The 72,089-nt window shown below is 40.8% G+C and overlaps 1 protein-coding gene across 1 annotated transcript; it reads left to right on the top strand.

Annotated features, from left to right (window-relative positions):
* The first annotated feature begins 44,726 nt into the window (after positions 1-44,726).
* On the top strand, positions 44,727-48,231 carry KLF14 (Kruppel like factor 14). Its single transcript, XM_036427121.2, has one exon. It carries the CDS (start codon positions 44,823-44,825, stop codon positions 45,825-45,827), a length of 1,005 nt encoding a protein of 334 aa, XP_036283014.1. The 5' UTR covers positions 44,727-44,822; the 3' UTR covers positions 45,828-48,231.
* The last annotated feature ends 23,858 nt before the right edge of the window (positions 48,232-72,089 follow it).

Genomic DNA, 72,089 nt, shown 5'->3' with positions numbered 1-72,089 from the left:
AGGCAAATGGAAATGAAAAGAAAGCTGGGGTAGCAATACTTATATCTGACAAATTAGATCTCAGAGTGAAGGACATAACAAGAGATAATGAAGGCCTCTTCATAATACTAAAGAGAGCAATCCAACAAGAAGAAATAACCCTGGTAAATATATATGCACCCAATACAGGAGCACCCAAATACATATAAAAAACTGCTGGATGACATTAAAGGAGAGATTAATAGCAATACAATCATAGTAGGAGATTTTAATACCCCATTGTCACCCTTCGACAAATCATCTAAACAAAAAATCAGCAAAGAAATATCAATCCTAAATGACTCATTAGACCAGATGGAATTAATCGACATCTTCAGAACATTCCACCCCAAAGCCACAGAATATACATTCTTCTCAAGTGCACATGGGACTTTCTCAAAGATAGACCACATTTTGGGACACAGGCAAAGTCTCTTCAAATTCAAGAAGATAGAAATCATATCAAGCATCTTCTCAAATCATAACGGCATAAAACTGGAAATTAACTACAATAAAAAGAATCCAAAGAAATCAAACACATGGAGACTAAACAGCATGCTGTTAAACAAGGACTGGGTTACCAGAGAAATCAAAGAAGAAATTAAAAACATCCTGGAAACAAATGACAATGAAAACACAACAATCCAAAATCTATGGGACACAGCAAAAGCAGTTTTGAGAGGGAAGTTCATATCCCTACAAGCCTATTGCAAAAAACTAGAAAAAATGGTAACAAATTATCTAACTCTACAACTCAAAGAGTTAGAAAAAGAGCAACAAGAAAAGCCCAGTGTAAGCAGAAGGAAGGAAATAACAAAAATCAGAGCAGAGATAAATGACATAGAGACCAAAGAAACAATACATAAGATAAACAAAACCAAGAGCTGATTCTTTGAAAGGATAAACAAGATAGATGAACATCTAGCCAGGCTAGTCAAAAAACAAAGAGAGAGGACCCAAATAAACAAAATCAGAAACGAAAGAGGTGAAATAACAACAGACCCCGCTGAAATACAAAGGATTGTTACAAAATACTACGAACAACTCTATTCCTACAAACTAAACAACTTGGAGGAAATGGACATATTCCTAGAGAAATACAACCTTCTAAAACTCAATCAGGAAGAATCTATAAATCTCAATAGACATTTGTTTATTTGGGTCCTCTCTCTTTGTTTTTTGATTAGCCTGGCTAGATGTTCATCTATCTTGTTTATCCTTTCAAAGAATCAGCTCTTGGTTTTGTTTATCTTATGTATTGTTTATCTTATGTAACTTGGGAAGAAATTGAAACAGTCATCAAAAAGCTTCCAGCAAACAAAAGCCCTGGGCCAGATGGCTTCACAGGAGAGTTTTACCAAACATTTAAGGAAGAACTAAAACCTATTCTCCTCAGACTATTCCAAAAAATCCAAGAGGAAGGAACACTTCCAAACTCCTTCTATGAAGCCAGCATCATCCTAATACCAAAACCAGATAAAGACAACTCAATGAAAGAAAATTATAGGCCAATATCCCTTTATGAACATAGATGCCAAAATCCTCAACAAAATTCTAGCAAATCAGCTCCAGCAGAGCATCACAAAGATCATACACTACGACCAAGTATGATTTATTCCAGGAATGCAAGGATGGTACAATATCTGTAAATCAATAAACATGATACATCACATAAACAAATTGAAAGATGAAAATCATATAGTCATATCAATTGATGAAGAAAAAGCATTTGATAAAATCCAACACCCTTTCCTGATAAAAACTCTCAACAAAGTGGGAGTACAAGGATCATACCTCAACATAATAAAAGCTATATATGATAAACCCACAGCCAACATCATACTCAATGGGCAAAAACTAAAACCATTCCCTCTAAGAACAGGAACAAGACAGGGTTGCCCACTCTCACCACTCCTGTTTGACATAGTACTGGAAGTACTAGCCATTGCAATTAGACAAGAAGAGGATATAAAAGGCATCCAAATTGGAAAAGAAGAAGTAAAGTTATCCTTATTTGCAGATGACATGATATTGTACATAAAAAACCCAAAAGACTCCGTTAAAAAACTAATTGACTTAATAAATGAATTTGGCAATGTAGCAGGATACAAAATTAATGCCAAGAAATCTATGGCATTTCTATACACCAATAGTGAACTTGAAGAAACAGAGACTAAAAAGGCCCATTTACCATTTGGTCCATTTACCATTGCACCAAAAAATTAAGATACCTTGGAATAAACTTAACTAAGGAGGTAAAAAACCTATACATGGAAAACTACAATACACAACACTGAAAAAAGAGATAGAGGAAGATGTAAACAGATGGAAGAACATACCATGTTCATGGATTGGTAGAATCAACATCATCAAAATGTTCATACTTCCCAAAGCAATCTATAGGTTCAACAATGCACTTCCAATTAAAATACCAACGGCATATTTCACTGACCTAGAAAAAACTCTTCAAAAGTTCATTTGGAACAACAAAAAACCCCGAATAGCCACAGCAATCCTGAGAAAGAAAAGTAAAGTAGGAGGGATCTCAATACCAGATTTCAAACTGTATTACAAAGCCACTGTTCTCAAAACAGCCTGCTACTGGCACAAGAACAGACATATAGATCAATGGAATAGAATTGAGAACCCAGATATCAACCCAAATCACTATGCTCAGTTAATATTTGACAAAGGAGGCACGAACATACAATGGAGTCAAGACAGTCTCTTCAATAAATGGTGTTGGGAAAATTGGACAGATACATGCAAAAGAATGAAACTGGATCACCAACTTACACCATACACAAAAATAAACTCAAAATGGATACAGGATTTAAACATAAGACTGGAAACCATAAAGATACTAGAGGCATCCACAGGCAGCAAAATCTCAGATATATGCCAAAAGAACTTCTTCACTGATACTTCCCCTAGGGCAATGGAAGCTAACGAGAAAATAAACAAATGGGACTACATCAAAATAAAAAGCTTTTTTACAGCAAAGAAAACCATCAACAAAACAACAAGAAAGCCCTTTGTATGGGAGAACATATTTGCAAATGTTATCACTGATAAAGGTTTAATCTCCAACATCTACAGACAGCTTACACAACTTAATAAAAGGAAGATAAATGACCCAATTAAAAAATGGGCAATGGATCTAAATAGAATCTTCTCAAAAGAAGACAGAAGGAAGGCCAAGAGGCACATGAAAACATGCTCAAAGTCACTAATTATATGAGAAACGCAAATCAAAACAACAATTCGGTACCATCTCACACCTGTCAGAATGGCCAACATCAACAAATCAACAAACGACAAGTGTTGGTGAGGTTGCGGAGAAAAAGGAACCCTCGTGCACTGCTGGTGGGAATGTAGACTGGTGCAACCACTGTGGAGAACAGTATGGAACTTCCTCAAAAAACTGAAAATGGAACTCCCATTTGACACAGTAATCCCACTCCTAGGAATATATCCCAAGAAGCTAGAAACATCAATCAGAAAGAATATATGCACCCCTATGTTCATAGTAGCACAATTTACAATAGCTAGGATTTGGAAACAGCCTAGGTGCCCATCAGCAGATGATTGGATCCAAAAACTATGTTACATTTACACAATGGAATATTATGCAGCCATAAAAAAGAAAAAATTCTCATCGTTTGCAGCAACCTGGATGGAATTGGAGAACATCATGCTGAGTGAAACAAGCCAGTCAATGAAAGAGAAACACCACATGACCTCACTTATTTATGGATGATAAAGAACATTATAAACTGAAGAACCAAAAGATAGATATAGAGACAGTAAAGCAACAAGCAGACTGTCAAATTACAGCGGGGAGGTTGGGGAGATCTAGGGGAGATAAAAGATCAACTGAAGGACTTGTATACATGCATATAAGTACAACCAATGGACACAAAACTCTGGGGAGGGAGGGTTGGTACGGGGGGGGAGGGGGCATTGGTATATGTATAAAAATAATAATTTAATAATAATAAAAAAAGAAACAGACAATTTTATCAAAGAAAAATAAATAAAGAGGGCTTCTTTCAAACGAAGTTGTTCCTGTTGTTGGCAACTGCATTGGCACAGGCGTAAACGTAAATGTGGGCGGCCCGGCCAGAGTGGCTCAGCTGGTTGAGCACCATCCTGTGCATTGAAAGGTCGCCAATTCCCAGTTAGGGGCAGTCCCTGGGTTGCAGGTTCGACCCCCCCATTGGCCAATGTTTCTTTCTCTCTCACTCTCCCTTCCTCTAAGCATGTCCTTGGGTGAAGATTAAAAAAAAGAAAAGAAAAAGTGGGAAGATTGTTTGCTATGATAAAACAGAAATGTCCTTCAGTGGAGAATGGAGAAATGTGGGGATTTGAGGGGACGAAAAAATGACACTGTTCTCTTTCCCTCTTGAGAGGGAATTTTTTTTTTTTCTTTTTAAGGAAAAGTCACCATTTAAAGTCCAGGTTGAGCTTCACTAGAGCAGTGTTTCCCAACCTTCTCTCATGATGAGAATCACCTGGTGGAGTTGTTAAAACACAGATTCCTGAATCCCAACTAAGAAGTGCTAAACTAGAATTTTTGGGAACATATAGGTAAAATTGTATACTTAACTAGTGCTCTAAGACAGATTTTATATACAGAGCACTAAGTTAGGTATGCAATTTTACCTATATGTTCTCAAAAATTCTAGTTTAGCACTTCTTAGTTGGGATTCAGGAATCTGTATTTTAACAACTCCACCAGGTGATTCTCATCATGAGAGAAGGTTGGGAAACACTGCACTAGAGTATGCGACTGAAATGTGAGGCCACAGGTGGGCTCAAGTGGCCCCTGGGGATTAGTGCTGGAAGCCAGGGGGTTAGTGCGGGCACCCCCGGGCCAGCCACACTGACCAGTGCCCTGAGGAGTGTGACCACTTGTGTCCAGCTTCTCCTCCTCCCATCAGTCAGTTAAATCGCTCCTGCCCAGGGGATGAGACCATTTAGACTAGGGGTGTCGAACTCAATCAGAGAAGGGGCCAAAATCTAAAATCCAGCCTAAATCGCGGGCCGAATGGTTTACTGAACAGTCATAAACTGTCATTGTGATGGAAACGCAGCGGAGTGCAGTGATGACAGCGCGGTGCGGGCCACATTGCAAGGCCTGGCGGGACGGATTTGGCCCGCGGGCCTTGTGTTTGACACATGTGATTTAGACTGTCACAGCCTGGGAGTGGAGATTCCCTCCTGAAACACGAGGGAGGGGAGTTAGATTTCTCACCTGATAAATCCTTTGCGAAACACCGGATGTTATAGCATGCATCCGCTTACAAGAACAGCATCCAACCTACTCACACTGACACAAGTGCTCCAAGGATATTAAAAGTAGAGGGGAAATTGCAGTGCTACCTTATTTTTGTAAAAATATATGATGAATTCTAGTACATGTTAGCACAAGAGTAAGCAGGACAAAAAAAAAAAAAGAGGACTATGCATCAAACTCATGGTTTGATGGTTATCGTTTGGGGAGAATTACAGAGGATGTTTATCTGTATATTATGGTTGTGATAATATCTGAAGTTTATATAATGGGAAGGCATTTCTTCGATAATCAAAATAGCAATAATGATGAGCAGCAAAAGTGAATTAAATTTAAACGATTTTTCTTTCTTTTCTCCCTAAAATTGCCTTAGAGACAAAGAGTATGAGTCAAACCAATAGGCACCAGCACAGGGTGGGGGGGGGGGGGGGGGGGTCCTGGCCCTTCTTTGGTCAGCCTCCTGCTCCCCACTCCCCACCCCTGTGCTTCAGAGCCCAGGACGGGGACACGATGGCCAATAGGGTGCAGAGGAGCAACCTGGTTGGGGAAGGGGCTGCAGGAAATTAGCTGGCTGGCCCTGCCACCTATTGGGACAAGGGGATCAGAGGTGGGGCCGGCTGGGGGTCGGGGCTGGGGGTTGATCAGGGTGGTGGGAGCCATGGGGAGGGGCTTCGGGAAGTTGACTGGCCAGGGCCTCCATTGGGTGGGGGGTGTGATCAGGGCCAGGCTGGCGAAGGGTGGGGGGTGGGAGGGGGGGAGGAGGGGAGACTTTGGGCCTATCATGGTGGGGCTGGGGGGGGGAGGGTTAAGAGAGGGGGGCGTGTGGCCCGATGCCTTCCTCTTGATCAGGGTGGGAGAGTCCGATCAGTGGCAGGCTGGCAGGGGGGAGGGGCTTCGAGGTTGGCCGGCTGGCCCCACCCCCTCATCTGGCTGGTTCACTGGCCATAGTGGGCATCATAGTGACCAGTCATTATGGTTGTTGTGGCCTTTACAGTTGCTGGCTTTAGATAGATAGATAGATAGATAGATAGATAGATAGATAGATAGATAAATTCCATCTCTATAAAACTGATTTTATTTAAAAAACAAAACAAAGGAAGTCAAATCACTCCACTCTTCCACTCAACACCTTGCCACAATCTCCATTTCACTCAATGTAAAAGCCTGCAAGGCCCTTCACAGCCTGCACCTTCCTTGTTACCGTCTGACCTCATCTCCCACCAAAGCCATCAGCACTCCCACCGCTTGGCCTCCTCAGGGGGCTCCAAACAAGCCAGCAGGCCACCTCAGAGGCTTTGCACTGGCTGTTCCTTCTCCCTGGAATGCTGTACCTCAGTGGCCACATACACTCTCTTCTCCTTAGTTCTGTGAGCAAATTCCACCTTCTCAGTGAGATCCATCCTGACAATCCTATTTAAAATTGCACACTTTCTCCATTCTGGACACCTTTTGTTCATTCTCATCAATGTGCTGATCATTTCCCAACTGCTGGTGGGGTTATAAATTGATTTAGTCTCTTGAAGGGACAATTTGGCATTGTGTTTTGAAATATAAGATGGGCTTGCCCTACAGCTCAGTAACTACACTCCTCTGTTTTGTCCTGGAGAAACTCCTGCACATGTGAACGAGGAGGTATGTATTAGGATGTTCATTGCAATGGAGTCTAAAATAGTGAAAAGTGGAAATAATTTAAAAGTCCACCAGTGATAAGCTGGATAAATACATCAAGATGAATTTGTACTATGACTCTGGCCAGTTTTTCTCATTGGTTAAAGCATCAGCCCTCGGACTAAGGCTCTCGGGTTCAATTCCCATCAAGGGCACATGCCTCCGTTGCAGGCTCTGATAGGGGTGCATGCGGGAGGCAACCATTCGATCTGTCTCTCTCACATTGATGTTTCTCTCTCTCCTTCTCTTTCCACCACCACCCCCTTCTATTCTCTCTACAAATCACTGGGAAAAGTATCCTTGGGTGAGGATTAACAAAGATGTATTTGTACCATGAAGTACCATACTGATAAGCATTTAAATAGAATTAAGTATATATACTAACAGGGCTGGATCTCAAAGACATACTGTTAAGTGATGGAAATTTACAATTTTATCTAAAAATCAAAGAAGAATGGGTATGACTATAAAGAGTAGCAAAAGGGAGCTTTGTGGTGATGGAACAGTTCTGTATCTGGATTGTAATGATTAGAAGATTACACATGTGATACAATTACCTGAACTACACACACATATGCACCTGAGTGCATGTAAAACTGGTGAAGTCTGAGTCGTTCAGTGTGTTATAGCAATGTCAGGATGCTGGAGGATTTTTTAAAAATATATCTTTATTGATTTCAGAGGGGAAGGAAAAGGGAGAGAGAGAGATAAAAAAAAAAAAAGTGTCAGTGATGAGAAAGAATCATCAATTGGCTGCCTCCCACACGCTTCTTACTAGGGATCAAGCCCACAACCTGGGAATAGAATTGTGACCCTCTGGTTCATAGGTCGACGCTCAACCCCTGAGCCACATTGGCCAGACAGAGTCCTGGTTTTGACAGTGTCCCAAGTTATATGAGACACTACCTCTGAAGGGTGCTGGGCAAAGGGTATTCAAGGTCTCTTGTATTATTTGTGCAACTTCCTGTGAATCTGTAATTATTTCAAAACAAAAAAGTTATAATATAAAACATAAATATTAATATATTGGAAGACTAGATTTGATTATATCAACTGTTCCTAAATTGGCTAGTCAATGCAATCTCAAAACTTTTTTTAAAAAAGGAACTTGACAGCCTTAGCCGGTTTGGCTCAGTGGAGCATCGGCCTGCGGACTAAAGGGTCCCAGGTTGGATTTTGGCGAAGGGCACATGCCTGGATTGTGGGCTCGATCCCCCCAGTAGGGGGCGTGCAGGAGACAGCCAATCAATGATTCTCATCCTTGATATGTTTATCTCTCTATCTCTCCCTTCCTCTCTGAAATAAATAAAAAATATATATTTAAAAAACAAAAGCAACTTAACAAACTAGTTTCAAAATTTACATGGAAATGCATAAAAACAAGAATCACAAAAACATTCTTGAGTAAGAACAAAGAAGGAGAACTTGCTCTACCAAACAATTAGATTTATTATGACTTTGGTAAAAAGAAAGTGTGGAGTAGCCACAAGAGTAAGAAAAGTAACCAATGGAACAGAAAAGAGCTTCCAGAAGTGGGAGCAGGGACCCACAAAGGGAAGAACACTTGACTAATGATTATGCTCTGTAAAATAGAGGGAAAAGGTGGACTTTTCAATGAAAGGTGCTGGAAAACCTGGGTATTTGGACATAATAATACTGGATCTTTACCACACACTTAACAAAAATCAACGGAACCATCATAAAATGCTTCAGTGATCAATTAGGAAAGCAAAATGAAAAAAAAACGTATCAAGAAGAGTTAAATGCCAATTTTATAACAGAAAAAGTATAATAACCTAAAATTTAAAACTCAGTGGATGGGCTTAATAGCAGAAAGGAAAAAAAAAATGGAGGGGAAAAATCAGTGAAGTTGAAACAGAGAATTCTACCAAATGTTTAAAAAAGAATTAGCACTAATTCTACTGGTTTCCTCGAGGAAATAGAAGAGGAGAATATTTTTCTCAACTCAAATTATGAGACCACTATTACCTGATATCAAACCCTCACAGACAGCATGCACACAGAAATATACACAGAAAGCTACAAACTAATATCACCCATAAAAATAAATGCAAAATTTTAAATAAAATATTAGCAAATAGAATTCAGTACTATGTAAAGAGAAATATATGCCATGACTAACTAGGGTTTATTCCAGGGGGTTGGTTTAATAATTGAAAATCAATCAATGTATCCCACCATATTAATAGGCTAAAGGAGAAAATTCACATAATCATATCAATTGATACAGAGAACAATATTTGACAAAATTCAATACCCACCCATGGTAAAAAGTCTCAGAAAGCTAGAAAAAAAGGAAAGTGTCCTTGACTTGATAAAGGTTATATACAAAAAAATACCTATAGATGACATTATACTTAATGGTAAATATAGATAGGAACTATAGGTTGGGAACAAGCAAGGAAGCCCACTCTCACTACTATCCCTCAGCATAGCACTGGAAGTCCTGGTCAGAGCAATGAAGCCAGACAAAGAAATAAAAGGGATATGTAGCTGTTTTGGCTCAGTGGACAAAGCATCAGCCTGTGGACTGAAGGATCCCGGGTTTGATTCCAGTCAAGGGCATATGCCTGGGTTTCAGGCTCAATCCCCAATTGGGGGCATGCAGGAGGCAGCCAATTAATGATTCTCATCATTGATGTTTCATCTCTCTCTCTCTCCCTCTCCCTTCCTCTCTAAAATCAATAAATTATATTTTTAAAAATAAAAGGGATATGGATTGGAAAGGAGAAAATGAAAGAGTTCCTATTGCAGATGACATAATTATCTACATAGACAATTCCAAGGACCTACAGAAAAACCCTCCAAGAACTAATACATGAGTTCAGCAAGGTTGCAGGACACAAAACTGACATACAACGATCAATTGTATTTCTACATTCCAGCAATGACCACAAAGAAACCAAAATTTAGGACACAACATGAAGATGTCAATTTTCCTCAGATTAATAGACAGATCTAATGCAATTCCTATTAAAATACAAAAAATGTTTTTGTAAGATAGACAAAATTATCCCAAAATTTAGATGGAAAGTCAAAGGAACTAAAATAGCTAAAACAATTTGGAAAAGAAGAATAAAGTGAGGAGAATGAATGCACTCCATTTTAAGATATTGTTGGGAAAGGCAATCTTGTGATCCAATCTTTCAGGCCCTGCTAGGTCTCATAGAAATGGGCCCTGGGCTTGGAACACTTCCTTACCAAGGTGTGAAGAGCCACACAGCCTGTGCTTGGTCTCTTTCTATGTCAGTGAGGTGTTATTCCACCCAGTGCTATGTTCACCTTGGTGGCTCACAGCTTCTACCAATGGGCAGAAGTGTTTGGCTCCTCTTCCTGGGGGCGGGCATTGTGATGATCTTTGCTGTCCTCCATGTAGTTGGGACCCACCCCTGGAATTAGTGAATGGTGCGTGGTGCTCTCCTTCCTTGAGACTGATAATCAGGGCATGGTAATCTGCTTGACATAGAGCTACCACAATCCAGACTGTGTGTTACTGGCAGAGAGATAGAGACATAGAGGAATGGAACAGAATAAAGAACCATAGGAGTACATATAGCTGATCTTTTTGTTGTTAAGCCTCACCCAAAAGATATTTTTCCATTGATTTTCAGAGAGAGAGTGGAAGGGAGAGAGAGAGAGAGGCACATCGATTGGTTGTCTCCTGAACATGCTCCAACTGGGGCTGGAGATCGAACCTGCAACCCAAGTACGTACCCTTGACCAGGAATCAAACCTGAGACCCTCTGGTGCATAGGCCAATGCTCTAACCACTTAGAATGCTGGCCAGGGCAGACAGCTGACTTTTGACAAAAAGGTGCAGAAGCAATTTGGTAGAGAAAGAGTAGTCTTTTCAACAAATAATGCAAGAGCAATTGGATATTCTTGGGTAAAATAAAATAAAATAAAATAAACTTCAACCTAAATCTCACAACTTACACACACACACACACACACACACACACACACACACACACACAAAAACCAAAAAAAAAAACTAAAAATAGACCATAAATTTAACTATAAAATGTAAAACTATAAAACTTTTAGGAAAAAAATTGGAAATAACAAAAGAAAAATTAGATGAATTAGAATTCATGGAAATGTTGAAATTTTGTGCATCAAAAGACACTATTAACAGAGTAAAAACACAATCCACAGAATGGGAGAAAATATTTACAAATTCTGTATCTAATAAGAAATTAATGAGACTGCCTGTCAAGATGGCAGCATAGATAAATGGGGCACTTGAATACTTCCACAACCATATCAAAATTACAACTAAACTATAGAACAGCCATCACTCAGAACCACCTAAAATCTAGCTGAAGGGGAGTCCTACAAATAAGGATTTAAAGAAGAATACACATGGAGATTGGTAGGAGGGGTGGAGACATGAATGGGCTGGCCCCACATATACCAGATAAAAATTGTGAGTGATACCTCAGCTGTGGAGACATCCCCTGAGGAGTAAAGGGGTTCCAGCCCCACATCAGCTCCCCCAGCCCAGGGTTCCAGTGTCAGGAAGACAAATTCCCATAACTTCTGGCTGTAAAAACCACTGGGGATTGTGGTTGAGTGACAAGAAGGGCTTTTGGAGTCCCAGGCAGTTCCACTTAAAGGACCCATGCATTAACTTACTTGGACTCGCTCCCTTTGAGCTCCAGTGCTGGAACAGCAGATGAAATGTCACAGTGGACATTTGGAAGGAACTGAATTGTCTGATATCAGGACAAGACATGAAGGGGCAGTTTTCTACCAGACAAAAGTGCTGGCAGAGGCCATCGTTATGGTGCCTATAGAGGTGGGCACCATATCCGAGTCTCCATCAACTTGGCTCATTCTTCACTCCACCATGGTAATTCCCTGAGATCCCGGCCCACCCAAGCCATTCCCAGTGTTTTTTCCATACAAACTTTCTTGGCTCTTACTTCAGACTTCCTTAAAATCTCTCAAAGGTTCACAAACTGCAAACAAGCATCATCTGGCCTTGGTGTGTCCCATACTTCCTGCTAAGTGGCCCCAGGCCCAGCATTAGCAGCAGCCAGCCTTGGATCACAGCTTGGCATCTCCTGGCATCTCCAATCCCAGCACAAGTAGCAGCCACCTGCAAATTGCTCTGTAGCTTGTGCCAGGTGGCACCAGGCAGGGCACAGGGAGCAGCTGACCTTGCACCTTTCCGAAGGCCCCAGAGCCAGCACACTTGGTGGGCAGCTTTAGAACATGCCAAATTGCAACAGCATCACCTCCACGAGCAACACTGAAGGGGTGGACTGAGTGAACACCAAAGTCTCACTGAAGCAAGTTCCTCCACTCTATTAGCAGCCAGTCCTCACAGCCAGTCAGCCTGGGATCAATCCCTCCTAGTGAAGCCAACAGCAATTAAGGTTCAACTGCACACAGCTTACATAGGAGCACACCTGGAGTGCTCAGCATGGGCGACGGGGCAGGCTGAGTCACTGGCCCTACAGGACACCAACTACACAAGGCCACCATACCAAGTACTGGAGAGGTAGCAACCCTACCTAATACAAAGAAACAAACGTAGGGAGGCAGCCAAAATGTATAGACAAAGAAATAAGTCCTAAATGAAAGAAGAGGAAAAGTCTCCAGAAAAATAATTAAATGAAATGGAGGCAAGCAAACTATCAGATACAAAGGTCAAAACAATAATTATAAGAATGCTCCAGGTCCCGGTCAGTGTGGCTCAGTTGGTTGAGTGTCATCCCATGCAACAAGAGGTAACTGGTTCAATTCCTCATCTGGGCACATGCCCAGATTGCATGCTTGAGATCTCCAGTAGAGGGCATGCAGAAGGCAACCAATCAATGTGTCTCTCTCATCAATGTTTCCATCTCCCTCTCTCTCTAAAATCAATTAAAAAAAAATTCTTAAAGAATACTCAAGGAACTTAATGAGAACTTCAGCAGCATGAAGAAGGACATAAAAACCATAATAAAGAACCAGTCAGAAATGAATGATACATTACAGGTACAGGGAATAATAATTTAAGGGAATCAACAGTAGAGTAGATGACACTGAGAATCAAATCAGCAATTTGAAAGATAAGGAAGCAAAAAACACCCAATCAGAACACCAAAAAGAAAAAGGAATCCCCAAAAATGAAGATAATGTAAGAAGTATCTAGATAACTTCAAGTGTACCAACAGTTGCATTATGGGTACCCCAGAAGGAGAAGAGAGAGAACAAGAAATTGAAAACCTATTTGAAAAAATGACAGAAAACTTCCCTAACCTAGTGAAGGAAATAGACATATAAGACCAGGTAGCATAAAGAGTCCAAAACAAGATACACTCATGTGCCCACACCAGGACACATCATAATTAAAATACAAATGGCTAAAGGCAGAGAGAATGTTAAAAGCATCACGAGAAAAGCCATTAGTTACCTACATGGGAGTTTCCATAAGACTGTCAGCTGATTTTTCAACAGAAACTTTTCAGGCCAGAAGGGAGTGTCATGAAATGTTCAAAGTGATGAAAAGCAAAGAACTAAAACCAAAATTACTCTACCCAGCAAAGAATAGAAAGATAGGTAAACAGCTTCCCAGATAAGAAAAAGCTAAAGGAGTTCATCACCATCAAATCAGTTTTACATAAAACGTTAAAGTGTCTTCTTTAAGGAGAAGAAGAAAAAAACAAAAATATTAAATAAAAATAAAAAAAAACACCACCAAAAAAACATGAACAATAGCCCGGAGTGGCTCAGTGATTGAGCATCGACCTATGAACCAGGAGCTCATGGTTCAATTCCGAGTCAGAGCACGTGCCCAGGTTGTAGGCTCAGTCCCCAGTATGGGGCATGCAGGAGGGAGCTGATCTCATCATTGATGTTCATATTCTCTCTCCTTCTCCCTTCCTCTCTGAAATCAATAAAAATATATTTTTAAAATATGAACAATAATGGCAATAAATACATATCTATCAATAATTGAACTTAAAAAAACAAAATAAATGAACAAGTCAAACAAAAACAGACTCATAGATACATTATGACAGTTACCAGTGGGGGGGTGGGGGGGTGATGGGTGAAAAAGGTGAAGGGATTAACAAGTACAAATTGGTTGTTACAGAATAATCATGGGATGTAAAACTCAGCACAGGGAATATCTATACTAATAAAGGGGTAATGTGCAAATTGGTTAGGACACCTTCACAGTAATGACCGAATAGCAGGTTGCATGGAGTGACCAGGCCAGCAGGGGGGTTAGTGAGGGATGACCAAATGACTGAACAGTAGGCTGTGTGGGGGGACCAGGTTGTGAGGGGGTGCAGTTAGAGGCAATCAGGCCAGCAGGCAGAGGCAGTTAGGAGTGATCAGGCTGGCAGGGGGGCCAGTTAGGGGTGATCAGGCAGGCAGGCACGTGAGCAGTTAGGAGCCAGCAGTCCTGGATTGTGAGAGGGATGTCTGACTGCCGGTTTAAAGTAGCAGTTGGACATACCCCGAAGGGTCCCAGATTGGAGAGGGTGCAGGCTGGGCTGAGGGGACCCTCTCCCCCTCATAGTCAATAATATTCTAATAACTATATATTGTGTCAGGTGAGTATGAGATTTATTGGGATAATCAGTTAGTAAGTTATTTAACATCTAATCACTGGAGTGTATACCTAAAACTAATATAGTATTGTATATCAACTGTAATTGAAAAATAAAAATAATTACATGATAAACTGATGCATGGATGGACCTGGAGAGCATTTTGCTAAGTGAAGTAAGCCAGCCAGGGAAAGACAAGTACCATGTGATGTCACTCATAGTAGAATCTTATGAACAAAATAATCTAACAGGCAAAATGGTTACAGCCTCATAGATAGCTAGCATGCTGACACCTGCTCAGGGTGAGGACTGGGGGTGAAGAGGAGGGGAGGAATTGAGAAAAAGAAGAAAAAAAATTGATAAAAGAACTAAAATAAATACATTAATTAAATAAACTGAATAGCTCAGTTGGTTAGAGCATAATTCCAATATAACAAAGTTGTGGGTAGAAGCAACCAATGAATGCATAAATAAGTGGAACAACAAATCAATGTTTCTCTCTCCCCCCCACCCCTTCCTCCTCTCCCAAATCAATAAATACAAATGTTTTAAAAAGTAAACTGATTGTGGACTTAAAAAAGGAATTAATATCCAGAATATAGAGAGAAATTCTAAAACTCAAAAACAAAAATTAAAACAGGCAAAGGACTTGAACAAATTTCCTCCAAAGAATAAATACAAATAGCCAATAAATACACAAAAAAATGCTCAACATCGTTAATCATTGGGGAAATGCAAATAAAGCTACAATGAGATACCACCTCACACCCATAAGGATGATGATTATAAAACACACACACACAGCAGAAAAGAAGTGTTGGTGACAACGTGGATAAATCAGGGTCCTGGTGCACTGAGGGTGGGAATGTAAAATGGTACAACTGCTGTGGAAAACACTATGGTGGTTCCACAAAAAAATAAAATTAGAATTACCATCTGACTCAGTCATTCTACTCCTGGGTGAATACCCCAAAAACCTGAAAGCAGGGTCTCACAGAGATATCTGTACATCCATGTTCACTGCAGCATTATTCACAATTGCTAAAATGTGGAAACAATGCAAGTGTCTATCAGCAAGTGAAATAGACTAACAAAATGTGTATATAGCCCTAACAGTTTTGGCTCAGTGGATAGAGTGTTGGCCTGCGGACTGAAGGGTCCCAGGTTCAATTCTGATCAAGGGCATGTCCCTTGGTTGCAGGCACATCCCCAGTAGGGGGTGTGCAGGAGGCAGCTGATCGATGTTTCTCTCTCATTGATGTTTCTAATTCTCTATCTCTCTCCCTTCCTCTCTGTAAAAACTCAATAAAATATATATTTTTTAAAATGTGGTATATACATACAATGGAATATTATTGTCTTAAAAAGAAAGAAAATTCTGCAATATGCTACAACATAGATAAACCTTGAGGATTTGATGCTAAATAAGCCAGTCACAAAATGATAAATGCTGTGTGATTCCACTTATAAGAAACACTTACACTGTTTTATTTATTTAAAGCAGTCAAAATCATAGAGACTGAAAGTAGAATTGTGGTTCCCGGGGTCTGTAGGGAGGGAGAAATGGGCAGTTGTGGTCTAATGGGTATGGAGTTTCAGGTTTACAAGAAGAACAAAGAGTTATGGAGATGGATAGTGGTGAAGGTTTTACATTATCAATGTATTTGATACCACTGAAGTGTGCACTAAAAAATAGATAAGATGGTAAGTTTTAGGTTATGGGCATTTTTCCACAATGAAACAACTGAAAACAAAAACCAAATCATTCAATTAGCAAAAGGCCCACAGTTTAGAGCGGTCTAATTAAAGCGGTCCAAAGAAATAAAGTGTACCATTAGATACTTTCAAAAACAATAGCAACAATGCTACACTTAAAGGCGAAACAAATAAAATAAAAAAAACAAGACAAAGATCTTAATATTACTGAATATAGCTATGAATGTTCCTCCCAATGCAATCAGAAAATTAAAAGAGAATTATTTATTGGGAAGGTGGTAGTAAAATAATCATGATTTCAAATGCGATTGCCCATATAAAAACCCAAAGGAATCAACTAAAATAAACGATTAAAATTCAGACATCAAGAAGATGGCAAAATATTTAAAAATCAGCAGCATTTCTATATCCTCACCCATAATAATTCATTAGAAAAATAATAAGTTGAGAAATACCCAATTGCTAATTCAATAAAACTATAAAATACCTAGAAATAAACCATTAAATTGAAGTGCTGGACACAAAAGAAAACTATAACATTTGATTGAAGATTATAACCTTTAAAAGAAGATCCAAACAAATGGAGAGACCTATAGCATTTCTAGATGGGCTCTTAATTTTATATTACAAATTTATCAACTCTCTCCAAATAAATCTCTATATTTCCCACAATTTAAATACCAATTAGTGTTTTAAATTGAACAACATTATTCTAGAGCTCTTCTGGGGGAGAAAAGTAAGTGGGAAAATAGTCAATACTATTTGGAAAAAAGAGTAATGTTGCATTAGTAAAAATAATTTCAAAATGCATTAACTTCTTTAGTGGCAAATTGCAAATGGCAATTACACTTGCAATGTGACAGATTACATTCGCTGTTAAAAAATAAATTATGCATTAAAAGGGGCTTGGAGTAGCTCTAGTAAATATTGTCTCTGGCTGATGGAATAATGGGTAATTCTTTTTAGCTCATTTGCATCTTATAAATTAATTACAATAAACATATATTAATACTGTAAAAAGGGGGGGAAGCAATGTTTATTTTATGGAAGCTAAACCACATCTTTACTTTTAACCCCATCCTTACTGATTGAGGCTAGATGACTATATTATTGCAGATACAGCATATCATAATTTTTTTATTTTCTCTTACAGCCTTGCAAGCGTTTTCTAAATAAGGCTGCGACTATTATCTCCACATTTCTAATAAAAACCCTCAATAAACATTTGTTGACAATGAATACTGTACATAAATAAGAAAGCTTGCAATTCTGTCTACCACCACCAGAGGGGGCTACCTCCCCACCAAGATAATGCTGGGATTTACGGGTTTTTTAATTTTATTTTTTTAAACAAGGCAGTTCAAAGCTGAGGAACCTTCCAAAAAGGCATTATCAAATTTAAAGCATTACTAACAGCGAGGCGTTTATTCTGTAACATCCCAGCTTATCTAAAGTCATTGTACTTAATATCTGCTCCATGCCTCCTGACACTGATCAAAAGCGGTTGTATTGCTTACCAGGTTTTATCCCGTGTCTGTGTCTTGCCTCCGCAACAGCGTAAGCTCCTGTGTGAGCTCATTTCTCTCTCATTAGGCAGCTCAGTCCTAATCGGTGAAGGTGTACAAAAGTACTTATTTCATTGAATGAAAAGCTTAACATTCTCCATGAATCAGGTGCCGCTGGAAGAAAATCTCATAGGCACAATTTCAAACGTACAGGACACAAAAAATCATGTGATGATTGTAAGAACAGTCTCGGATTTGCAGGTTTCCACACCAAGTTACGGCAGAGAGCCTCTCCTACTGCACTGAAAAAAAAAAACACAGGGTCTTGCTTTAGAATTAAGATGGTAGCCCCCTTTTGCGGGGGACAGTTAGGATCTAAGTAGTGACAGGCTGCTGCCATCTGACTTGAGGGGCTTGCAGAGAGGGGTGGGACTGGAATGTGTTTGATGTTGAAAAAGGGGGAGCGCGGGGGGGGGGGGGGGGGGGGGATCTACTGAGTTGCTGAGCCGCCGTGTTATAGGGTCTGTCACATGGACCGGGAGCAGAAAGGAAGGCAGGAACCGGCAGGAGCTTCTCTCAGAGTCTCCAGCAGACTCCATGGGAGGCATGATGGCTGCTGGAGCTCAAACCCCAGCTCCCCCGCTTGCTAATTATCATGTGACCTTGTATATGTTAATCAGCCTCTCGGTGCCTCTGTTGCTCCATATGCGAAATGGGGATGATAATTAGAACCTATTGCATAGGAGTCTCAGGAGGATTAGACGGGATACCATATGGAAAGTGCCTTGGAATAGCACCTGGTACACAGTGAAATGAGCAAAGCATTCGCAATTACTCATAAGCTCATTCAACAAATTGCACAGGAAAACTTCAACAAATTGTGTGTGGCATAGAGTCACTCTCTAAGTGCACGCTATGATTGTTAGTTGAAAGGAGACTCAGACAGTCAGTCTCCCTCTCTCTCTCTCTCTCTCTCTCTCTCTCTCTCTCTCTCTCCATGGAAGGTATATTCCCATCCCATGTGTGTGGTTAGGAGACTGCCTACATAGAGCTTGAGAACACCAGCTATGCTGATGACCCTGGTTCCTGTATTCTGATCCAATAGGAGAGTAAAGATTTTGCTAGAGAGAAAATGTACCGGTGAGTTGGTACTTATGACTAAATGCCACACTTTATTTGATTAAGATACAGAATAAGGTCACATTTCCTTCAGTGTTCAATTTGGAGAGGCTTTAAGCCCCTCCCTTAGCAGATTAATAGAAATTAAGACTTTCCAGGGGTCTCTCCACATAAATATTCTGAAGGAAACAGGGTTCACCCAGTTCAATCAGCAGGTATTTACGAAGCCCCTGCTGTGCACTGGGCACTGTTCAGGCGTTGTAGTTAAAGCAGAGAACAATAGTCCCCCCACATCCTTGCTTTCCTAGGGCTTACATTCTAGTGCGGGAGAGAAATGATAATTAAGGAGTGAGTTCTACACTGTCATAGCCGGACAGCAGTGAGTGCTAAAGAGAAAACTAAATCAAGTGAGAGGGGAGATAGCAGGGTAGGGGATGTAATTTTACTGATAGGTTATCGTTTTTTAATTCCCCTTTCCTCACCCCCTCCCCTTTGGCAATCATCAGTTTGTTCTCTATATCTATGAGCCTGTTTCTGTTTTGTATTGTTTATTTATTTATTTTGTTTTTTTCTAGATTCCACATATGAGTGAGATCATATATTTGTCCTACTCTGTCTGGTGTATTTCACACAGCATAATACCCCCTAGGTCCATCCATGTTGTCCCAAATGGCAAGAGTTTATTTCTTTCTTTTTCTATTGCTAAGCGATATTCCACCACATATATATATGTCACCACATATATATTCCACCACACATATATATGTGGTGGAATATCATTTGGCAATTTTATTGACTATATATATATATATATATATATATATATATATATATATATAAAATCTTTGTTATCTATTTATCTGTTGATAGACATCTAGGACATCTAGGTTGCCTCCGTATCTCAGCTCTTATTAGTAATCTTGCAGTGAGCATAAGGTACACACATCTGTTTGAATTAGTGCTTTGGTCTTCTTCAGATAAATACCCAGAAGTGGAATTGCTGGATCATGTGGAAGCTCTGGTTTTAATTTTTTGACAAGTCTATACCATTTCCCAGCGTGGCTCGAGGCGATGTAAGACCAGGGAACTCCAGACCTGAAGGAGAAGGGAGAGGCACCTGTTGGTCTAAGAGCCAATTAACCCTGTGACTCATCTGCTGTGACATTTAGAGACTCACATGTTCCCCAATCAGGTCAATCTCTACCACGGCTGACCCCAGGCCATCTCTCCCGGTGAACTCACACCTCGGCTGCCCACACCTCCTCGTTCACGGGCAGGTGCATCCTCTTCACCTGGGAGTCCAGGAACGCCCCCCGGTCCCTGCTACTGTTGCTTCAGACAAAGGCCGTGGAGGCAAAGGGCCTCTCTGACCTCCCCGAACCTCTGAGTGGGCCCACACCACAGCCTGTCCCTCCCTCTCTTGTTTACAACCACAGAAGTAGCTGCTTCCCACATTGACAAGCTCCAGACAAAATAGTATAGTCCAACACGGTCCAGGTCCTAGGGGCTGCAGTGTCCCCTCCCGGCCACAGCACCTGCTCGCAAGGGCGTTCGCTCCAGACGCCAGCCAGCTCTGTCTCTTCGGGGCCAGTTATTAAACATTTTAGGCTTGCCAGCCACGTGGGTTTCAGTCCCAGAGTCTTCTTTTGTTTTGCAACCGGTTAAAAAAATCTTTTTTTTTTTTTTTTTTTTTTTTTTAAAGTTCTTTGCCCGTGGGCTGTGCAAAACAGGCTACAGGTCATAGTTTGGTGACTCCCGTTCCATCCCATTTGCCGGTTACCACATTAAAATGAATGCCTGTTGGCTCATTTAGCATTAATAGGATACAGTTAGCTACCGCATCAGATATTGTATCATCTGTAAGACCTGATGCACCGTGGGCATCCAATTTGCTGCAGGGTGAAAAAAAATTATTATTTGAACAGCAGGCACCCCATTCTTCTTCTGGAGGGGACTGTCCTCCCTGAGGAGACCTGATAGACCCCTGGGGTGTGGAGGTGACGCTGCAGGGGCAAGGCTGGGAGGGAGACAGCGGTGCAGGGCGTGACAGTGCTCTGCAGGAGACGGTAATGAACAAATGAATGCTGGGGAAACAGCCGATGGGAGGAAGAGAGCAGAGGGTGACCCCATGGCGGTGACTGAAGCCATAGGAATTGTGGGCAGAGAGAGACACGGTCCTGTGGCAGAGTGGCCAAAGACTTTATAAAAGAAATCATCGTGGCTTTCGAATACTCCATCTCTAGTTATTTGTCTTGCTGTAATATACAAACAGCTTCTAAATCCCAAACCTCCTATTTGTGGCTTCTTTTTTTTTTTTTTCTTCACAAGGAAGAATGTGGCTAGCTTCAAGCAGCAGGACGTATGGGGAGATAGGGACCAGATCAACGGAGTGAAGGAAATGTCACAGCGCCAAGGCTGGGAGGCCAGCCCTGCTGACTTAGCTAGACTGTCCCTCCCGCATCCAGAGGGGCCCCTCCACCCAGAGGACCGGCTGGCTGGCTTGGCCAGGTGCCCGCTGCATCTGCTTCCATCAGGGGCGGGGGAGCTCCCCAAGGCAGATCAGGGTGCTGTGACCAGGACAAGGGTCAGTTGGACAGGCAAAACAACAGATGTCTGCTACCTCAGCTGCGCACAGCGTTTCCTGTGAGCGGTATTTGGGGAATGGGGAGCGGGGGCAGGGGCCCGCATTCTGGTCTGTGGCGGAAAAAAGGAGAAAACAGCTGCCGGAGGTGAGAGACAGGAGCTCAGAACCAAAGGTGACCCTGAGAAGAGAGTCCCCAGAAACTCACATGTGTCTCAAGGAGGGCGTTAGAATTTCCCTAGGATGTTGGAAGGGGCTTGAAGCAATTTTATGAAAAATCTAGATTATTATTATTATCCCTCACTCCATCCCATCATCTGTGGTTCTACTGAACTTGAAGGATGAAGGACCAGATCTGAAGTATGGGGCAGGGGCACAAACATCACCTCTGAGCTAACTGCCTGGGCAGAGCAGCCAGCCAACGTCTTCCATTTACATACAAAAAGGGCCCCACTATCTAACAGCCCTTGCATCCGAAAGCCTTTCAATATATGGAGCCTAGGGTTTCGGAATAAAGTGTCTTTTGGGAGTCACCTTTCCCTGACTGTCTCCCTGCCCATAGGGGTTCTAAGCCAGGTGTGGTCCCAGGCCAGCAGCAGCATCAACCTGGGAACTTGTTCAAAATGCTCAATATTTAAGGCCACACCACCAACCTACTGGGTCAGAAATCGGGGTGGCGATGGCGGGGAGAGCTGTGAGTATTTTTAAGGAGCCCTCTAGTGCAAGTTCAACTTTGAGATCTATGGGATTTGCCTAAAGTTACAGATAGTGGAAGAACAAAGAGGTTTCCAGCCCAGGTGTCTTCATGTCCCATTCCAATATCTCTACTGAAACTTGGTCATTTCCTTCCTTTATGCTCTCATTAACCCTGCACCTGTGTCCCAGAACCTGTGCCCCAGAGGTGTGGATTCCTACACTCTGGCCCTAGAATTATGCCACTGTTGCAAAGGCTTAGTTTTCCTGTTTCCACAAAGTCAACCCTGACTCTCGTTTAGTCTTTTCCAGCTATTTCCTCTGAAGGTCCGAGGGCATCATCAGCCCATGTCCAACCATTCTCTTGCCAATAATTTCGATTCCCCTGTCCTCACTGGTACCAGTTCTAGGACGTCCCTTAAGTCCCAGTGCTCCAAGGTCATTCAGAAGAGGACCTAAGGACAGTTTCTGGCCTCGTGATGCTGTCCAGAACCGGGGAAGCAGCAAAGACCCATCTCAAGCTCAGTCCAAAAGAGCACATGTTGACCACAGGTTCTATAAGTGGAGCCACTTCTTCCACGGCAACCTTTTCTCAGTTTTCTCCTAGCTTATTCCCTTCCCAGCACCGTAACAACCCAATCCCCATGAGAATCTGTGAAGGTCTTATAGGAGAGACAGAAAGAGTAAGCCTTCCAACGGGACCTCCAAGACCAGAGGAACCCACAGTCTTATTCTTCTCATTGGGTTTGGCCTCCTTGGGACCTTCAGGACTTTCCCATGATCACCTAAACACCTCCAGGTCAAGTGGGGGCCCTCCTACTATCTTGGAACTCCTCGTGGGATATCCCACAGCATCAGTAATGGGGCCAAATACTAAAATCACATAAACCATAAGGTAAGAGTGAGGGCCCGCTATGGTAGATGCCTGTCTCCGGAAAAATGATCATGAGCGATCACCAAGCAGCCCTGCTAAAAGAATCAAGAAATCGGGGCTGTTACAGGCTGAGGAACAAAGAGGGAGAAATACCAGTCAGAGCTGGTTTAAAGGGAGAGCTGTCCAGCCCTCGGGCTGAGTGCCCAGTGTCTTGTCCCTGCCCGTGGTCAGTGTCCTGTTTTAGGACGGTTTCCTCATGTTTGTCCTTCTTCCACCACACACCCACAAGGGTCAGCCCTGATACTGTGGTCCTTCCAGCCATTTTTATATATAAAAACTTAAAACAAAGTCAAGATCATATCATACATGCAATATGTAATGTTTTTCCTTTCAGAATGTATCTATTAACATACTTTCACATCATTGTATATTTTTCTACAGTTAGCGATTTATTGCCCACGTGGAGTTGCATAGGAAAGAAATGGGTATTATAATAGAACCAACTAGTTTTCTATTTGGAGGCAGTTATGTTCTTGATTGTAAGGCCTTCATTGTGCATTCTATCTTTTAGCACTATAAAATAATTATATTTGACCCATTTAATATTCTGGTCCTGAATTCTATTTGTATAATATTAATATTAGCATGTATGGATGGGTTCCCTGTGCTTGTATTTGTCTCTAAGATTTTTGCCCATCCCACTGCTTTTAACCTTCTCTGTCATCTTCATTTCATGTTACACACACACACACACACACACACACACACACTCATTTTATGAATAGCTTGTGGCTAATTTTTTTTACACTTAATCTGAGATTCTTTTGTCTTTTGATAGTGATGTTAAAGCCACTCACTTCTACCATTACAAAAATTATACCTACTTTTTGTTTTTGTCAATTTGTTGTTCTATTTTTAATGCTTCTACTTTTTTCTTACTATAGCAATCAAGTTTACTCTTTCCTTTTCCCACTTACGATTTGGAAATGATATACCTTTTTTTTTCTACCTGGGTTTACTTAATCTAAAATGTATAGCTATATTTATACTTCTTGTTTCTTTCTCTTTTTTTTTCCAATTTGAAATGTGCTGGCTTTTTATAATTAATCTGATGCTGTATCCTTCTCACTGGATACATTAGGAGATATAGGACAGCAATGTGTCTTTTTTTAAATCCTCACCTGAGGAAGATGTATTTTATTAATTTTAGAAAGAGAGAAAAGAAGGGAGGGAGGGAGGGAGAGAGGGAGGGAGGGAGAAGAAGGGAGAGGGGGAGAGGGAGAAGGAGAGAGAGAAGGAGACGGAGATGGAGAGGGAGAGAAAAATGGGAATAGAATTGGCACCCTAGATAGTGCCCTGGCTGAAATGGAACCTGCTACATTTTTTGTGTAGGGAAGGATGCTCAACCAACCAACTGAGCCACCTGGTGGGCTGTATTATGTCTTTATTACCTGTGATATTAACTTCGCTTACAGAAAAAGTGGTGTTATTTCTTTAATTTTTAAAAAGTATACAAGTAAAACATAAATATGGCTACATTTTATAAGTTTATATAAGACCAAAAGGTGTGAAATGGAAAGCGACAGTTTCCCCAATCTCATTGCTTACCCCACGGAGAACTACCGCCGTAACGTGGATGTGCGTGTCCAGACCTACAGATGTGTGTGTGTGTGTGTGTGTGTGTGTGCCTATGAACATGAAAAAATTCACAGCCTCACTGTCATTCGGTGAGGATTGAAGCAATACTAATACCATAGCGGGCCCTCACTCTTACCTTATGGTTACCTTACTCTTACCACGTGTGTGGCCCGATTTTTAAACTTGTTTAGGGTAATGTTTATTCTACAAAAGTTTAATATTTTGTAATGATCACATCTACCATAGCGGGCCCTCACTCTTACCTTATGGTTTATGTGATTTTAGTATTTGGCCCCATTACTGATGCTGTGGGATATCCCACGAGGAGTTCCAAGATAGTAGGAGGGCCCCCACTTGACCTGGAGGTGTTTAGGTGATCATGGGAAAGTCCTGAAGGTCCCAAGGAGGCCAAACCCAATGAGAAGAATAAGACTGTGGGTTCAGATTTGAAAAGGCACAAATAGGATCACTATGCATTACTACATGCTCTTTTCATTTAATAATATGTTTCTTTGGATAAATAGATGCAGTATTTGATCACTACTTACCCCTGTGTCATTTGTCAAAATAGCCCATGATATGTATTTGCCTAATTTATTTAACCAACCCTCTGCTCACAGATGTTCAAATTGGTTCCCATTTTTTTTTTACAACTAGAAGCAATGCTCTAATAAAAAAAATCTTTTATATACATATCTGTGCACCTGTGCAAGTATTGATATACTATTAATTCCTAGAAGTGAAATTACTGAGTCAAAAAAAGATACACATTTAAGTTTTTATAGCTATGGCCAAGTTATCCTTCAAACCGTGTATCATTATACATTCCCAAAAACTCAGTGTAGTCTCACATTTTTTACTAATGCTGGGCTTTCACAATCTTTAAAATTTTGCCTATCTGATGGCTGAAAATGATAGTATAGTATTAGTATTGCTTCAATCCTCACCGAATGACAGTGAGGCTGTGAATTTTTTCATGTTCATTGATCATTTGGGTCTTTCTGTGCATTCCCTGTATTTCGCCCTATACTTCATACACTTGGCCTGTTTGTCTGTTATATTACTTATCTATTTTCATATTAATTCACAGGCACTCTGTATCATGGGACTTGATCTTTTGTCTGTTATCTGTGCTGAAAATACACATTCACCACGTGTGTGGCCCGATTTTTAAACTTGTTTAGGGTAATGTTTATTCTACAAAAGTTTAATATTTTGTAATGATCACTTCTTTTCCTTCAGAGTTCTGGGTGTCAGGTCTTTCTTCCCTCCTTCCACACTTTAATACTTATATGCAGTAAAATTCTCTCCTTGTAGTGTGCCACTCTGAGTTTTAGCAAATTCTCGTGGCCATGGAACTACCACTGGCAAACAAAATATAAAACAGTTCGATAAACTCTCAAATCCATTCACGCCCTTTTTCCCACACTAACCCATAGCAAAACTTTCAAATTTTTCTCACATAAATAGAATCATAAAGTATGCAGCATTTCACCTGAGGCCTTTCCCTTAGCATACTGCATGTGGCACTCATCCATGCTGTGCATGTCAGCAGTTCTTTTTACTGCTGAGTAGTATTCCAGTGTAGGGAAGTAACACAGTTTGTTGATCTAGTCACCAGCCGAAGGGCGTTTGAGTTGTCTCTAATTTGGGGCTATTAGGAATAAAACCATTATGCACATTCACATAAAAAAGGAATATAAGTTCTCCTCTCTCTTGGCTAAACACCTAGGATTGGGAATGCTGAACCATATAGTGTGCGTGTTTAACTTTATCAGCTATCAATCTGTCTTTCAAGGTGACTGTACTATTTTGCTTTCCTGCTCGCAATGTCTTCGAGTTCCAGCTGCTCTGACTTAACGTTGTCAGGTTTTTAAAAAACATTCTAATCAGTGTATAGAGGTACCACATCGTAGTTTTAATTTGCATTTCCCTAGCAACTAATGATGAGGAGCACCTTTTGGCGTCCTTATTTCCCATTGTTTGTCTCCTTTGGTGAAGTGTCTGTTCACATCTTTTGTCTGTTTTTTAAATTGAGTTATTTATTTTTTAGTACTGAATTAGTAAAGTTCTTTATTTCTTTGATAGAAATCCCTTGTCAGATATGTAATATGCAAGTGTATCTCCTAGTCTGTGGCTTAGTTACTCATTCTTGAATTTTTTATTTTTCAATTACATTTTACATTCAATATTATATTAGTTTCAGGTGTACAGCAGAGTGGTTAGACATTTATATAAATTATGAAGTGATTCCTTGATAAGTCTAGTACCTGACACCACAATTTCTCTCTTTTTTTTTAACAGTGTCATTTGCAGAGAAATTATCAATTTTGATGCTCAACTCACAATTTTTTTTTCTGTTATAGATCATGCTGTTGATATCATAGCTAAGAAATCTTTGCATGACCCAACTTCACAAAGTTCTTTTTCTAGAAGTTTTATAGTTTTAGGCTTTACATTTAGGTCTATGGTTCATTTTGAGTTAATTTACATAAGATGAAAGGTATAAATTGAGACTCAATTTTTTACATATGGGCATCTAATTGTTTGAGCACCATCCATTGAAAATGCTATCCTTTCTCCATTGAATTGTGTTTGCAACTTTGTCAAAAACCAGTTTGCTATTTTGATCTATTTCTTGACTCTCTCTTCTATTGCATTAATCCTGTGTCTATCTTTGATCAGTACCATGCTGTTCTTATCACTAGTTTTTAACTCTTGAAATCAGATAGTTTGACTCCCCCAACCTTGTTCTTCTTTTCCAAAATTGTTCTAGTTACTGTACTTTAGTTCCTTGGTCTTCTATCAACTTCAGATATATTGCCTAATAAAAAATAACAATCCTGCCAAGATTTTATTAAGATCGCATTGAATCTATGTATCAGTTTTGGGAGAATTGACACCTTTTCAATATTGAATCTTCCAATCCATGGAGACCTTCTGTCCCACTATTTATTTAGGTATTTACTGCCTTTCATTGGGGATTTATAGTTCTAAGTCCAAAGAAAATGCATAGTTTGTTAAAATTATACTAAATATTTAATTTGGGAAGGCTATTAAAATGGTATGTTTTTTATGGTAATACTGTTCTTAAATTTTGATTCCTATTTGTTCATTGTTCGTTATAGAAATTCTATTTATTACTATATCCTGCAACCTTTTTAAAATGACTCTTTTGTTCTGGTAACATTTTGGTGTTTGTTAGAATTTTCTAAATAGATAATCTTGTTTGAGAAGAATCTTGTTTCTTCTTTTCCAAGCTCTATGCCTTTTGTTGCCTTATTGCCCTAGCTAAAAACCTTCAGGACAGCATAATGCTGAATAGAAGTGAGAGCGTGAACATCCTTGGCTTGTTTCCAGTCTTAGGAAAATAATTTGGTCTTTCATTATTGAGTATAATGAAGGCTTTTTTTTTTTTTTTTTTTAGATGCCCATTCTCAAGTTAAGGACATTCCTTTCTATTGCTAGTTTACTAGGGGCTTTTAATCATGAATAATCTTGAATTTTGTCAAATACGTATTATACATTTATTGAGATGATTATCCCAGTACTTTAAATTTTACTTTTGTGCTAATGCACTTTTTGCATTGTATGTGGAAATGCTGGAACTTTATTGCCCCAATGATTAATTGTTGAAACCCTTTATAAATTGTCTACCATTTCCCCATTGGTTTGAGATGTCACTTGTGTAATATTTTGAACTCCCACAAGCTTGTCTGTTTCTGGGCAGTGTCTTTTTTGTTCCCTCACTTTATTGATCTATTCTTATGCCAGAGTACACTGAATCAATTAGTAAAGCTTAATAATATGTTTTAATTTGCTAAAAATATTGTTCCTGCTATTTTTCTCTCCCAGATGAATTTGAGTCAGCTTAACAAATTCTACACAGAAACTTGTTGATATATCGTTTAGGATAGCATTAAATTTATAAATTTGGGGAAATAATTGTCATTTTTACAGCACTGAGCTTTTCTGTTAGAGGACAGTCTATGTTTCTCCATGTATTCAGCCCTTTATTTGTGAATTTCAATTCCATTGTCTACTTTCCTTCATGACGATCTTTATACAGGGTGGACAAAAGTAGGTTTACAGTTACAATACAAATATATAATGTAATAATTAATAATAATGCAAGAATAAACTGTTTGGTGCACTCATGACTGTAAACATACTTTTCCCCACTCCTGTACAGTCACCTTACCAATATCTTACTAGTTTCAAAGTTTCTCAGACACTTTTCCTGAATTTTTTCCAGGTAGATGGAAATATCATCTGCTCAAAGTGACAGTTTTGTTATCTTTCTCTCTAATATTTATATATCTTATTTATTGCCACCCATTTTGTTTTCATTCTTTGCATTGAATGGGATATCTATTTTAATGCTAAATGGTAGTGGTAGAGTGTACCACAGTTTTGTTCCTCATTCGAATGGGAATGCTTCAAATCTTTCATGATTAAGTATTTGTGTTTGTTGTAGATTTTTTATGGGGACATCTTTTCAAATGTAGGACACTTTCTTCTATGACCTGTTTACTATGATTTCCTTTCTAGATTTGTTCCTTGCATTTTATTGACTATTTTTTTTGGGGGGGGGGGGCGGGTACCTTTTGAGATAACCATCATTTTTCTCTTCAGAGAACACAATAAATTCTATCAATGGTATTTTTCTACTTTCCAACTACGGTACTCTTTCTTTCCTGGGATAGTTCATTTGGGGCATGATGTAGTATTTTTTTAATACCCTGCTATATTTGATAGGCTAACAATTTATTTTAAAATATTGTATTTATATTCATAAGTGAGATTAAGCCTTCTTTTGAGTCCTATGTTAATCTAATTTCAGAACTAGGGTAATAGTCTCTGCTTAAATAAACTGGAGAGCTTTCGATCTGTTTTATAGACTAGAAACCATTTATATAACACTAGAAGCCCGATGCACGAAGATTTGTGCCAGAATGGGCCTTCCTTTCCCTGACTGCCGGCACCACCTTTGCTCTGGCAGGAGCCACTTTTCCACCTTCCCACACTGCCCAGAGGCCCTGAATGGTGGGGAGTGGTACAGAACGTCTGCATCATCGCCATGGTGATGATGCAAGCATCCAGCCCCAACTCCTGCAGCTCAGCACCTGTGTATGCAAATTGACCTGCCATCTTTGTTGGGTTAATTTGCATACGAACTCCTTATTGGCTGGTGGGCATCATGAATGTACACTCAATTAGCATGTTACTCTTCTTATTAGGTAGATGGGAAATATCTATCCTTTAGTTTTGGTAGATCCAGATTGCAAAAGTACTTAGATCTGGTGCTTTTTTTTTTTTAGATTTTAAATTATTTTTCTATTTTTTTTTCTTTCTTTCTTTCTTTATATTTATTTATTTATTTATTTTTAAATAAATCTTTATTGTTCATATTAAAAATGTTCCTCATTTTTCCCCCCCTCCATTGCTCTCCTCCACTAGGTTCCCACCCCAACCTCTGCCCTTTCCCCACCCCCCATTGTCCTCATCCATAGGTGCACAGTTTATGTTCAGTCTCTTCCTACACCCCTCACTCCCCTTTTCCCTGAGAATCATCAGTTCACTCCCCTTCCATACCTCTGATTCTATTATGATCACCAGTTAATATTGTTCATAAGATTTTTTTAATTCACTTGTTGATAGTTACATATTTTTTGTTCATAATTTTTATCTTTATTTTCTTTCTCTTCCGAAAGAACCCCCTTTAGCAATTCATATACCGTATTTTTCAGACCATAAGACGCACTGGACCATAAGACGCACCAGTTTTTAGAGAAGGGAAATGAAGAAAAAAAGATTCTGAAACAAATAGTGTCCTAAAATATTTTATGTGCATTAAAACCCAACATCACAGTCATAAACACATGTAATCAACCCTGTAAAGTAAACAGCAGCATTTAGAACCATTTTAGAGCCGGGCAAGCACACAGAGACCACACAGAGCCGGGCAAGTAAAAAAACTTTTTTTTTAAAGTATATGTGTAGGCTATATTTGGACCATAAGACGCAAGGACTTTTTCCCCCCACTTCTGGGGGGGAAAAAAGTGCGTCTTATGGTCCAAAAAATATGGTAATTCTGGTTTGGTGGTGATGAACTCCTTTAGCTTTTTTTTTTTAATTAGTGAAGCTCTTTATCTGGCCTTTGATTCTGAGTGATAGTTTTGCTGGGTAGAGTATTTTTGGCTGTAGGTTCTTGCTATTCATCACCTTGAATATTTCTTGCCATTCCCATCTGGCCTGCATGATTTCTGTTGAGAAATCAGCTCATAATCATATGGGTGCTCCTTTATAGGTAACTACCTGCTTTTCTCTTGCTGCTTTTAATATTCTCTCTTTGTCTTTTGCTCTTGGAAATTTAATTATGGTGTGTTTTGGTGTGGTCCTCTTTGGATTCCTTTTGTTTGGGGTTCTGTGCATTTCCTGGACTTGTAAGTCTAATTCTTTCACCAGGTGGGGTAAGTTTTCTGTCTCTATTTCTTTCAGTATGTTTTTGGTATCTTGCTCTCTCTCTTCTTCTGGGACCCCCATAATTCTGATGTTGGTTTGCTTGAAGTTGTCCAAGAGATTTCTTACATTATCTTCAACTTTCTGGGTTCTCTTGCCTTCTTGCTTCTGTGGAGGAGTGTCTTCTGGCTCTTTATATTCCAAATCTTTGACTTGATTCTTGCGATCTCCCATTCTGTTTTTAGGACTCTGTATAATATTTTTTATTTCAGACAATGTATTCTTTATTTCTTGTTGATCCCTTATTATTTCTAGTTGATCCCTTTTCATATCCTCATAGGTCTCATTTATTTTATCGGCCCTTTCTAGGAAATTCTTGAAATACCTTATAAGCATGGTTTTGAACTCTATATACAGTCACTTTTTGTCCTCTGTTTCTTTCGTTTGTGATCTGTAGATGATGGTCCATAGTTTTTCTCCTTCTTATTGAATCAACTTTGGTGATTTGTACTTTTATGGGTCAAACATTTCATCTTAAATTTTAATTGCATTTATTTAAAGCTACATATATAGCAATCATTCAGTTTTTCCAAATTTCTTGTTATATATATTTTATTGATTTGAGGGAGGGAGGAACCAAAGAGGGAAGGGAGGGAGGAAGAAAGCAAGAGACAGACAGACAGACAGACAGACATCATTATGTTGTTCCACTTATATATGTATTCATTGGTTGATTCTTTTATGTGCCCTAATGGGATTGAACCCAGAGCTTGGCATATTGGGACCATGCTCAAACCAACTGAGCTACCTGGTGAGGGCCATTCTTTACATTACTTATAACTCCTTTGTTTATTAATCAGATTCACCAATAATTCATCTGTTTTACTCTTCTTAACAATGAAGTAAAAATTGGTTTTAGTAATGAAGTCCAATTTTTTTTATTTCATTGATTTCTACTTTTATTCTTATTCTCCTTTTATTTCTTTGGGTTTATTTTTCTGGTTCTTTTTCTAGTTCTAAGTCAAATCCTTGTTTATTTTCACAATTTCTGCTTTCTACAAGCACTTAAAGCTGTAAATCTTTCCATTTGTACCACTTTGGGCAGCACTCACAGATCTTAAAATGTAAGGCGCTCATTTGTTCATTTCTAAGGAGTTTGTAATTTCTATTTTAATTCATCTTGAATCCAAGTTAATTAGAAGTGTGCTTTCTCATTTTCAAGAGGATCAAGAGGTGGGGTTTTTTTTGTCTGTAATTTTTCTATTTTTGTTAAATAATAATTTTATGCATGTGGTCAGTGAATGGAAGTTGTATAATTTCTACTTCATAGAATCTATTGAATTTTCCTTTGTAAGTATCCCATGGAAATTTAAAACATATAAATATACACACACATATATATATATAATGTCCATTATTTCTTGAAAATAAAGCTTACCTATATTGATTAATTTTTCTATGTCTTTGTGGTTTTGTACTTAAAAATGTTAATTTGACTTTCTTTGTTACATCTGTTTCTATCATTTAATTTTAAGCTCCTGGGTCATTTTGTTTTAAATGTTTTAGTAAACAGCATAGAGCTTTTATGGTTTTGGGTCTTTCTTTTTCAAAGGGTGTGGGCTGTCATTTCACAGGGTTAGTAAATCCACTCACACTGTGATTAGTGACACTTTGGACTAATTCTTGCATCATTATTTTGTGTATTTTGTTTACTTTGTTACTGTTTCTCCTTTCCCATTGTATTGATTTAATGACATTTTCCTATTTAACTTTTTTTTCTTGTAATGGTTAGGTAGTTACACATCCTATTCCCATGTTTGCAGTGGTTCCTCTAACCCTAAGCACGTGCTTAACCTTGTCTTACAGAATCAATACCTTCCATTACCGACCATCACCAGCTTCTCTCTGAACAAGTCAAGAACCTTCACGTGCTTTTGCTTCTCTCCTTTGGCCCTGCCACCTCCCAAGTAATGATCGCTGGGGATTTTAATGCCAGTGTGCTCTGTCTCTCTCCTTCCTCTCTTTCCCCGCTCTCCTCAGTCAATAACAACTTCAAATTTCGCCATGAGTTTTGCTGCTTTGTCCCCAGATTTTGTGGCCCTCATGCCTTCCTCTTTGATTCATTTTCCATTTTCCTGAAACACATTGTTTAGTTATTCATCCTGAGAGGGTGCTTGAATGGTATCTTTTCTGAACCCTCCCATTTCTGAAAGCATTTTTACTTTTCTCTCACACTTGAATGATATGTTCGCCTGGGTACAGAATTCTAAGTTCAAAGTAATTTTCGCTCAGGACCTTGGAAGCCATTGTCTCCCTGATTCCACTGCTGCTGAAGAGGACCTTCCCCTCCCACAGCTCTGCACACCCCACTGCTCTCCTGGTCTGACCCAGGAGCAGAACAAACTAGAAGTCCGCCAGAATATTCCTAGGGCTGTTTCCTCATTCCATGCCACTTCTGAATCACGCGTTCACTTAAGAAATACTTTTTGTGCATGTAATGTTCCAGGCTCTGTCCTAAGATTAAAAAAAAAAAAAAAATCGTACACAAAGAAAAGTGTGGAGAATGACAGCGCACGCAGGAGTGCAGTCACCACCCATATTGACAAATCTTATCTTGTGCCTTATTTGCTTCACGATTTTAAAAAAGAAGTACAACACCAAAGAATCTGTTGAAATCCCATCCTTTTTCCTCCCACACCAGAGATAACAGCGGAACAAAATGTGGTGCTTATCATCCTCCTTAACAGAGTATATACTTTCAATCTATAGATATGATAGACTCTGTGTGGGTGAATACTATCTGGACAAGCAATATATAACAAGGAATACAGTGCTTACTACATGCCTCTATGCAGTCTAATCCCATCACATATGTTAACTGGTTCTCACTGAGCCCACTCTTATTGTTCCCTTTTTATGAGGAGACGGGACTTAAGCTCTCATAGCCAGTGACCCACTAAGTGATGGCACCTGAACTGGGCGGCCTGGCTGCTTAGTTTGTGCTATTAACAACTATAATGTGCTAACCTCGTACTAATTCCCACGTATCTAAGCTTCGTGTCAATGGCAGTGTGTTTGACACATTTTTCTAAAATCTTGGGCTTTATTTTTCTGCTCCATTTTACTCAGCAGAAAACATCCATGCTTCATCCGTTACTTTTACTGCTGTATACCAATGCCTTGTATTTTTATGAATATTTAGATTGCTTTAAAAACGTGCAGCGAATCCTGCACCGAACACATTTGTGGCTGCCTCCTCCTAGGGCCAAGGACAAGAGTTTCTCAAAGATATATACTAAGGCGTGAAATTTCTGAATCACAGGGTACGTACACCATCATCTTTGCAAATTATTCACATTGCTGCATCAATTTATATTCCCTTGACGTGGAACGTGAGGGGCTTATGTCTCATGCTGGGATTTGAATCTGGCGTGTTGGACTCCACTCATATTGCTGAACTATCGGACCGTTATACTTCAGAAGTTTCTGTCACCCACGCCTTTTGTCTTAATATAGATGCCTCAGTTAGGACTTTGCTCTCCATCTCATTATGTAAAAATATATGTTTACTGATTATACACTATGTGCTCATTCTTCCAGTCAATGATTATTCTTTAAAGCCACAACACTGCACGCACTGAAAGGCGTTTTAAATTAGTCATGTAAAGGCTCACCTTGGAATCTAACAGGAGACTGAGTGTAATATTGAAAAAGTTCAGCTGGATCTAAAAAAAAAAAACCTGACCATGAAGAACACAGAAGTTTTTATCAAGAATTGAACCTAAAGCATTAGATTTAAGTTGTCAGATTAGTTTTAAAATTACTTAGATCCTGCTTTATTATCATTATACTAAACACTATTGGACAAATGATTAGATATAACATTTTGAGGATCTCTACCGAGAGTTAGAATTCCTGTTCTCCAGGAACTTACATATAAAGATATATAGTTCAGTCAGGGATGCAGGCCAACATCACACTGTAAAAGCTCCAGACTCAGATCTGACAGCCTATACTAGGGGTGTCGAACTCAATCAGAGAAGGGGCCAAAATCTAAAATCCAGCCTAAATCGCGGGCCGAATGGTTTACTGAACAGTCATAAACTGTCATTGTAATGGAAACGCAGCGGAGTGCAGTGATGACAGCGTGGTGCGGGCCACATTGCAAGGCCTGGCGGGACGGATTTGGCCCACGGGCCTTGTGTTTGACACATGTGGCCTATACAGTATCTCCACCTTGGTGACTGAAATACACCTAGAGTGTCTGAAACCAAGCTCCCACTTTCCACCACTTATATCTTGCTTCTTCTAAAGTCTTTCTTATCTTGCCCTAGCCAGTGTGCTCAGTGGGTAGAGCATTGGCCTATAGACTGCAGGGTCAAGTGTTTGATTCCTGTCAAGGGCATGTACAGTGGTTACAGACTCTATTCCCAGCCCAGGTAGGGTGTGTGCAGGAGGCAACCAATTGATGTTTCTCTCTGTGTGTGTGTCTCTCTCTCTCTCCCTTCCACTCTCTAAAAATCAATGGAAAAGTATCCTCAGGTAAGGATTAATAGAATCAAAACAAAATAAAATAATGAAGTCTTTCTTATCTCGAAGTAAAAAGCATATTCTCCCAGTGGTTGGGTTGAACTTCTTGGAGTAATTCATGAGTCCCCCCACCTTCTCTTCTGCTTCACGTGCGACACATCAGCAGGCAGATACCTCACTCTAACTGCATTGGAAATTCAGATCTGACCACTTTACACCACCTTCATTGCTACCACAACGGTCCATCATTGCACCATCACCTTTTTTTAGTGTGGACTCTGCAGGGGCTAACTAACGGGTCTGCTTCAATACTCTTGCCCATGCTCTAGTCCAGTGGTCGGCAAACTGCTTCTTGCGAGCCACATGTGGCTCTCAAGCTGCGGTTTGCCGTTCTGTTGGCTAATGAGTTTGCCGATCACTGCTCTAGTCGATTTGCCACACAGCAATCAGGTGAACCTCTAAAAAGTAATTCAGATCATGCCACTGCTCAAATCCCCTCTAACACTTCCCATTTCACTCTGTACATTGGTTTACAAAACCATACATGACCCGCTTCCCACTGGCTCAGATCCCCGAATCCATTCATCTATTTCCATTCACTTACTCTGCGTTAGCCTTGTGTTGGCAGGATAATGGCTCGCCAAAGGTGTCCACATCATAATACCCAGAATTAGTGAAGATGTTACATTATTACAGTAGTTTTGACCAAGAGATGATGGTGGTTTGGGTTAGGGCATTAGGAAGGGAAAAATGAGAAAAGTGAGTGGTCAAGACATAGTTTAAAGGTAGAGTTAACCAACCAGGAAGATGAGTTAGATGTGGGGGCTGATGGAGAGGGGGCTGTCAAGAATGACACCCAATTTGCTGGCCTGAGCAGCAGGCTGATTGGAAGTGTTGTTTACTGAGACAGAAAGAAGGTAGACTTGGGGTTAAAAACCAAGAATTCAGATTTTGAATATATTAAGTTCGAGATATCTATGAGACATCCCACGAAGGGTGGGGTGTTACCAAGTAGTCAGATGGATGAGACTGCCTGGCCTCTCTGGAAAGTAGATCTAGGGGGAAAATTATCATTTCATAATCTGTTAGTATGGAGGTGTACCGAGGCCATGGACATGTTAAAAATTACCTGGAGAGACTGGGCAGAACTGAGAGAAGAGGCATTGTGTAGAATTCCATAGAACATTACATTTGAAAGGTTAAAGAAGGAAAAATGAGCAATTAAAACTGAGAAGGAACAATGAAAAAGACGAAAGAAAGCCCCAAAAGAATGCAGTCTTACAGAAGCCAAATAAAGAGAATATTTCAAGGATTACTTGACTGCTTTGAGAGTACTAGTAATGGGAGAACTGGATAAGGCACTATGATCGATATGATCTTCCTTTTCTTTTGAAGAAATGGTTTTATTGTGGTAAAAATACATAGCATAAAACTGACCATTTTAACCATTTTTAGGTGTGTAGTTCAGTGGCGTTAAGTACATTCACAGTGTTGTGCACCAATGTTGATCTTAACAAGAAGAATTTCTGTAGCAAAGTGAGAGTTAAATATTGGAACAATTTTATTAATGCATGGGGCTAAGGAAGTGGTCCCAGAGAATACAGAATATATTCAGCCTTTGGCTTGCAGGGGGAATATGGCTATATATCAGAAGCTAGATGAGAATGTACAAGAGAGAGGTTTTTAAAAATATTGGAGATATCTGTCCATTATTAAATGTTGATTTAAATTATTCTACAAGGAAGGAGATAAAGGAGATGTTGGAGAGAGAGGAGGTATGTTGTGGATTGTGTACCCTGAGAAAGCCCTAAGTAATGGGGCTAGAACTCATGAGAATAGACTGGTCTTTGCCAAAAGCTGGGAGGGACATTGGCAGAGATGCAAACAGGTTTGCAGTATTTCTGGGAATGTTAAATGACTATTTGAGATTAGTAATCATGAGTAAACACTGATACTAATCAGTCAGTTTGCATATTGCTATTCATTTATTCTATATATATTAATGAATGCCTGCTACATGACTCATTCCAATCACTTTTGACCAAAAGGGATGGAGAGGTGAGCCTCTTGAGGCCTTCGGGAACATCTCCTCGATGCTGCTCCCTAAGCTTCTGCATGAGCTTGGGAGAAATATTATTTCTGAAACATTTACTTCAAGGCCACAGTATACACTGCATTGGGAAACCACCCTTATTCTACTTTCTAGTATGCTTCCAGAGCTGATTCCTGAGCGACTACACAATGTGCACCAAATGGCTCGGGGGATGGGATACCAGCTGTAGAGATCCCAAAGGCTTCTCACCACCTTGAACAACTGACACCCGGTCCATTAAACAGTGAATCCCTTGGTCCCCCAGAAAACAATAAACAATAAGAAAACTCCCCTTCCTTTCCAGAGCAGCCACCGATGTGGGAGGGATCTCCTCTGCAGTGTCCCCCAATTCCGCTTTTCAGCCAGGGGACCCCTCAGGAGGCCCTCTCGGCAGTGAGATGGGGTGTCTTCCACTGGAACAGGAACGTCCCCTTCAACAACCTCCAAAGTGGTATTTGTGCTCCAACCTCAAGCCCCTCCTCTGCATTGCTTTTCCAAAACTCAAGAGAACCATCTAGACAATGTGCAATATCAGCACCACATCCACAAATTCAGAAAAAGGTAAGGAAATTCCGACACTCTAATATAAACTCCACGAGAGCAGAAAGTTGTTGTTTTTTGGTTCACTGATGCCATTCCTGCTGCCGGGAAGATGCTTGGTACACTGAAGGCTATCGGAGTGAACTGGTTGAATGAATGAAATATTTAGGACCCTATGCCAACTCTAAGGCAGAACATTAGCAAAATAAAGTTTCCAGATCCCAATAACATTGCTTGAAAATTGCTTCTGTTTCTTGGTATCATGCACCTTAAACCTTCTTTCCTTCAGAAAGAGCTTCCCTTAGGTAATTATCTACACAAGGGTAAATATTGTCTTTTCTGCACTGTTGATAGGAAGGATCCCGACATCCAGAGAAAACACTCTTCTGAAGATTTAGTGTTTAAGAAATCACGGTGAAATTATGAAGTATTTAGAATTGAATGACAACAAAAGCACTAATTTGAAAACTTGTGTGATACAGACAAAGAAGGGAAATTTCTCTTCAAAATAAATGCATATCCTATGTTATATTCTATAAAATAAGAAAGATTAGAAAGTACTTACCTTAAAAAGCTTTTTTTTTAAAAAAATGAATAAATGCTCAACTCAACATAAGTATAAGAGATTAATAAAAATAAATTCAGAAATTAAACATATATATTTAAAAAGAACAAAGATAGTCTACAAAAGATGGCTATTTGAAAAGACTATAGACAAACCTCTGTGAAAACTAAAACAACAAAATAAAGAACTTACACATAAAATAAAAAGAATGAGAAGTGGGATATAATTATAGATGCTGTAGAAAATTTCTAAATAATAAGAGAATGCTATGAGCCATATACCAAAATTTTAAAGGCTTAAATATAATATTTAATTTGTAAAAAAAAAAAACAAAAAAAAAACACACATAAATTATCAAAATTTATCCCCCCAAAAATACAAAACCCAAATACATGAATAACCATGAGAGAAACTGAATTGAATTTTCAAAAGATGACCATTTCACAGGTGAGATTTACCAACATCAAGAAACAAATCAAACAAACTTTTATAGAATATAGAAAAAGGGAACTTTCCAAGTGTATTTTATGAGGATAGTATCTACAAAATGCTGGGCTCGCCTCAGAGAAATAAGGAGCAAAAATTGGTGGAAGAAATATCAATAACTTAATATATGCAGATGACACTATCTTACTGGCAGAAAATAGCAACGATTTGAAACAATTTTTGATGAAAGTAAAAGAAGAAAGTGCCAAAGCAGAACAGCATTTGAATATCAAGAAGACAAGAATCTGGGAAACAAAGACGTTGAAATTTAGTTAAAGGTTTTGCTGACCCTGGTTCAGTCATCAATGCAAATGGTGACTGCAACCAAGAAATCAAAAGAAGGCTGAAGCCCTGAAGGGCAGCCATGCAACAATTAGGAAAGATCAAAGATGTGTCATTTGGCCGAAACCGGTTTGGCTCAATGGATAGAGCATAGGCCTGCTGACTGAAAGGTCCTGGGTTTGATTCTGGTCAAGAGCATGTACCTTGGTTGCGGGCACATCTCCAGTAGGGGACGTGCAAGAGGCAGCTGATAGATCATCGATGTTTCTAACTCTCTCTTCCTCTCTGTAAAAAATCAATAAAAATATATTTTTAAAAATTTATTTTAAAAAAGATGTATCATTCGAGACCAAGGGCTAAGATCATCCAAACCCTGAGATTCCCCATTGCTATGCACGGATGAGAAAGTTAGTAAAGAAGGCTGGGAAGAAAAAAAAAAAAAAATGGATTCAGTTCAAATGTGATCTTGGAGGAGAGCTCCACAGACACTCTGGACTGCTAGAAAGAGGAACAAGTGGGTCCTAAGCCTGGAACTTCACTGGAAGCAAAATGACAGAACTGAAGCTGCCCTACTTCGGGCACATCAGGAGAAGGCAGGGTTCTTTGGGAAAGACACCGATGCTGGCGAGAATAAAAGGCAGCGGGAGAAGAGGAGGACCCGATATGAAATGGACCCGCTCCATAAAAGAAGCCATAGGCACGAGTGTGCAGGAGCTGAGCAGGGCTGTTGAGGACAGGACATTGTGGACACCACTTATTCATCGTGTCGAAGTAGACTCAATGGCACTTCACAACAACAATAACCTTGATACGAAACATGCAACAAAAGCAGTGCAAGGAAAGAAAATTAGAACCAATATAATTTATGAACATAGACGCTAAAAATAGGAAGCATTCACAAAGCGCATAAAGCCTGGTATTAAAAATAAACATACATACAAGCAAACAAGGTTGATCTCAGAATCCGAGGATAGAGCCTCATTAGAAAAAAAATCTATCCAAGTGACCCATTACATTAGTGTATCAAAGACAAAACCTATCATCATCTCAATAGTTTTAGAAAAAGCTCTTAATTAAATTCAGTATTCCTTTCATGATTTTAAAGTATTCCTATTTTAAACTCAACTGGGATAGAAGGGGATTCCTTAACCTGATAAAGGGCTTCTACCAAAAACTTTCAACAATATCATAAATAATAATACCACATTAGAAGCATCCTCAATGAGCTAGAAATAGGAAAACAATACTTGGTCTCCACCCTTAATATTTTATGTTATATTGGAGGTCCCAGCCCACCTATTGAGATAAAAAAGGGGGGAAAGTATCAAGAGTGTTATTTACAGATAGTATGATTATCTACATGGAAATACCAATGACTCTGCCAATAAATTATTCAGCATGTTTGCTAAAACAAGATTATTCCAAAACCAATTTCCAAATAGCAAAAATAACCATTTAAAAACTTTAAAAAGAATCCAACTTATTATAGCAACAAAAGCTGTAAGGTACCTAGGAATAAGTCTAACAAAGAAGCACAGGAGTTTCATTAACAAATCATAAAATGTTCCTGAAGGACATGAAGAAATCAGAATAATATTAATATATTGGATGACTCAGTTTATAAAGATGTCACATCTCCCAAAATTTAACCTGTAAGTTTAATTTAATAAAATACCAAAAAAAAAAAAAAAGTTTTTCAATGGAAGTTGACAAACTGATGCTAACGTCAGTATGGAAGAGTAGAAGTCCAAAGATAGCCAAGATAGTTTTTTTAAATGAGCAAGAGAGGAAAACGACCTTCCAGACACGAAGACTTGTTATAAAGCCGTAATAATTAAAACAGTGTGGTATTGGCTCAGAATTGATTTGCTTGGTGGAGAAGGATAAAGTAGAAGCATATCCAGAGATACGTAGACATCTAATTTTCAGTCATGGTGGCATTACACACTAATGTGGGAGTGAAAGGCTGTCCAGTAAATTGAGGCAGAACAATAGGGTTTCCAGGTGGGGGAGAGGAGGAGTAAAAGTAATTCCTATTTTACACCACTGGGAAAAAATAAGTCCCAGGTGGATAAACTATACAAGTATAGAAAACAAAACTTTACAACATTAAGGAGAAAAAAAAAAAAAGTAGGAGCCTCTCTTCATGGCATCAGGCATGGAAGGAGTTCTTTCATGAGACACACAGTGACACTAACTGTAAAGAGAGATCAGGGACTAGGACTACGTTTTAAATTTTCTGTGGCACAAAACACATCAAAAGCAGTTAAAAGAGGAGTCACAGACCAAGACAATATCATGTTTATGCGCATGAGCCCCTACACATCAAGAGAAAAAAAAAGGTGAAAATATTTACAGCCCGTTGGAAAAATAGGTGACTGTGAGAAAGCAAATCACAGACTCAGAAACCTTAATAGCCAATAAAATGCTCAACTCACCAGCAGTGAGGGAAATTCAAATAAAACAATGAAGTACTGAGTCTTTAGAAAATCAAATTGTCAGAAACAAGGAAACTTTGAATCTAGAAAGTGTTGAAGGTCACGTGAGAGAAACAACTAACACTGCTGATGGGTGTGTAAATTCAAAAAACATTTGGCAGCCTCTAACAAAACTGAAAATGTGTGAGCAGGCTAGCAATTCCCCACCTAGATTCCCCACAGAGAAATCCTCATATATGTCTCTGGGACACATATACACATATATTCATACTAGCATTGCCCATGATACCAAAACATTGACAGCAGCTTAAATATTCATTAATATTTATGAATGAACAGGACACATTCACATGCATGGACTTATAAATACAGTATAGCCATGAAAATGAATGAATTGGATGTGTATTTATCACCATGGAAAGAACAGAACATGAAGGGAAAAAAGACACAGAATAGGTACAGTCTAACACCACACTTGTACATTTTAAAAAATCAAACAAAGCAATGTTCTGTGTTTTTGTGGGTTAATTTGTTGTAAAAGTGTAAAACCTAGATTGTAAAGTTATTTACCAAATTCATGATAGTGTTTACCTTTATAGTAAAGGGTGGAGAATGATTTTGGAGAGGAGTACTGAGAGATTTCAATTTTATCAGGAGTGTTAAATAGTTCAATTAAAAAAAAAATAGACCTGACACAGATATGGCAAAATATGAGCATTTACCAATTTTATGAGATAGGTAAATGGGTGCTTGTGATATTCTCTCTGCATTTTAAAATATCTTTACATTTTTTTAAATAATAAAATTAAAAGAAAAGCAACTAGTGTAGATTAAGAGTTAACTGTCTAAAATTTTAAGGCAAGCAACTTTACAATAATTATCTGTTTTAGAAGGGAATAGCCACAAAAATAATAAAGCTGGCAATAATATAAAACTACTAAAATGAATAGATTCTATAGGTATCAATATGGATAATTCTCAAAATCATACTGAGGGAGAAAAGTAAGTTGCAGAATAATATGTAACATTTAAAATGCACAAGCATAGATATAGATTGATATATAAATATATATAGGTAGTTAGATAATAAAGTATAATAACAAATGCTGGAAGAATACACACATTATAATGCTGATTACTTTGGGAAGGAGGGGGAATGTTGAATGGGACTGAAGAGGGAAATAAAGTGACATTTAACACTCTCTTCTTTAATATAAATTTTAAAAACCTAGAGCAAATATGACAAATTTGACAAATATCTCACATTTGATTATTCTAGGAAGCAAATACATAAAGGTGTGTTATTCCTGATGTATATGTATTTTAATTGTCAAAAGAAAACGCACGGAAGAATTGCAAACAAAATGCACATAATTCAATGTATCAGTAAAGCTGTGTACATCAAAACCCCTGCTTTGCCCATTTTTAGAAATCATCCTGTTTGCTTTTCTGTGTTTTTTCAATTTTTAAATATCAGAGAAGTCTGCAAATAAATGAAAGCGGTGAATAAATATAAGAACATATACAACCCGTGTCTGATTAATATTAAAAAGAAAAAAAGCCTCCGCAATCACAAAAACACCCTATGAGCAATTCTATATCATTTGCTGCCTTTTCTTATTTTTTTAAAAAAATTTGTCCAAAGGAAAACAAAAGATGCAGCCTCATTAGAAACGTGACTTTCTATTAACTCAAATCGTGCGAGTCCATTTTCATGTGTTTATCTCGCTACTAGTCTATAATTTGTATTTCAGCGTGCAAATCTGTCCCTATGCCTGTGACAGGTTAATGCAGTTTAAACATGCGGGGTTTTTTTTCCTCCTTTCGTTGGCTGACTAGTTAAATCGTTACTCAAAGGATTTTAAGTTTCAATTTCAACCGTGAGAGAGGATTTCTTTGCTTTTTCAGGGTTAAAAAAAATGTTTCTGATTGCAAACGCTCTGAATGAATGGCTACTACGTAGCGGACCTATTTAGGGAGGAATCGGTACCGACCCGGGTGCACAGCGGGGACTGCTGAATGAGAAAACTTTTTCGGATGCAGACTTGGGGGAGATTTTTTAAATCTGCTCTGACAGCCAGCCGCGGACGGAGCCGAGATGCCATTCCAGCCCGCGCCACGAACGATCGCGTCTTTACGAATCGAAAGACAGGTCAGGTATTAGCGGGGTTTTTTTTCTCTCCTTAAGAAAATAAAAAAAAACTTTCTCGGACTCCGCCGCCGGACACCCAGCTGGCGGAGGACCAGCGGGCGCGGGGGGGCGAGGCCGCCGGCAGGCTGCCCAGAAGTTACGATCGGAGAGTTTGCTGTGCATGGAGATTACCTGGCTCGCCAGCAGAGGCGAGAGCGCGGAGACAAGATAATTCCCCCGGCTGCGCGAGCGGACTTGGGCCGGCGGTCCGCGCTCGGAGGGGGTGTCCTGCGGCCCGGGGCGGGTCCCGCCGCCGCCCCCGCGGGCTCCGGTGCGTCAGGGGCGCGTCAAGCGGGGCGGGCTCCGCGCGGGCGGCGGCGGCAGCGGCAGCGGCAGCGGCAGCGGCAGCGGCGAGCGGCGGGCGGCGGGCGGCGGGCGGCGGGCGGCGGGCGGCTGGCGGCGCGCACCGCGCAGCGCGCACCGGGCACCGGGCCTCCTGCTCTTCGCGCCGCGGCGGCGGGACGGACGCGCTGGAGAACTCGCCCGCTCGCGGCCGGCCGCGCTCAGCCCGCGCTCGCCGGCGGCCCCGGGGCGGCGGCAGCGGCGGGGCCAGCATGTCAGCGGCCGCCGTGGCGTGCCTGGACTACTTCGCGGCCGAATGCCTGGTGTCCATGTCCGCGGGCGCCGTGGTCCACCGCCTCCCGCCGCAGGACCCCGAGGGCGCGGGGGAAGCCGCGGGCTCCGAGGTGGGTGCGGCGGCGCCGCCGGAGTCCGCTCTGCCTGCGGGCGCGGGACCACCGCCGGGACCCGCGGCGGCGGCGGTGCCCCTGCCTCTCCAGGTCCCCGCCCCCGGCCCCGGCGCGTGCGGCGCCGCGCCCCACCTGCTGGCAGCGAGCGTCCTGGCCGACTTGAGCGCCGGCGCCGGGGAGGGCTTCGGGGAGCCCTCGGGGGAGGCTCTGCGCGCCTCGCCCGGCATCCTCGACCCCGGCCCGTGCACCGGGCCCACCCCGTGCCTCGAGCCGGCCCTGGCCCCCGACCCGGACGAAGATTCCTGGCCCGAGGACCTCACCGGCGCGCTCGAGATCGTAGAGGCACCTGAGGACTCCGGATCGCCCGCCAGCCTGGAGGGGGCCTCCGGGGCGACCCCTGGCGTGCGCCCGGGCCCTGCCGCGGCCCCGGGGCCCCGCCGACGGCAGGTGACACCCGCAGCCAAGCGCCATCGCTGCCCCTTCCCGGGCTGCAACAAAGCTTATTACAAGTCGTCACATCTGAAGTCCCACCAGCGCACCCACACGGGGGAACGCCCCTTCTCCTGTGACTGGCTCGACTGCGACAAGAAGTTCACGCGCTCCGACGAGCTGGCCCGCCACTACCGGACACACACTGGCGAGAAGCGCTTCTCCTGCCCGCTCTGCCCGAAGCAGTTCTCCCGCAGCGACCACCTGACCAAGCATGCCCGCCGCCACCCCGCCTACCACCCCGACATGATCGAGTACCGGGGGCGCCGCCGCAACCCCCGCGTCCACGCGCAGCCTGCCAGCTTGGTGGACAGCTCCGGCTCCGCGCCCGACGAGGAGTCCAGCCTTACCGCAAGCCTGTCCGACGGTCACTGCTGCTAGTCGTCGTCCCCCAGCGCAGGGACGACCTCCCCCAGCCATACTACCCCTGCCTTCTTTTCTGCCCAACCTTCTTTCCCGGTGTCATTCTGCCGAGGCACGCAGACTGGTTCCTCTGCTCCGAGGCTGGGTCCAGACTGGCATGTTGGACCCTGGGGAGGGACTGGGGGCCTGAACGTAGCAGGAGTTCTTTCGAGACTCGAGACTCGTAGATCCTCCTGAGAGGGTGGAGGGTTGCCTCAAAGACAACCCTTAGGAACGGATGATGAGAAGGAATGAACAGTCAACCCCCCGTTACTCTCCAGAGTCCTGAAGATGATTCTCCTCCCTTCCCTGGAAGCAGAGATGTGAAACTGGAATGCTCAGGTGCCTGAGGAGCTCCTGGTCTCCAAGGACTCTGGTGTCTTATCCGCCCACCAGGGTGGACCTGGAGGAGTGGTATTAGGTCTTGGGAGTGTCCAGGACTACTGGGATGGTTGAGAGGCCTTTGGAAACAGAAATGGTTTCTATTTCTGTAAACAGCGATGTTTACTAATTTATTTTTAGTGTCTTTTAAACAGGGATTCCCCAGGTTGATGGGAGGTTGAAGTCCTCCGCGCCCCAGTTGCCCCAGCTTCCTCTGGTAGGCGAGACCATGCTAGAGTCCACGCGGAGGTGTGTGGCTGGGAGATGCTTCTCGGTGTCTGGGGAATGGTGCGAGTCTGCTTTGCAGGTCCTGTTGCTTGGTTTAGAACCCCGCACTTTTGTAGTAGCCTTTCTTCCCGTGTGGATTCCTAGGTGGGGAGGGTGACTTCTTGGCTCACCCCCGGGTGAGATTGGTTTAAAATTTTGGAAGCAACCATAAAAAGCACCAGAAATGAAGGGGCGGTGGTCCAGGCCAGTTCGCCCTTCTCCCAGAGGGTGAACCCAAGTGGCTTTGGGTGAGAAAGATCCAAAAACAACTTTCAGGGAAATAGTGCGTGTGGTTCTGGCTGCCCACTCCGAGGAATCTCAGGTGTGGTAGGTTCTGTTCATTTCGTAATGGCGAACGAGGGGGTTCTTTTTCTTTTGGGATCTGTGCATTTTTGGTTCAGCAACAGTGCGTTGGTAGTTTGAGGAGGGGAAGGAAGGTGAGAGTGGCTTCTTCCAAAGAGCTGGCTGCCCTGGATTTGGGGGAAGGAAATGCCAGGTGAAAGCTATTATCCAATAAAAGGACCCTTTCCCCACCCCCTCCCGGACCCTTGAAGTTATACCCTCAGGACCCCTCTTTCCTAGTGCAGACGTGAGCATCAACAGTATTTATTTTTTCTAAGTGTATCTCTGCTGCTATGATGAAATTGTCTGCCACTTTGCTTCTGTGTATGTGAATGTGTATACGTGTGACCCTTTCGTTAGAGACGGGGCTGGAAGGCAGTTCCTGCTCTGGTAAGGTTCTCCTCGGCCCCCTCCTGAAAGTCTTGTAATAGTCTGTGAGTCACGCTTTGTGGAGGATGCCTTAATCTCAAAGAACTGTAACCGGCATCTCGTTGACAAACTGCTTTCCGCTCGTTTGCAGATGAAGACACTGAAACCTAGCTAGATAAGCTTAAAGTCACGTGCTAAGTTGCTGGCAAAAGCCATGGCTAGACGTTAGGTACCTGCTTTCTAAGTGATTCCCCTCAGGCTTGGTTGTCCTATCTGCTTTCTCTCTGGGGGTCAGTGGAACCCCTCCCTCCTTTCCTGCCACCAGATCCCCTCTTTCCCGATTCTCTATCGTTTCTGTGTTCCTTCAAGTGTTTGGTCCCCGCTGAATTCTTTGCTTGTTGTGTTTAACCCGAAAGCCCTTTCCTTAGCAGGTTGAGTTCATTTCCTCCTTCCACATCATGTGGACGTAGAGTGGGAATGACTCTGACGTCTTGGGAGATATTTTATCTGTTGATCCGGCAGGTTACTTTTCAATGTCAATTCTATTCTATTCTCTTTCTGGTTGTGGGTGTTCCAGCATCCTCAAGAGAGTGAGCGATATGAACCTGACATTGGGACTCTACTAAGTGCTCATGTACTAAGCGAGGGAAAGGTCCTTAAGAAGGATGCAGAGGCTGTGGCCTGTGACTCTGAAGATGCTTATTGTTTCCTGATGTGGACTCAGCAGGGAAGGTGGCTCTCTCCTTGGGTTACATCTGGGAAAAGGAGGCTCCCAATTGTGGAGGTGGGTTTGGTGGTGGGAAGAGTCCTCCCTTTGCTCTGTTTGTCTCCTCAGCTGGAACTGGGTAGGAAGGGCGATCCAGGCCCCTTGAGGACTATGATTTTCCCTTTCAGTAGAAGATCTGCCATTGGGTAGGTGGACCAATGAAGTTAACAGGAGAGACTCCCACTGACTGTTCTGGAATCTGGCTCAAAAAGTTTGGCTTTTCCGACTACCCTTTGATAAATAACTTTTCATTCTCAAGCTCCCAAGCAGTGTCCTTTTTTGGGGGGTTTCTGTCTTGGGGGCTTTTGTCTGGGGGTGGCTTCTCACAGTGTAAATGTGGCGTGTCTGTCTTTGGTCATACCATCCTGAACACACCCAATCTCATCTCAATGTGGCATGTCTTGCAGCGACTCCTCCTAGGACTTGCAGAGGTGGAGAAGGAAATACCCAGAACACTACAATAGCCACATAATGGAGGCAAGATTTGTAGGCTGGTCTTCCTTAGTTTTCACTCAAATGGCCAAACAGTTCTTGAGGAGCAGTTATTAGTGAAATGACCTGGAATGGGTTTGAGTGGTGTTTCTATTGCTTCTTTTTGTTAAACAGATAGAGTTTAGTGAGTGAATGTACCTAGGGATTGGTTGGGGTCAGCCTGAACCTCTGGGCCCTTATTCTACTCCTGCCATCCTGAATTCTAATGTAGGGATGACTTAGTAGCAGAATATAAATTAATAACACTCTTCCTGACATCTGGGTTGGGAACTGGGAATGAATTCCAGGTCATGCCTAAGGTGTGAAAGAATTGGACCCCCTACCATTGTTGGGGGTGGGGTGAAAAATACAGGCCTTTTCCCACCCATGGAGATAAGAATCTGTCATTTGTCCCTATTTCCTCTTTTTTTTTTTTTTTTTTTTTTTTTTTTTTCCCTCTCGAAGGAGGGAACCATATTGAAATATCACTCATGGCCTCTGTCTCTACCTCTTATACACTTCTCCCAAAGAAAGATTGTGTTCTCTGGCAGAGACATAGGAAAGAGAGTCATTGCTCGCGTGCACACAAACACACACACACACATACACACACACACACACACACACCTCTCTTCTCTCTTTTGCACCCTTTTGTCTGTAATATGTATGCATTCCACTCAGATCCAGCTTTCATATGCACCTGCTGAGGTCCAAGCCTACCTTCCAGAGGCAGGTGTGAAGAGGACCTCTCTCTGTCTCCACTTTTGGAGCAGCCACACCCCTTTGCAGCTCTCCAGGTAAGTGTTTCCTTTGTTTATTCTCCCAATGCCAGCAATTGGGAAGGATTGGAGAGGCATTGGTGGGATGGTATTAGAAAGACCAATTGTGTCTATAGAAACAGATTCGTCCACGAAATACTGATATGTTAATATTTGTTTGTCTGATTCCTCTATTATTCAGTCGGTTGAGACCTAGAGGGGAGAGGGATATGATTAATTTTCTCTCATAAGCCCCAACACATACAAATATGCATTGGCTGTTAATTCTCGAGAAAATAGGCACCTTGGCTGACTGGAATTAGAAGACCAAGATAAGATATAGGAAGATGGGATATACTAGATGTCCCAGCTTTAGTGATCTTGAGCCTTTTAGTTCTTTGGCATTTCCAAGTTATAGCAGCTTACAGTAGCTAGTATACATAGACAAGTCGCTATTTTTTAGAGGTACTGGACATAGAACTTTGCAAAAGTAGGCTACATAGGTTATTCTGGCTGATCTTGGTTCATATGATTTAGTTGAAACAGGCTTGCTACAGAAGGGAAAGGTCTACTGAATGGAAAAATTTGTGCTGCCTTTATTCTCAGCCAGAATTGTAAACAAGGACCTTTTAAGGTGCAGTGGCTCAAATTTCGCAAGTTTGTGAGACTCTAGCCCTTATTTTGTGCCAGAGGATGAGCAGGTGGCATTAGATCAGTGAGTCATACCAAATTGGTCCCCTTTTGTCTTCATTTGAATTCATCCTTTTATAAGGCCAATGAGAGACCTATGGGAGGGGCTAAGTTCCTTCATTCACATGGATTATCAGAGTCACCTTCTATTTATGTGCCAAATTGGTGCCAGAGGTGTTGACTATGTAAGACCTCCCAGTGGAATGTCAGGGACTCCGCTGTGTGTTTAATTGCAGAGGAGTGGTGGATTTTAATCCTAACTAGAGAAAGAGGGATGCAAATATTTGTTACGTTGGGTTTGAGGTAGAGAGAAGCAGCACTATTAAAATCCCCAAAGCTAAGAAGAGTATTTGAGGATTGTGTCTGGATTCTTCTTTACCTACAAATCAGGTCTATTCAGGTAAACATTTAGCAGCCATATTTGTTCCAAATATACATTTAGATTTTGAAGTCAGACAGAAGCAGTGGGAAGGTGAAAAATGAATAAAGACAGGCTGATTGAGCTGAAGAAAAAGAGGGATTTCTTTAGAAGGATGGTTGTGTTCTTAAATGACAGAAATAACAAATGGGAAAATAAGAAAGACCAGGAGCCAACCAATCTTAAAGACGGGATTATAATAGAGAGTGGTGGGTTAGTCATTACAAAGCTAGAGGAGGTGATTAAAACCCGAAGTGATATAACAGGATAATGGGACCAAATTCTCATAGAAAACAAATGCCTACCCTCACCAGGGACCTCGGATCGAAGGAAATATAGGCAGGTACCTACCAGAATCTGCATAGAGCACAGCGGAAAATCATCCCTTTATCGTTGAGCTAAGTAAACTAGAAGGTTACAGAAAATGTAGATGCACTTCCAATATTTTAGCTTAGTCTCAGTGATATAACCATTGTAAATGGTAATATCAATATGGCTTGGAGAATGAACAGAGTTAGGTCTCTAAGGGAAAACATGTAAATGAGACATGTAAAATGTATCAGAGTAATTAATCAAATTAATAGAAATTAGGAAGAAAGCATGGTCAACTCAACTGGTTCCAAAATATATACAGATGCTCCTCTACTTACAATGGGGTTACATCCCATTATAACTTAAAAATATTGTAAGTCGAAAATGCTTTAATACACCCAAACTACCAAACATCATAGCATAGCCCAGCCTAACTTAAATTTTCTAGGAACACTTAAATTAGCCTACAGTTGGGCAAAATCATCTAACACAAAGCCTATTTTATAATAAAGTGTTGAATACCTGATATGTATGTAATTGTGGCTTGCCATCTTCATGCTGAGTAATTATGCTGCTTCATTTCAAGAGTAATTGTCTTCCTCTTCTTTTTCTCACCAGAAGCAGGAGACACAGATGGTCATTTTATAGGCATGGATATAAAAACATAAAACAATATCCAAAAAATGCTGGCAACACAGTATATATAGTATTGGTTGTTTACCCTCATGATCAAGTGGCTGACAGGGAGATGTGGCTTACTGCCACTGCCCAGCATCACGAGAAAGTATTGTACTGCCTATCACCAGCCCTGAAAAAGATCAAAATTCAAAGTACAGTTTCTATTTAATGTGTCACTTTTGTACCAAAATAAAATTAAAAAATCAGAAGTAGAACCATTGTAAGTTGAGGACCATCTGTATTTGGGAAAATAAGAAAGACCAGGAGCCAACCAATCTTAAAAATGGGATTATAATAGAGTGGTGGTTAAATAGAGAGTTAAAACTCAGTGCCAATTTGTGACTTAAAAACACTTTAGCAAACTAATAACAGGCTCAACAAACTCCAGGCAGGAAGTTACATAAAAATACAATGAAAACAGAACCCAAAATCCATGCATTGGGTAATGTGAAAGCAAATCTCTACATGATTCAATTAAAGGAACAATGACAAAAATTTAGATCTGAATGAAAACCAAAAGCACTACATAACAAAACTTTTGTGATGCAAGCAAATGGCACTGGAAAAGGAAGTGCAGTTTATAGCTTTAAAATTTTTATTTTAAAAAAGTGGAAGTGAATGAACTAAGTTTTCAACTCCAGAAGAAAAGGAAAATGAAAGGAAGCAGGAAGAAGTATTAGCACAAACCATGCATTTTCTTAGGGAAGATCTTGCCAAGGAGTAAAAATTGGTTCTTAATTATTTTTTTTTAAATGTTAGATGTCACAATGGCTGTGGCTCTCTAAACGACCATACTACATAAACAGATAGACACTTATATGTGTGGTTTAAGATTTTGGAGGAGGTGGATAAAGGGAGGTAGTCATTAGCAAGAAAAAAAGTCTAAAAAGGCACCTAAAGGGGAGATAATGAAAAAAAAAAAAGTTAAAAAAACAAAAACAAAAACAAGACAAAAACAAAAACACTGCCCTGGATAAAAGAAGAAATTAGTGAAAGAGAAGAAAAATAGAGTTAGTCAAAACTTTAAAAAAGCCTAATAAAAATAGATTGCTTTAGCAAATATGATTAAGAAGAACAAGAGAAGGCACAAAAAAAAAGTTACCAGAAATAGAAAAGGACATAAACTCTTAACACCTCTCAGCTCTTTCAATTATAAAAAGAATACTGCAAACAAATTTATATCCGTAGAGTTGAAAAAAATATGAAAAATTTTATAGGAAAATATAAAATTTCAAAATGCTCTATGAAGATGTAGAAAATCTGAATGGACATTGTCATCAAAGATCTATCCCCCAAAATGGCACTGGGACTAGGCAGTTATATAGGCAAGTTCTCTAAACCTTCAAGAAGGAGTAACATTCATCTTTTATAAGTTGTATCAAATCATATATAAGATAGAAAATTAACCAATTTATATTACATAGTTAATACCAAATAAAAGGAAAAAATATACAGCACTTTTATCTAAAAAGATAGGTGTAAAAAATCCCAAGTAAAATACTAGAAGTTTTAATTCAGCAGTGAATAAGAAGAATAATTAATCATGATCATGTGACGTTTATCTCAGGAATGCAAGATAAATTTAATAATAGAGATTTGTCTATATAACTCATTGTATTAACCAAAGAAAGAAGAAAATAAATTACTTTCTTATATACCATCAATCAGAATTTGTAATAGACTGATTCCAGATAGAGTAGCAATAAAAAGTAAAGAAGTTTTATAGATGAAACTATAAAACTTTTACTGAATGACATAAAAGAAAATATGATGAAGTGGAGATAAATAATATGCCTGTGGATGATAAAGCTCAGTACTATAAAGATGTCCATCCTTTTCTCAAATTTATGTATTTAATGAAATGAAAATTGAAAACCTCCACAATTTTCCAATGCAAATCCCCAAATATTTTTCATGAAACTTTAAGAAATATTACAGAAGGTCAAGGGCAGGGTAGGGGTCAGCAGGAGGAGAGGGAAGAAGGGAGGATGACTTTACCAAAGAGCAAATATTGCAAAGCTATTGTCATTAAAACTGTGTGGCATAGTGGATTAGTAAAAAAAAAAAATAAGTTCCATAAGTGGAAAGGGGAGCTTGATCACCACACAGTAAAGACTAAAACATTTTTAAGCTGTAAAAAGTATTAGTCAAAAATAAAGCTGGAAAATCTATCATCATTGGATAAGGAAGACATTCTTGTTTAGGACACAAACTTTTTTTTTTTTTTATTGATTATGATTTCACATAATTGTCCTTATCCCCCCATTCCCATCCCAAACCTCTCCCTATATATGCCCCCATGCCTCTGTTGTCCATGGCCACTGGCTATAGGATACAAACATTTTAAAAATAAAACTTTAAAGCTGGAAAAGATAGATTTAACTGCACCAAAATTATAAAACGTAAACAAAATTAAATATCAAGCTACAATCTGAAAAAAAAAATTTAATAGGCATAAAGTTAATATCCAGAATATATAGAGAATCAAAACTTTAAGAGGTAATGATCAATAAAAGTGGTTGAATTATAGTAATAGACAATTTAAAGAAAGGATTGAGAAATAGTGGATCTTTATACATATATTGCCTTTATGTATATCCTCATACACTGCTGGCATAAGTTTAAAAATATTTAAAAAGATTTTAAAGGATGGGTAAATACTATTGGTTAAAAAACAAAAGCAAGTGGGAAGGTAGGACATGATATACCAGGCAAAAGTTAATGAAAGCAAGCAGGTGCGACAAGGTTGATATCAGAGTCAAAATAAAATTCAAAGCAAAACACATGAGTGGGACAAAACACAGATTAGTTTATATGGAGAAAATGTATAGTACACAAAGAATCCAAAATGACCAAGAACCCAATGTTTGTCCATATATAGGGTGGGCAAAAGTAGGTTTACAGCTGTGAGTATGAGAAACAGTTTATTTTTGCATTATTATTCATTAGTTGCCATATTATTTTCCATATGAACAACTATAAGCCCACTTTTGCCCCATCCTATATTTGGGATGCAAGCGCAGGAGCTCCAGTGCCTATTTCTAGACTCAGGCTGGGGTTCTTTCTCTATCCCTTACTAGAAACTCAGAGACTGATTCCCATTTTCTAAGCTCATTGTAGGAGGTAAGGGTGGGTGTGCAAACAATTGTTAAACTGAGAAGGATAAAAGGGCTAATTTCAATGTAACCCTGATATTTGGGGGCTCGTGATCTGAATCCATGCCCGCAAACTCAGTGTACAGTCCTGATCACCTATAATTAAGTCACTACCTCCTTCCCAGACACTGGTCTTGCAGAACCTGTTACTGTGAACAGTGCACTGCCCGGGAGGGAGGGTTATTAACGCTGGTGCCAGGCCAGACCATCAGATATGGCCTGGAGACCCCCAACACCTGGGGGCCTTTTTGCAAGATCCTTTGAAAAGGACCAGAAGCATAATCCATATTTGGGGGACAAAGACCACATGGAGATATAAAGGAAGGCCCCAGGCATGTTTCTTCACTCAGATTTGGAAGGCTATTCCCTGACTCCGCTGGTGTTTTAAACAGTGTCCCTCCTCTTCTTTAAAAGCATCACTTGGTTTTTCTTTGGTCTAACAACTGGTTCCCTAGACGGGCAACCCAACCGCGCGTGGCTTTTTTTGGCCTCCAGTGAGGGGATAGGGCTTGGGACCCAGGGGCTCAAGATAGGCCTCCAGGAAGCTGATTTTAGCAGAATTAAACCTGGGGACTCCTGGCGCTCCCAGGCCTCAGCCTAGGACCCGGCCAGCATCTGGAGAAAGTGGACGGACACGTCTAGACCTGTCGACAGAATCAGTAATGTAGGGGCCCCAGTTAGTCAGGCCCACTCTATGTGAGTGGAAGGGGGAGCTTGATCACCACACAGGAACCTAGCTCATCGAAATTCCCTCAGGATAATCTCCCCACCACCACCACCTCCCAAGCCCTTCCTTTCTTTCTCCTCCTTCAACATACTTTCCCCCCCCCCCCCCCCCCGCACACACACACACACAGTAGCTCTTGATGATCAAGAGCTTGACCCAGAAAGCTAGTTCCCTTTCAAAATAGTTTACTGAAGGAGAAGAAAAGAAAAACAGTAAAAAAAAAAAATGTATGAACGCTTACAAGATGGTAGCATCAAGTATCACCTGTTGCTAATTGCATCTTATTAACAAGCTCCCAGTCCTATTAATGACAGAGGAAAATTTTAAGTTTGTCAACTCTCTCCCAGGGCTTCCTTCTTTCAAGGGCTTCCCATTCCTTTCCACCTGGCTTCTCAGTGCCAAGAGCTTATATATCCTCATGATGGCAGACAGGGTAGCCATCTCAGGGCTGTGTGCTGTGCTGTTCTCTGGGTCTTCACTCGTTTTCCACGTGGTGCAGCTGTTTTGGGGATCTCTGGGCACATAGCGTTCACACCCAATGAGACGGAGCAGGTCCCGCCTGGTTCTTTGCCTGCCTTTCCCATGCTCACCGTTGGAGCCTGTGGTGCTCCCGTAGCCTCTTATGAGTTCTCTTCTGCTGAATGTGATTTTCTCACCCCTAATGCAGACCTATTCTGGTTCCCTCAGCACATCTATACCCTCTTTCCAAGGTTTGAAAAGTATTCTGTCTCCCTCCATACCACACCAAGGCCACAGGGAGCTGGGTGCAGGCACAGGTCCACCTACCTAGGCACCTCAACCGTTTCAGAATTACTTTTTGAATGGCACCATACTGAACATGGAGTGGAAGTGAAGGACCAGCCCAGAAGTTCCAGATTCTACCTCAGTTTATCTGTCCATCTTACTCTTCTGAGTCAGGCCCAAGGAATGAGGATCTTGACGTATTCCTTCCCAGGGATCTAAGCACCAGGTAGGTCTGGTGTCTACCCCTGTGACCATACCCCTATCCTTGGCTTTTTCAGCCGGAAGAACACTTCACTTCCTCCCTCGGTAGGTGGCAACTTCCACCATTGTCTCCAAGTTTGTTGTGCCTGGGAATTATAGTAAAACGTTTTGTCCAGGCCTCATGCCTTGCTCTTAGTATTTTAGAGGGTTTTGGAAATGAGGGCTTCCTTTACTTTCCCAATGAAGCTTTCAAGACTGTTTTTGAGTTCAAGGTTTCAAAGCTGCACTAGAGTCATTATTTACCTTTGCCTTCCTGCTACCACAACCATGGTGTTCTCTGAGGCAAACGGGTGCCTCTGGTCAAAAAGGAAATAGTCACATGGAGGAAAATAGGGTGAGGGGAGTCATATTAATGTTTTTCAGAATATCTCTCACACCGTTTCTTAGTCTGGTTAAAAATTAAGGTGTTAGTTTGAAGGTAGAACTAAGAGAAGGTTCTCTACTTATTATATTATATCCCCATCCCCATCAATTGGGTCCTTAGAAGAGAACACACTTATCAGATGAAACTAAAACAAAAGGAAACTTTTGCAGACCCCTAGAAACAGGAAAAGCCCAAGGAAAAGGAAAGATTACCGCTATTACTGCTCCAAGAAGACGGCAGAGAGGGTATCAGCAGCATGGTCACCCTGCTAAGTCCCCAAGGAGTTCTAGGTCCACTAATTCAGTCAAGGGAGGGACAACAACGTGGTCAATGGGTTCCAGCAGGGATCAGCAATAGATTGGACTGAAGTGCATCTAGTGGCTCAGAGGCTGTGCTAGAGGCTTTCCTTCCAGGGCCGTGTATAAGAACTTGGCTTTCACCTGTAAGAACCAGGTTTCATGGTCCAGGACATAGATTTCAACAAATATTTATTGAGCACTTACAGTGTGTCAGGCACTGTTACTGGCACTTGGGATGCATAAATGAATAAAACAAAGATCCCAGCCCTTATGATTTTATACCAGCAGAAGGGTCATAGAAAATGGTAAGTAAATTATATAGTGTGTTAGGTAATAAAAGGTGGAATTAATTGAAAGTAGAGAATGTTATGTGGGATCAGGAGTACTAAATGGAAGTACAGGTTAGATTGAGGTAACAAATAGGGTGATCTGGATAGGTTTTGTTGTGCAAATAAGGAATGAAGAAAGATTGGAAGGAGGTGGAGAAATTGGCCAGGAGATATCTGGGTGGAAAGTGTTTAGGCAGAGGGAACAGCTAAAGAAACAACCCTAGCAGAGGAGATCAAGATACAAAAAAGAGACCACCATGGCTAGAGCAGAATTACGAAGGAAGTGGGAATGCCAGATCAGATGGAGCTTATATGCCATTGTAATGATGTTGGCTTTTTATCTGGGTAAAATAGAGAGTAACTTAGGATTTTGATCAGAAGTACAACATGATCTACCTTATGTTTAAAAGTTCAGACTGCTACATTTGAGGGGTTTAAACAAAGAGCTATGTTAGGAGGTAATTTTATTATTCTAAGTAAGAGATAATGGTGGCTTATACCAGATTAATGGTGACAGGGTTAGCTATGGTGAGTGAGAGAGTAATAAGAGTCAGAGTGACTTAGAATTCTTTGACCAGAGCAACTGGGAGGAAGGAATTGCCATTAACTGGGATGAGGAAGGTTATAAGTGGGGGGCAGGTTTGTAGGGGAAGATCACGTGTTCAGTTTTGGACATGTTGAGTTTTAGGTATATGTTAGACATCCCAGTGAAAAATTTGAATAGACAATGAGATAGGTCTGGAGTTTGGGAGAGAAGTCTGGGCTAGAGATAAAAATGTGGGACCATTTTTAAAGCTCTAAGTCTGATTCAGATGAACAAGAAAGTGAATGAAGAATAAGAGAAGAAAAGCTGGTGATACTGGGGCACTTCTACATGAAGAACGAGGGATCTGAGCGGGAACCAGAAAAGGAGACTGAAAAAGTGTGACTAAAGGAGGAATAAAGTGAAGAATGATGTCTTAGCCCTAGCTGGTTTGGTTTAGTGGATAGAGCATCAGCTTGCGGCCCAAAGAGTCCCATATTCTATTCTAGTCAAGGGCACGTACCTGGATTGCAGGCTCCTCCCCAGTCTGGGCCCTGGTCAGAGCTTATGCAGGAGACAACCAATCGATGTGATTCTATAACATCAATGTTTCGCTCTGTCTTTCCCTCTCTCTTCCACTCTCTAAAACTCAATGGAAAAATCTCCTCAGGTGAAGATTAACAACAACAACAACAACAACAAAAGAGTATGAAGTCTTAGGTGGCATTGACTCTAGCCACTCAGCAATCATTGATGACTTTGACAAGAGCAATCATAGTGGAGTGATAGTAGTAAATTGCAGTGAATTTAGGAAAGAACAGTCAGAAAGAACCCAGAGACTATGAGCATAGGGCAAATTTATATATATATATACAATATATATATATGCACACACATATATATGTATATATACATATATATACATATATATATATGTATATATATATTTATTTATTTTTAGAAAGAGAGTGAGAGTGAGAGAGAAACATCAATTTGTAGTTCCACTTATTTTTGCATTTATTGGTTGATCTTGTATGTGCCCTAAGGATTGAATAGGGTACATTTCAAGACATTCTTCTGCAAATGGGAGGGGAAAAAAAAAGGGAATTGATAGGAAAAATGGGGTGCAGAAAAGTGATTGTTTTTTATTTTATAGGAAAAACCAGTCTGTTTGTATGCTAGTGGAAATTATCCGAGAGAGAGAGAGAGAGAGAGAGAGAGAGAGAGAGAGAGAGAGAGTAAAAAGTTGCTAATGCAAGACAGACATGGGGGAAAATTGCAGGTGTGAGATCCTTGTGCAGGCAAGGGCAGTAGGATCTGGTGCAGAAGTAGAGGAGTTGATTTTTAGCTAGGAACATGGCTATTTCATCTGTGAAGCAGTTGGAGACTCAGATCTCTTTCTCTGTAAGGTCTACTTCACATTATAATGGCCCCTTAGTTACTAAATTACCAGTATAAAAATCTATGATGGGGCATTTGCTTCCTTGATGAATTCCTAGGTTGGAAAGTTAAAGGGAAACATTTACCAAGAGATTTGAAGTATTAAATTCTGAGTTTCAAATCATATCTACTTACCTTTTTCCTTGGATTGCTAATATCTCAGAATTTTCCAGCACCATTTTTAAGGCTGAATGGGGCACCTTCATCTCCTTTATAACTGGAACGACTGAGACAAACAGGGTCTTCTGGTCTATTTGGGCAACATGTTGACCCTTATCTATATACTAATGTCCTTTCAACAGGCAATCTTGCCTCATTGCCCAGGAGGCCCTGCCTGTGAATTCAGAGTCTGTGTTCAGTCTGGTCTGTCCTGATGTAGTTCCTATGTTAGACAGGTAGTTTTGTCCTGGAGTCCTAGTAAACAGATCTCCTTCCCATCTCCCCAAGTGTTACATGGCTAACACGGGATGCTTTTCTCAAACAGCCATCAGCTTAATGGGTTTGGGGTCCCATTAACAGTGATATTCCCTGGTTTATGTGGTTCCTTCTCCTTCACTGTAGCTGTTTTAGGGATAGCATTAAAGGGCCTCAGCATCTACTCTTCGTATTTGATGAAGTCATAAAGCACCTCATTGACTAAGGAATAGTAGGTCAGCCTTCCTGATATTGCCCTGAACACCAAATTTAGTTAAACGATTTAGTTAAAGCTGCTTTTCGCCAGGGCTGTAATTAGGCTGACGGTGGCAATATGCACGTCCAGAGGTTCTGAGACCAATTTACCCCCACACACACCCCTCCACGTTCTGCAAGAGCTCTGGGAGGCACGTCACTAACCAGAAAGCCTTCAGGGACAGAGGCCAGCCAGGGTAATGGAGACCTCAAGCCCAGAATGACAGCACCTTTCCTGTGTACTGACGTTAGTGCTTCTGCTTCTCAGATTTCCCACTTGAGAATGCCCCACGGTAGAGGTCTGATGGGTGACTAAGTCGATAAACTGAAATGAGATGCTGGTAACTAGATAAAGCACATTCTGCTTCTTGGGAGGGAAAAAAAGGCACCTTCAGGGAGAAATCCATCTGACAAAAGACATTTAATGCTCAGAAATCAGAAAGGGCACCGAGACCCTGGAGCTGGATATGCGCAAATACCCCTAAATGGGCTCCCGATAGAAACATCATTGATACAATTCTGCAAGGAATTCTGAGGGCAAAGGAAACACCAAGAAAAAAGGTCTTGCCACACCACAAAGTGTTACAAGTCAGGAGAATTCAAGCAACAGTAGTTAAGTATGCCGAGCGAGTGCTGCTTAGCATCAGGAAGGAAGAGGATGCTGCTGGTTGGTGGACAGAGATCTAAAGGAAAGCACTGACCGTAGCAAGTGGCAGCAAATAACGGTGGCGGATGTTATATCTGAGCCAAGTTAAAGACCCACACAACATCTCAGTGAGTCATCTGTGGCCAATCGTTTTTTAAGAGAACATATGGGAGAATTAAAGTGATACGGGGTAAGAAAATGACCTCCACGGAAAGCTGTGAGGCATAGTTGATGAACTTCCCTTTAGAGCTACACAGCAGCAGACATTGAAAATGTCATTTAGGGTCCCAGCAAGAAACAGATGGCATTCAAATTGGGTAGATAGAAGAGAGTTTAACAAAGGCACTACCTTCCACGGTGTGAGTAGAGATTAAGCAAGGGATAGTTCACTATCCTGCAGCTAGTAACTTGGGGTGCCATTACCATTCCATGACTTGAAGGGCAAGGGGAGGCACTTAGCAACAGGTTACCAGAGCCTGAAGAGAGAGCCACAGGTGGAGAGGATGACAGGTGCAATGTTCTAGTGAAGGGAGAAAGCCAGCTGGTAGGACACCTTCTTGAGGGAATCAAGAAAAATTTACCCATGACTCATTCTCCTCCCCACCACCTTTTTTTTATTTTCTTTCTTCTTTGCTCACCATTGGCCAATCCCAACTGGCCAGTGAGCTCAATGGTTAGAGAGCTCAGGAACCGAAGGGTTGAAGGTTTGATTCCCGGTCCACAGCATATACCTGGGTTGTGTTTTGCTCCCTGCCCTGTGTCAGGGTGCATGTGGGAGGCAACCAGTCGATGTGTTTCTCTCACATTGATGTCTCTATCTTTGTCTTTCTCGCCCCCTACTCCCTTCCACTCTTGCTGCAAAGCAATGGGGAAAATATCCTCATATAAAGATTAACATCTCAAAAAAGACTATCTTGACTGAGTCTGACTTCTCAGGATGAAAAAGAGCAGAGGAAGGTAGAGAGTGGATATTGAGGGATAGCAGAAAATATCCAGGAAAACATCGATAATTTTGGAGGGCTGGAGGAATGCCAATTGTCCTTTTTCAGATAAAAATATAATTTCAAACTTTTTAAGGTTGTAGAACAAAATATCTGCTATTCACTCAAAACAAGAGACTACATATGATGTTCATATCTAAGTTACATTCCCTAAGAAGAGCAATTAAGTGTTGTGGGGTCAATAAGATCAATTTAAGATGTTAATGCTCTCTTATCCTTATTATAGAGCAAGAGCAATAAACTTCCACTGTAGAACATTTAGAAACAGATAAACCAAAAAAAAGAGAATAAGACTGTGTTGTAATCCCACATTCTAGTGCTAATCACTGCTAGTATTATGAGATGTATTTTGTTAAATTTCTTAATCATGTATTTCATACAAATTTGTATATATTTAACTTTTTATTTTGTCATAATTTTAGACTATACACAAAATTGCCAATGCCCTTCACGGTGATCCTCCAAATGTTAACTTTTCACCACATTTTCTTTATTCATATCCCTCTGTATGTATGTATGTGTGTGTGTGTGTGTGTGCATACACACATAAATATATACATATGCAAACATAACTTTTATCTTTTTCCTAAGCCATTTGATAGTACTCAACTTTAAAATTTTAGCAGAGACAAGTTATATAAACCATTAACATTCCCAAGTATAATAGGAAATCCTCAAAAGTTACTAATAAGAGCTCAATAATGATCACAGAACCTTTATCAAGGAATTTCTATCAGAGCAGAACAGAGTTAGCTAGTAATTGATCATCCTCGGGTCTTTGTAAATAGCTTGGGGGCTTGTTGCAATCCTGAGACCCTCTGTGAAGGGTCCTGGGTGACAGATGCCTACCCACGATCCTGAAGTCCTTTAAACTGGGCTAGCCTAGACTCTCGATTCCAATAATTACAGGCTGTTGTTGTTCCTTATGATTAAGCCCCTATCCCAGTGGTTGGCAAACTCATTAATCAACAGAGCGGCAAACCGTGGCTCCTGAGCCGCAATTTGCCAACCACTGGCCTAGGAGGTCATGTGGCCATTAAAGAACTCAGAGAGGGATATCAGAAAGTCACCAATGAGGGGATGTCTGGAGACACTGAGCCAGATAATGGGCAGCCAGGCAACGAAGGCTCCATTCCAAAGACATTGTGGCTTGGCTTCCCATCTCATTTAGAGTGCAGATTATTACTGTGGAGAAGTCGATTCCCAGTGTCCAGTCGTAGATGCTTAGTACACAAGGTATAGATTTAGTTATCCCCGCCAGAGTATAAGCAATCTCTCCCACCGTGGGATCACTAGGGAGTGAAGAGAAATTAAGGCCTTCTGTTACCTGTCAGGTGTTGATTTTAGCAGAATAATGCGTTGGGCTGGATTTGATCATTTTTGCAGCATAACACATCACCTTAAGTCTGGGCATAAAATAGAGCCAGATGCTAAAATGCCTTCCTAGATTGTTTTCCAAGTTGAGTTGGTTCCCCTGAGGTGTACAGTTGAAAATATCATGCTTCTAACAGCCAAACAGCAAGAGGCTTAGCAACAGGGCCAAGTGCTACAGAGCGGCAGTGAGCTGGATGTCAGTAGACAGGAGCCAAGCAAGTCCAATTCAGGCTTATCAAGGAGCAGGGCACATCTCGCCAGACTCGGCCTTGTTTTAAAAGAGAAATGGCATTGTGTTCCTTAGAAACTGAGATTTACGGGTTTCAATTAATTTAGAGTCTGTCTCCTGGCCAGAAAAAGAAAGAGCCATGTTAACACAGCACTTCCTTGCAGAGTGATTTTCTTGAGGATTCCCACAATATCCTGTAAGGGAGGCTGGCAGCTGTTACTCCAGGTGTATGTCTTTGTGACCAACGCACCACCGAGGGATCAGGCCTGTGCTTTGAGATCAGAAGGGGAAAAAATGGAGGAGAGATGGAATGGTGAGGGTGTCCGAAGGATAGAGGAGGCCAGGACTCCTCCCTCACCCAGTCCCCAGTTCCCAAAAGGAACGGCATGCAGGTCCTCCAAATGCCTTTGGGCCCAAGAATTAATTAGCTGCAGAAGGTGGATGGGGGACTTCTGTCTTGCCAGGACACCACCTGCTGCCCACTGTGCCATGGACAATGAACCAAAGAGAGACACAGACAACCTCTTCGTAGGCAACCCAGAAAGTTTCTACCTTTGCTATCCCTCCTCCCTCTACCAGCAAGGAAAGAGACTGACTTCCTCCACTTTGAGTCACTATAAACTAGGGTGAATAAGGGGGTTAAGGAAGACTTCAAAACTCAATATGACATTTAAAATTTGGAATGCACATTAAGGACTTCGTAAGAACTGAAAATGACTGTTTAAGTAGATGAATCACTAGACATCTCTATGAAGGAAGTTTGAAAAGAGAACAGATAATAGCAGTCATTAAAGAAAAATTTTCATTTTATACCTAACGGTTAAGGTTCTTCTCTAAGATAATTACATCTCATCTCCTCCCTTTTCTAAGACCTCTGGGTTCTTGCCATACTGCTCTCTCTGTTTTTACTCCCTTAGTAAAGCAACAAACTCATCAAGGATTAAATGCACACCAGCCAGAATCATAACATTTTAAATCCCAAAAGATGTATACACACTTTAACAGCTGATAGCTCAATTTTGAAAACGAAGTGTATTTTAATTAATGCTGTTATTATAATTATTCAAAGTATGTATATACATTTTTGGGGGAGGGGGGCACCTTATATTTTCCCAGTGGCATGAGGAGCCCCAAATGGCCAGGAGGTGGTCTCAGATTCAAATTCAATGGGACTACTGTGGATCTCTTGGTGGAAACATTCCTCCCTTTGGTATTGGGAGCTTTAATAAGCAAAGCACAGCCTGGCCAGTGTGGCTCAGTGGTTGAGTGTCAACTTATGAATCAGGAGATTACGGTTCAATTCTTGGTCAAGACACATGCCTGGGTTGCAAGCTTTATCCCCAGTGTATGGTGTGCAGGGACCAGCCAACCAATGATTCTCTCTCATTGTTGATGTTTCTGTCTCTCCCTCCCTCTCCCTTCCTCTCTGAAATCAATAAAAATGTGTTTTTAAAAGTAAGCAAAACACAAAGTGTAGAGAGGGACATAAAAACCTTGCAAGTGATAGAAGAAGCCCACTTCAACATTTACTCTGACCCATGTGTTTTGGCTTTGGAAGAAACGGACCATGTATAGTCCTGGTTGCCCTAGTAAGCATCCCATCTTGCAAGTGTTGTCTCTCAGCTGATACCAAAGTTGAGTCTTCAAAAGCCTTTCTATCAAGTGAGTTCTGGATGATGCAGTATAAGATAAAGCCAGTGGGTCCCATGGACACAATCAACTTCTGCTCTATTTCTTTTATGAAATTCTTGGTCAAAAACAGTGTTTTATGATATATTGTATTTGTGAAACAACATAAAATCCAAAAAAAAAAAAATGATGTTTATTGTAGAAAAAGGGCAGGGAGAAAAACAAACTTTTATCCGAGTGTTTATTCCAAGTGGGGAAAGAGCAGTCCCGTCCATGATTGAAGAGACTTGGTATCATTCATCCACCATCATACGCCCGACTATGAGGGTTCAGGGGTCCTTGCTGCTCATAGGTTGATAACCTGAGAAAGGAAAAAAAAATCCATGTTATTGAAGTTGTGCATAAACTCCAAATCTTCCACTACTTCATACTGTTCATGGGCCAGTGGAGCAATCAGTGCTGGGAAAGAGACCAGTTCACATCTAGAGTAGAGGTCATGTTATCTAGCTGGTAACTCAGCCTTCTCAGCAATAGGAGCCTCTTGGTGAGCAGCCATAGGGGACACGTTCTTACACTCTGGGTTTATTCTGAGCAATTCATTCATTCATTCTCCATCAGGGTGCCAGCAGAAAGAAATGGTACACACAAATTAAGATGGTTCATGGAGGAAAAGAAGGCTGTTCACAAAGGTGTAGGCAGCATGTAGGGAACCCAGAAGGGACAGTTCTAACATCCTGGTGCTGTTACCACACCTAGACCCCAAAAACAGGACCCTGAGAGGAAAGCTGTCACATTCATTTGAGATAACCCAATCAGGAGTCAGGGGAATACATAGTTGTACTTCAATCTCCTTCTTCCTTCTCATCTCTTGCTGGGTTCTTTTACCAAACCCAGTCAGAAGCCAGAAGACAAAGGATGCAGACAAGCAGCTTGGGGCTGAGAACAGGAAATGGACAGACAGGTGGACAATAGTGAAGAATGGGCCTAGAGAGGCACATAACAGTTACCCAGCACACATTTCTTTAAAAATAGTGTTCCAATGTGACAAATGTTATTCCAGTTGTTGGGGACAGAGCAATACACCTTTCCCCCCAATGCTTAACTTCATAAAATACATACATAGTATACATAGTATATATTTCTAGTATAAATATGTAGTATATTACATATTTACAAGTAATAATGAGAAGTTAAAGCAGAGAAGGAATTTAGAAAATATTGGCTGACAAGTACTAACAACATTTTTAAATAAGATGACAGAGGGAGCTTCAGAGAAGCCTGAAGGAGGTCAGGAAGTGACACTGTAGATATCTGGAAAAAGCAAACCATGCACAGGGAATAGTAAGTGGAAAGGCTCTGAGACGTGAGTATGCAGAGGATCAGAGAGAAAGCTATTGGGTAAAGTAGAATGAGCAAGAAGGACAGTATTAAGATACAATATCAGAGAGATGAAAGAGAGAGGAGGGCAGGTGAGTCCACACCAGCCTATAAGACTTCGGAGAACATTTCTGAAATTTGGATTTTACTCTGAGATGGGAAACCATTGGAGGATTTGAGCAGAGGTGCAGCATGACATGACATGTTCTTGCCCCGTTATTCTGGCTTTCGTGTTGAGATAGTGACATGGAAAGGAGGATCCAGATTAAGAAAATGGGACCAGTCAGGGAGATATGGCAATAACCCAATCAACGAACAATGATGCCTTAGACCAGGATGGTAGCAGGGATAGTGGATGGTAAAGTTGGCAGGGCTTACTGAAGGATTGGATGTGGATGTGAAAGGGAGAAGGTTGATGCCATGGTTTTTTGGCTATTGGGAAGAAAGTACAGTAACTGCTATTTACTGAGATGGGACAGACTGCAAGTCTACATTTGGTGTATATTGCACTGGGTGGATATGAGGAGCTCAGTTTTGGACATGTTGTTCAACATCCAATGCAGATGTGAAGGTAATAGATAGATATATGAGTCAAGATTTTAGGAGAGAGGGGGATATTAAAATACTCATTGAATAGTGTAGTGCCATGGAAATCAAGGAGATATGATCAGCCATTACAAGTGCTACTGATAGTGTAAATAAGATTTGACCTAACATTACCAATGGAGCCCTAGCCAGTTTGGCTCAGTGGATAGAACATGGGCCTGTGGACTGAAGGGTTCTGGGTTCAATTCTGGTTAATGGCACATACCTTGGTTGCAGGCTCGATCACCATTCATGGTTGGGGCACATGCGGGAGGCAACCAAATGATGTGTCCCTCTCACATCAGTGCTTTTCTCTTTCTCTGTTTCTCCCTCTCCCTTTCACTCTCTCTAAATATCAATGGAAAAAATATCCTCTGGGTGAAGATTAACAAAATAATAGTAATAAAATTACCATTGGAAGAAGCAATGCAGAAATTTTGGAGATGGTAAGTATAGACAAAACTTTTCAGAAATTTTGCTATAGAGATAAGGAGAGGGAAGTGGGGTCATAATGTTTTAAAGTCAGAAGATACTAAAAATCTTATTCCCAAATTTTATTATCCCCAATACTTCAATCTTAAACAATTAAAATGTATCTCAGAAATTGAAGTCTGAGTCTATATAAGAAAATCTATCAACAAAATTCACAACTAAAATAAAAGAAAATCTACATAAACAGAATTTTATCCTATTATACCTACTTTGGAAAAAAATTAATAAAGGATATAAAGAGGATATAAATAGATAAAATGGTCATGCTTTGTATGGCACAATTTTATAGTACAATAATGTTTCCCTAAATTCAACTATAATTTTATGAATCAAATTGAAAATTCCAGTTAGACATTTTGAGGAAGATGATAACCCAACTCTTAAAGATGAATAAAAGTCACTTTAAAAACATTAAACCTTAAAAAAAAAAAAAAAAAAAAAAAAAAAAAAAAAAGAGTGTATAGAGGTAGACTCTGCCTTAACTGATATTAACAGAATATTGGCTCTTTATACCTGATATTAACAAGTTTTTGCTCAAGAACAAACAAATAGGCTGTGGAATAGAGTAGAGAAATTAGAGACAACATTTATGTACCAGAATTTTAAAAAAAAAATTTTTTGTTTTTTTGTTAATTCTCACTAGAGGACAATTTTTCCATTGCTTTTCAGAGATAGTGGAAGGGATAAAGAAGTGGGAGAAAAAGAGAGAGAGAGAGAGAGAGACAGAGAGAGAGAGAGAGAGAGAGAGAGAGAGAGAGAGAGAGAGAGAGAGAGAGAGAGAAATGTGAGAGAGACACATCAACTGGTTGCCTCCCACATGATGACCAAGGCCAGGGATCAAACCTGCAACCCTTTGGTGCATGAACCAACACTAATCACTGAGCAACACTGGCCAGGCCAAATATTAGAATTTAACATTTATTAAAGCAGGCATCAAAAATTCATTGAGAAGTGAAGATTGATTGATTAGTAGATGATGTTGAGGAAACTGGTTCACTATGTGGATGACATAAACTGGATTATTATCTAATCCTATAAATAAGAAGATAATATATAAATTGACCATCACTCCAACACACAAGATGACCACCACCATGTGGACATTAGATGGCTGGCAAGGGAGGGCAAATGTTGGCAATCAGGCCAGCAGGGGTGGGCAGTTGGGAGGGACCAGGCCTGATAGGAGGGCATTTGGGGGCAATCAAGCCTGCAGGGGAGGGAAATCAGAGGTGTCCAGGCCTGCAGGGGAGGGCAAATGCAGGAGACCAGGCTGGCAAGGGAGGGAAGTTAGGGTGACCCAGCCAGCAGGGAAGGGCAGTGGGGGGCAACCAGGCCTGCAGGGAAGGACAGTTAGGGGCGAACAGGCTGGCAAGGGAGGGAAGGTAGGGGCAATCAGCTGGCAAGGAAGCAGTTAGGCATTAATCAGGCTGGCAGGGGAGTGGTTAGGGTTGATCAGGCTGGCAGGCAGAAGCAGTTAGGGGTAATCAGGCAGGCAGGCAAATGTTTGGGAGCCAGCAGTTCTGGAGTGTTAGAGGGATGTCTAACTGTCCTCAAAGGGTCCCAGATTGGAGAGGGTGCAGACTGGGCTGAGAGATCCTCCCCACCATGTATGAATTTTGTGCACTGGGCCTCTAGTCCTACGTAATAAAACCCTAATATGAAAATCAACTGAACAGTGGAACGACTGGTCACTATGATGTGCACTGACCACCAGAGGCAGATGCTCAATGCAGGGGGCGCACCACTCAGCCAGAAGATACGCTTAAGGCTGGCAAGCACAGTGGTGGTGGCAGGAGCCTCTCCCCCGTCTACTGCAGGTGGATGGTAAGAAATGAGGGATCTCAGACTGGGAGAGCCCCCGACTGCAAGGGGGATGTCTGATTTGGCCTCAGCCGGCAGGCGGACATCTCCCAAGGGGTCCTGGACTATGAGAGGGAGCAGGCTGGGCTGAGGGACCCCCACCCATGAGTTTCATGCATTGGGCCTCTAGTAATGCAATACTACAATATAACATCATCACTATATTGAGAAATACAAACTGGATCTTTACCTAACATCAAATACAGAGGGACATTCTAGATGGATTAAAGATTTAAATTTGGTGGAAAGAGAAAATTAAGAGAATGTCTTTGAGAAGTAGGAATGGTGTTTAAAAACAAACACCTTAATTATGGTCTTACCGACATCCCCAGTGGTCCACCTGTTCAGCAAGACATGCTGACATTGAGACATCCTAGGAATGAGCCTTCCTAGCGCCGTGGGATTCCATTATCCAACCAAAAGGTTGGTCATCAACGCATCCTTTGGATTGATTAATGACCAGAAGGGGGAAATGTGAAAGAAAAGGGCCACATGCTAACCTGACAAGCTCAGGGAAGGCCTGCATGGCAGTCTTCCAAACACAGAGACCTAAGATAACCACAAAAGATGGCTTGAAAATTAAATATCTAACAGGTTATAGTAGGTAGTCATGTCCCAGATATTTTCCCAGACAAAGATCAACTTTGATCTTTTTACTGAGCCCATTTGCCTTTTTTTGCCTCTAAGATAACATATCTGTGAGATGTCTGGGTAACTTGTAACTTCCCTTTTTCCAGAGCCCCTGGGGAACAACCAAATGTGGAGGGCGCCAGGACAGATGCCTCAAATTTCTTCGTTATCATGTTAATTGTTCCTGCACTCACCTGAGTACACATCCATCATTTTACTTTTTATCCAATCCCAGGAGTCTCCCACCGCTTTGCTTTCTCCCGCCTCCTTACTCCATCACCAATGAATTTCATGTAACCCATCTATGTCCCTCCTTTGATTTCAGTATATAAATAGAGAAATGTAACCCACCATTCTTTCGAGCATTATCTCAATCCGTTGAGGTTCTGCTTCCTGGCATATGTCGACAGTAAGGCTCAAATAAACTCACAAAAAAATTCTTAAAAACAAAACAAACAAACAAACAAACAAAAAAAAAACACCTTAGGAAACATACACCATAAGGCAAAATGTTGATTAATTTGATTATATCAAAATGAAAGCTTTTTGAAACCACAATGAGGTACTACTTCACACCCACTGGAATGGCTCCACTTTTTTAAATAGGAAAAGAACAAGTTTTGGCAAGAATCTGGAGAACATTGAAACCCTTGTACATTGCTGGTGGTTCAGCAACTATGGAAAACAGTTTGGTGGTTCTTTAAAAAGTTGAACATGCCTGGCCAGTGTTAAGCATCAACCTATGAGCCAGGAGGTCATGGTCTGATTCCTGGTCAAGGGCATATATCCAGATTGAGGGCTTGATTCCCAATGGGGGGTGTGCAGGAGACAGCCTATCAATGATTCTCTCTCATCATCAATGCTTCTATCTTTCTCTCCCTCTCCCTTCCTCTCTGAAATTAATAAAAATACATATATTTTTAAAGTTAAACATAGAATTACCATATGACCCCACAATTCCACTCCTATGTATACCCAAATATTCAAAAAACAGTTTATCAAACAAGTGCATGTACACATGTTTATAGCAACACTGTTCATAATAGCCAAAGGTGGAAACAGCACAAATGTCCATCAATGGAAGAATGAATAAACAAATTGTGGTGGTCTGTTTCTCTGTTTTCTGCGACCCTCATGGAAAACACAGGTTCCTGAGTGGAGGAGGTGGGGATCAAGAAATTAAAGAAAAAAAAGAGACCAAGACACAGAAGTAGATTCAAGCTGGGCTGCACTCTGATGGAGAAACAGTTAACACCCACCACAGGCAACACAGCACATTTATTTATTTCCTAAAGAATAAAGGAGGTTTCCCTGAAAAGCTTAGAATCAAAGGAGTTTTGGGTGTGCCCAGGTCCTATTCATTCCCTCATTCCTGGGATTTAGCATATTAAGACCTGGGTAAGGCAAGGTCCTATTCCTTTCCTCATTTCCAGCACAAGGATAAAGATAAGAAATCAGTACTGATAACAGTCTCCAACATTTTGAGTTAACTTCTTCCCGGGGCCTGGCTCTGCCTATGCCTTGAGTTCAGCTGATGATAATTAAAGGTCATCCTTGTGCATTCCCATGGGGCCCTCTACAGGTATACCCATAGAGTGGAATATTATTCAGCTGTAAAAATGAAATAGTGGTACATGCTATTACTGGGATGCTAAGTGAAAGAAACTAGATACATATTTTAGGATTCCATTTATATAAAATATTAAAAATAGGAAAAAAATCCATAGATGTGGAATAGACTGATGTTTGCCAAGGGCTGGAGGGTAGAGAGGATGGGGAGAAACTGATTAATGTGGAAGGGGTTTTATTTTGGAGTGATGAAAATGTTTTGGAACTAGACAGGGTGGTAATAGTAAAATACTGAGAATGAACTATATGTCACTGAATTTCTCGCTTTTAAATGATTAATTAAAAAGTCTTGGTGGAAATACTAAAAAAAAAAAAAAAAAGCTTTCTATCCAGGAAGGATAAATGAATAGATAATAGAATAAAAGGAAATTACTTGTACAATTTAAAACTGAGGGTTGATATTTGGAATATACAAAAAAAATTGCAAATTTACAAGGAAAAAAAAAAACAGCACAAAGCAATACCCAATAAAACAATAGGCAAAAGACAATAAACCAGCATTTGTAGAAGAAACCAAAAGTTGACATAGATATGAAGAAATGCTCACCCTCATTAATAATCAGAGAAATTCAAATTAAAACAATAGCAAGATATTAATTTACATCCATTAGATAAGAAATAATTAAGGTCAGTGATACTAAGTTGTGGGGGGGGGGGGGCTGAGAGGTAGGGGGGGGAGGGAGGGATGTGTCGTAAATCACGTTCCCCTGAGATGTGGATTCATTTACAAATTGTTTATTAAGGAAGTTGTCCCAGGTAAGAGAGTGGGGGACATAGGATAGAAAACCAGAAGAAACCAAAGAAGGATGTATTTCAGGCATCAACT

The sequence above is a fragment of the Pipistrellus kuhlii genome, unplaced genomic scaffold, assembly GCF_014108245.1.
Source record: "Pipistrellus kuhlii isolate mPipKuh1 unplaced genomic scaffold, mPipKuh1.p scaffold_m20_p_10, whole genome shotgun sequence".
NCBI lineage: Eukaryota > Metazoa > Chordata > Mammalia > Chiroptera > Vespertilionidae > Pipistrellus > Pipistrellus kuhlii.
Note: the sequence above shows the minus strand (reverse complement) of the source record. Positions and strands in the feature narration are given on the sequence as shown.

What these genes read in the sequence shown, in the direction of transcription:
- KLF14 (XM_036427121.2), top strand. Translation starts at nt 44,823, where the DNA reads ATGTCAGCGGCCGCCGTGGCGTGCCTGGACTACTTCGCGGCCGAATGC.